The sequence below is a fragment of the Capricornis sumatraensis genome, chromosome 13, assembly GCF_032405125.1.
Source record: "Capricornis sumatraensis isolate serow.1 chromosome 13, serow.2, whole genome shotgun sequence".
In the NCBI taxonomy this organism is placed as follows: domain Eukaryota; kingdom Metazoa; phylum Chordata; class Mammalia; order Artiodactyla; family Bovidae; genus Capricornis; species Capricornis sumatraensis.
The window spans coordinates 52,233,887-52,305,975 of record NC_091081.1 but is presented as its reverse complement, the minus strand read 5'-3'; the positions used below and the strand labels follow the sequence as shown (position 1 = coordinate 52,305,975).

The following is a 72,089-nucleotide window of genomic DNA, read 5'->3' as shown; positions in this document are numbered from 1 at the left end:
GGTGGTTTTATTTTTTACTTAAATTTGAAATAATTAATATTCAATGAAATAAAAAAAATCCAGCTCCTAAATCACACTAGCCTTATTTTGCCGTGCTCATTAGCCATGTGTAGCTACTGTAATTGTTGGTGCAGACAGAGAATATTATCACTGTTGCACAAAGCTCTATTGGACTACTGGAGAATTCTGCCCCAGAATATTCATTCCCTACTCCCGCAAGCCTTCCTTGAACTTTATCAAATAGCATCTCATCTTCACAGCTTAACTTGACCCCATCCTCGTCCACTTATAACCTTAGTCACATTCTCCAATGTTCCCACAGCTCTTGGTACTACCTCTATTGTAACATTTACTACATTGTGTTGGGATTGTGTTTTTGCACATTACTCTCTGTTGGGACTCTGAGCACCCCTCAAAGAACAACATTTTCTGGTTCATCTCAATTCCAGCAACAGCAACTGGCATGTGGCAAGTGTTCAACACTAAATACAGGGATGAATAAATGATTGAAGTGCATGTAAATAAGCAAACATGTATATTAGGAGCTCAGGGTGTCCTTCACAGCCTTCTCTTTGGGGCTCTGACAGGTATATCACACACACATGCAGAAAACAGAAAAAACATAAATGAAATACAGTCTTATCAATCTGAGCAGATATCTGGTACCCCCAAAGTACAGCTATGGTTAAATTTACTTTGTGGAGGCAGAGGATGCTCACTTCTTTATGGATGCTCACGTCTCTTGTTATATGCCCATTTCACTCCCGAACTCTTAGGTGGATCTTATCACTAGAATCTGAAGAAAAGCCAAGTACTCTCCTATATATCAGAGAAAAGGGAACAGGCAGGTAGCAAGAAGAGGCTCCTTCTATGCCCCAATACGCAGTGCCTCACTCATCTAAGCTGCTCATCCTGAAGACAGCATCAGATGCTAGGTTAACAGCCATTGTTATGAGTTTCCTCACAGCAAAACAGATTTTCTCCAAGGAGTCTCGGGTCTCCACCAATTGAGAAGATATTTTTTTCCTGACAGAGCACTCCTAAACCATGAGAGCTAGAAAGATCTCTAGGTCCTCTTCTGTAATTTTATTTTTTTCATATTGCAAAATAAGCACTTTTTCTAGATGAAATGATATTGCAATATCAACTCACTGGCACAAATGTATAATAATAACCTAGAAGTGACTATGTTAGTAACCTCATGTGTTATCTATGTTAAGAAGGAAGGAAAGAAAAAGGGAGGAAGAAAGGAAGGGAAGGAAGGTGGAAGGGAAGAAGAAAGAAAGTCTTTCTTTTCCTGTCCTTCTATGAGAAGCTCCTGATCTCTGTGTCTCTGCTAATAACAGCAAATTGGCAGCTCACCAAACAAAACCTCCAAACCTACCAAGTTTTGGATTCCTTTGCAAGTCTACAAAATTAATTCAATTTTTCATTAATTTATTCACACACTTATTCATGTATCCACTTCTTCATTAATCACTTTTTTAAAAAAATTTCACCACACTCTGTACAAAAATAAACGAGATACAGCACCCTCCCTTGTGGATCTCCCATTGTGGCTGGGCTGGTTGACCTACATGAAAAGCATATATTGAGGTACTTTCTTTTAAGAGAAGTACACATAGAGTACTGTGGTGACATTCTGAGATGGGGGTGGGGTGGGGTGGGTATTTTTCCTGGGGAAAGGACGACATAAAGAATGGGAATTGGAAAGGATTCACTGAGGAAAGAGAAAGTAATTCCTTGAAAAATGAGAATTTAGGCTTGAAGGACATTCAGGACTGAGGGAAAAACATGAAGAAAGACAAGGAGGCTTGAAAGTGTTTAATGTCATTGATGGAGGCTATCACTGAATTTTTTTAATATCTTGTTTGAAGTTTGTAGACAGATCAACATTGTTATTCTGAAGGTCACTTGCTACTCCACATATTACTCTCCTACTTGACCCCTCAGGATCTTCTAGCTCTAATTTTTATATTTCTACCTCCTCACCATGCCCTCCTAAGGTAAAACTGAGTGGACAGCAGACATTTAAACATATACAATTTCTATTTCCTCTCTTCTTTACACACCAAGTTCATCAAATTCAGAAAAATAAAGTAAGCAGAATCTTCAAGGCACCCACTGTGATATTCATTCATTCCTTAGTCCCTAAGGCAAAGGACTACCAGAACGTTGTGACATTCCTTTATAGAAATAACTTTTGAAATTGTCTTTATCATTGCTGAGTGAGAGCTTCTATTTTGTTGGGGGCGGGGGGAAGAAAAACATTTCAAGTCATTTTCCCTTGAAATTCAATTAGGCAAATTAATAAGAAATCTGCAAATCTCTGCAAAGCCATTTCACCAAATACCTTTAAGGAAAATGTGCAGGAGTTTTCCCAAACCCAAAACTAGTAAGTTTTTCCCTTCCAGTTATTAATAGAGAAATATCTTATTACAGTTCTGTAAACAGAGCCAAATTGAAGAAATTGCATTTAAATAATGTTAGGGTTTCCAAAGAAAACCACAAAACAAACTCAGAATTAAGGCGATAATGCATCCCTGTTGTACCTTGGCACAGGAGCAGGCATTTTGCAGTGACCATCTGGGATATGTAATATCATAATAAGGGCGAGGGCACCAACACACAGAGAACCCAAGAGGTGACACTTTTTTCCTGCCAACTGTGATATGTTTCAGTGTGAAGGCTCTTCCCTAGGAAACCAGCATTTCAACTTTTACAGGGCATTTGAAGACACCCCAAATTTTTTTAACTGCAGTACCCCAAATGTCTAAAATAATGCCAATGTAGATGCTCAGTAAATACTTACTGATTGAATAAATATTGAAAGTGCCAACCTTTTTCTAGGGTAATAAAAGTGTCATGATGTTTTGGGATCCTTTTACTTACTTTTTCAGACACTGAAGTGTGTATAATTATTCTCATGTGCACTCTGTCACTGAGTCGTGTCCGAGTCTTTGTGACCACATGGATTGTAGCCTGCCAGGCTCCTCTGTTCATGGAATTTTCCAGGCAAGAATATTGGAGTGGTTTGCCATTTCCTCTTTCAGGGGATCTTCCCAACCCAGGGATCAAACTTGTGTCTCCTGCATCTCCTGCACTGGCAGGCAGATTCTTTACCGCTGAACAACCTGGGAAACCTATGTAATTACTCAATGACAATATTTCAGGTGAGTTGGGAGGAGGGATAATTTATCAAATACTAGCAGATATATACACTCAAAAAGAATTTTAAAATGCACTTCTGTTACTACTACTTTCACTAAGAATGTGGAAAGGCAGATTTTAAAAAATTCATCCAGTGTCTTAGACCTCATACCAAAGGTACAAGCAATGAAAGAAAAAAATAAGTGAATCAAATCTCTTCAAAATTTAAAAACTTTTGTGAAGCAGAGGACATCAACTTAATAAAGTCAAAACACAGCCCACCAAATGGAAGAAAATATTTGCAAACAATATATCTGATGAGATTTATATCTAGAATATATAAAGAAATCTTATACCTCAATAATTAAAAGACAACCCAATTAAAGATGGGTGAAGGATCCAAACAGACACTTCTCTAAAGATCTAAAAATGACCAATGAAGCAGAGGAAAACACACTCAATATCATCAGTCATCAGGGGATGAAAATCCAAACCACAATGAGATATCACTCACACCCACTAGGATGGCTATATACAAAAAGATTGATAAAAACAAATGTTAGTGAGGATATGGAAAAATCAGAACCTTCACACGGTGCTGATAAGAATGTATAATGGTGTAACCACTTGGGAGATAGTTTGGAAGTTCCACAAAATATTACAACAGGATCCACAAAATATTATGACAGGATTCATTCTTAGGCATATACTCAACAGAAATGAAAACATTCACACAAAAACATGTACACCAGTTTTTATCAGCATTATTCATAACAGCAAAGAATGAAAACAATCCAAATGTCCATCAATAAATGGATTAATAAAATGTAGTGTATACCTTCTGGAGAAGGAAATGGCAATCCACTCAAGTACTCTTGCCTGGAAAATCCCATGGATGGAGGAGCATGGTGGGCTACAGTCCATAGGGTTGCAAAGAGTCGGACACGACTGAGCGACTTCACTCACTTAGTGTATACATACAATGTAATACTATTCAGCAAGAAAGAGGAACTGTATACTGATACATGCCCACAACTTCAATGAACCTTGAAAGCATTATGTTAAATGCAAGATGCCAGTCACAAAGGACCACATATTCTGTTGTTCCACTGACAATGAGAAGTGGGCAAATCTATAGACTGAAAGTAGATAGTGGTTGCCTAGGAGTTTGGGGTGAAAAAAGAGTAGAGGGAAAAGTGAGTGACATTTGATGGGTATGGAGTTTTTTGCAGGGTGATGAGAGTGTTCTAAAATTGTAGTGAGGGTGGCACAGTTATACCCAAAACTACTGAACTGTTCAGTTTATTTAGCCCACATCAGTGCAGCTTGCAGGGATCTTAGTTCCCCAACCAGAGATCAAACTCATGCCTCCTGTAGTGGAAGCTCAAGAGTCCTAACCACTGGGTCACCAGAGAATTCCCTGAATTGTTCACTTTTAACAGGTGAATTGTATGGTTTGTGAATCATATCTCAATAAAGCGGTTATTGAGAAAAATATCTTTGCTTTATTATTGTTATTCTAGTGACTTGATTAATATAATTTTGAAATTATGAAAGCACATATTACCATATGTAAAATAGATAGCCAATGAAAATTTGCTGTATGATTCAGGAAACTCAAACCAAGGCTCACTAATAACCTAGAGAGGTGGGATGGGGAGGGGGTGGTAGGGATGTTTAAATGCAAGGGTACATGGGTAAACCTATGACTGATTCATGTTGATGTTTGATAGAAACCAATACAGTATTGTAAAGCAATTATCCTTTAATTAAAAAATAAAAAATAATGTAATTTTTAAAATGTTTTAAAATATGATTTAAAAATTAATATAATTTTTCTGATAAACACAGAATAGGTATGTTGATTCAACCTTGTGTAAACTCAATGAATTGCAGAGTAATCAGCTGTTTTGTATCTAATTCAGAATGAATAAAACCTTTCAAAATGACAAATTCAGGTTTTTGCCAATGAAAATTTAATTTTTTAAATTTATCTTCATTTTCATTTAAATGAAAGTTTAATTTCATTAAACTTAAATGAACTTTGAATGACTTGGAATTCAAGTTGGAATCATCTCTAAATGTTTTACTAGAGGCAAATAGATGGGGAAACAGTGACAGACGTTATTTTGCAGGGGTCCAAAATGACTGCAGATGGTGACTGCAGCCATGAAATTAAAAGACACTTGCTCATTTGAAGAAAAGTTATGACCAACCTAGACAGCATATTAAATAGCAGAGACATTACTTTGCCAACAAAGGTCCATCTAGTGAAAGCTATGGTTGTTCCAGTAGTCATGTATGGATGTGAGAGTTGGACTATGAAGAAAGCTGAGTGCCAAAGAACTGATGCTTTTGAACTGTGTGTTGGAGAAGACTCTTGAGAATCCCATGAACTGCAAGGAGATCCAACCAGTCAATCCTAAAGGAAATCAGTCATGAATATTCATTGGAAGGACTGATGCTGAAGCTGAAGCTCCAATACTTTGGCCACCTGATGTGAAGAACTGACTCACTGGAAAAGACCGTGATGCTGGGAAAGATTGAGGGCAGGAGGAGAAGGGGACAACAGACAATGAGATGGCTGGATGGCATCACCGACTCAATGGACATGAGTTTGAGTAAACTCCGGGAGTTGGTGATGGACAGGGAAGCCTGGTGTGCTGCAGTCCATGGGGCCACAAAGAGTCGGACATAACTGAGCAACTGAACTGAACTGAACTGAACTGATAATTATTTAACTTATTTCCAAACTGAAACAATTTTATATCATACAATTAAGAGCATCATGAAAAGGAAATTTTATTAACACCTTTTTCTGTTCACTATAAAATAGCAAATGCATTATTAAGCACAGCTCCCTTCAAATAATAATATATAAAAGTATGTCTTACATATTATAACTAAATAAAGCACAATTCCATTTTTAAAAATTGTAAGTAGAGGGTGGTCCTAAGATGGCGGAGGAATAGGACGGGGAGACCACTTTCTCCCCCACAAATTCATCAAAAGAACATTTAAACGCTCAGTAAATTCCACAAAACAACTTCTGAATGCTGGCAGAGGACATCAGGCACCCAGAAAAGCAGCCCATTGTCTTCAAAAGGAGGTAGGAAAAAATATAAAAGACAAAAAAGGAGACAAAAGAGGTAGGAATGGAGCTCCGTCCCAGGAACCGAGTCTTAAAAAGAGAGGTTTCCAAAAACCAGGAAACACTCTCACTGCCGAGTCTGTGGCAAGCCTTGGGAGCACAGAGGGCAACATAACAGGGAGGAAAAATAAATAAATAATTAAAACCCACAGATTACGAGCCCAATGGTAACTCCCCCAGCGGAGAAGCAGCGCAGACACCTGCACCCGCCACTAGCAAGCAGGAGCTGGGCAGGGAGGCGCAGGCTTCATTGCTTAGAGTAAGGATCTGGCCTGAATGCCCTGAGGGTAATCTGAGTGAACTAACTTGGGCTAGCAAACTAGACTGTGGGATAGCTACCACGTGAAAAGCCCTAAGACACCGCCAGGCCCGTGCACAGAATAAGGACTGAACAGAACTAGCTGGCTGCAGACCAGCCCCCTCCGGTGACAGGCAGCCAGAGCCGGAAGGGGGCAATTGCAGCCCCAGAGAGACATTATCTACAAAACTGCAAGCAGGCTTCTTTGCTAACTAAGACTTCTTGGGGTTCTGGAAAGTCAACATCCGCCTGAGGTGTGCCAGTTGTACACCCAGTTTTCTTCACAGAGGAAGTGATAAGTTGCAGTGACTGCACTCGCCAAACACCTCATCACCTGAGCTGCTCAGACCTGGGAAGGGCACAAAACGCAGGTCCAATCGAGTCTGCACCTCTGAGGACTACCCAAGCACCTGAACCTGAGCAGCTTAGACCTGGGAGGTGCATGCAGCCCATGGCCAGACTCAGATGGTTCCTGGCGGAGCAACCTAGAGCCTGAGCAGTGTGGGCAGGGAGGGCACACACGCCGTGAGCGGGGCAGGCCCAGTGTGGCTGAGACATTGCGAGCACATGCCAGTGTTATTTGTTTGCAGCGTCCCTCCCTCCCCACAGCACGACTGAACAATTGAGCCTAAAAAAGTGTCCACCATCACCCTCTTTGTGTCAGGGTGGAAATCAGACACTGAAGAGACCAGCAAACAGAAGAAGCTAAAACAGAGGGAACCACTTTGGAAGTGACAGGTGCAATAGATTAAAACCCTGTTATTAGTACCGAATACATAGGAAGGGGCCTATAGATCTTGAGAAATATAAGTTGGACCAAGAAACTATCCAAAAATGAACTGATCCCACAATACCCACAACACCACCAGAGAAAGTCCTAGATATATTTTTACTATTTTTGCAATCATTCTTTTTTTTTTAATTTTAAGTCTTCTATTACTCCTTTAATTTTCACTTTTATAACCTACTATTACTTTGCAAAAAAAAGACCCTATTTTTTAAAGCAAACTTCATATATATATATATATTTGTAATTTTTATGACTTTGTTATTTTCTTTCTTTCTTTTCTTCTTTTCTTTAATATTGTATTTTTGAAATTCCAAACTCTACTCTAGATTTTTAATCTCTGTTTTTTTGGTATTTGTTATAAATTTTGTACCTTTAAGAACCCAATCTTCAGTACTCAGTTTTACTTGGGAGCGAGATTACTGGCTTGACTGCTCTCTCCCCCTTTGGACTCTCCTTTTTCTCCACCAGGTTGCCTCTGTCTCCTCCCTACCCCCTCTCTTCTCTACCCAACTCTGTGAATCTCTGTGTGTTCTAGATGGTGGAGAACACTTAGGGAACTGATTACTGGCTGGATCTGTCTCACTCCTTTTGATTCCCCCCTTTTATCCTCCTGGCCACCTCTGTCTCCTTCCTCCCTCTTCTCTTCTCTGTATAACTCAGTGAACATCTCTGAGTGGTCCAGTTGTGGAGTACACATAAGGAAGTGATTACTGGCTAGCTTGCTCTCTCCTCTTTTGATTCCACCTCATCTCATTTGGGTCACCTCTAACTCCCTCCTCCCTCTTCTCTTCTCCAGGTAACTCCGTGAACCTCTCTGGGTGTCCCTCACTGTGGAGAAACTTTTCATCTTTAACCTAGATGTTTTATCAACCATGCCATATAGAAGGAGAAGTCTTGAGACTACTGTAAAAATAAGACTGAAAACCAGAAGCAGGAGGCTTAAGTCCAAATCCTGAGAACACCAGAGAACTCCTGACTCCAGGGAACATTAATTGACAGGAGCTCATCAAACGCCTCCATACCTACACTGAAACCAAGCACCACCCAAGGGCCAACAAGTTCCAGAGCAAGACATACCACGCAAATTCTCCAGAAACACAGGAACACAGCCCAGAGTTCCAATATACAGGATGCCCACTGACATCTCATAACACATTACTGGACACTTCATTGCACTTCAGAGAGAAGAAATCCAGCTCCACCCACCAGAACACTGACACAAGCTTCCCTAACTAAGAAACCTTGACAAGCCACTGATACAACTGTACCCACAGTGAGGAAACTCCACAATAAAGAGAACTACACAAACTGCCAGAATACAGAAAGGCCACCCCAAACTTAGCAATATAAACAAGACAAAGAGACAGAGGAATACCCAGCAGGTAAAGGAACAGGATAAATGCCCACCAAATCAAACAAAAGAGGACGAGATAGGGAATCTACCTGATAAAGAATTCAAAATAATGATAGTGAAAATGATCCAAAATTTTGAAATCAAAATGGAATCACAGATAAAGAGCCTGGAGACAAGGATTAAGAAGATGCAAGAAAGGTTTAACAAGGACCTAGAAGAAATGTAAAAGAGTTAATATATAATGAATAATACAATAAATGAGATCAAAAACAAATAGTTGAAGGCAACAAATAGTAGAGGCAACAAATAGTAGAATAAGGGAGGCAGAAGATAGGATTAATGAAGTAGAAGATAGAATGTTAGAAATAAATGAATCAGAGAGGAAAAAAGAAAAACGAATTAAAAGAAATGAGGGCAATCTCAGAGACCTCCAGGACAATATGAAACACCCCAACATTCGAATCATAGGAGTCCCAGAAGAAGAAGACAAAAAGAAAGACCACGAGAAAATACTTGAGGAGATAATAGTTGAAAACTTCCCTAAAATGGGGAAGGAAATAATCACCCAAGTCCAAGAAACCCAGAGAGTCCCAAACAGGATAAACTCAAGGTGAAACACCCCAAGACACATATTAATCAAATTAACAAAAATCAAACACAAAGAACAAATATTAAAAGCAGCAAGGGAAAAACAACAAATAACACATAAGCGGATTCCCATAAGGATAACAGCTGATCTTTCAATAGAAACTCTTCAGGCCGGGAGGGAATGGCAGGAGATACTTAAAGAGATGAAAGAAAATAACCTACAGCCCAGATTACTGTACCCAGCAAGGATCTCATTCAAATATGAAGGAGAAATAAAAAGCTTTACAGACAAACAAAAGCTGAGAGAATTCAGCACCACCAAACCAGCTCTCCAACGAATGCTAAAGGATCTTTTCTAGACAGGAAACACAACAAGGGTGTATAAACTTGAACCCAAAACAATAAAGTAAATGGCAACGGGATCATACTTATCAATAATTACCTTAAAAGTAAATGGGCTGAATGCCCCAACCAAAAGACAAAGACTGGCCGAATGGATACAAAAACAAGACCTCTATATGTGTTGTCTACAAGAGACCCACCTCAAAACAGGGGACACATACAGACTGAAAGTGAAGGGCTGGAAAAAGATATTCTATGCAAATAGAGTCCAAAAGAAAGCAGGAGTAGCAATATTCATATCAGATAAAATAGACTTTAAAACAAAGGCTGTGAAGAGAGACAAAGAAGGACACTACATAAGGATCAAAGCATCAATCCAAGAAGATACAACAATTATAAATATATATGCACCCAACATAGGAGCACCACAATATGTATGACAAATGCTAACAAGTATGAAAGGGGAAATTAACAATAACACAATAATAGTGGGAGACCTTCATACCCCACTCAACCTATAAATAGATAAACTAAACAGAAAATTAACAAGAAAACACAAACTTTAAACGATACAATAGACCAGTTAGACCTAATTGATATCTACAGGACATTTCACACAAAAACAATGAATTTCACTGTTTTCTCGAGCATACACGGAAACTTCTCCAGGATAGATCACATCCTGGGCCATAAATCTAGCCTTGGTAAATTCAAAAAATTGAAATGATTCCAAGCATCTTTTCTGACCACAATGCAGTAAGATTAGATCTCAATTACAGGAGAAAAACTATTAAAAATGCCAACATATGGAGGCTGAACAACATGCTGCTGAATAACCCAACAAATCACAGAAGAAATCAAAATATGCATAGAAATGAATAAAAATGAAAACACAACAACCCAAAACCTGTGGGACACTGTAAAAGCAGTGCTAAGAGGAAAGTTCACAGCAATACAGGCATACCTCAAGAAACAAGAAAAAAGTCAAATAAATAACCTAACTCTACACCTAAAGCAACTAAAAAAGGAAGAAATGAAGAACCCCATGATTAGCAGAAGGAAAGAAATCTTAAAAATTAGGGCAGAAATAAGTGCAAAGGAAACAAAAGAGACCATAGCAAAAATCAATAAAGCCAAAAGCTAGTTTTTTGAAAGGATAAATAAAATTGACAAACCATTAGCCAGACTCATCAATATACAAAGGGAGAAAAATCAAATCAATAAAATTAGAAATGAAAATGGAGAGATCACAACAGACAACACAGAAATACAAAAGATCATAAGAGACTACTATCAGCAATTATATGCCAATAAAATGGACAACGTGGAAGAAATGGACAAATTCTTAGAAAAGTACAACTTTCCAAAACTGAACCAGGAAGAAATAGAAAATCTTAATAGATCATCACAAGCATGGAAATTGAAACTGTAATCAGAAATCTTCCAGCAAACAAAAGCCCAGATCCAGACGGTTTCAGTGCTGGATTCTAGCAACAATTTAAAGAGCTAACACCTATCCTACTCAAACTCTTCCAGAAAATTGCAGAGGAAGGTAAACTTCCAAACTCAGTCTATGAGGCCACCATCACCCTAATACCAAAACCTGACAAAGATGCCACAGAAAAAGAAAACTACAGACCAATATCACTGATGAACATAGATGCAAAAATCCTTAACAAAATTCTAGCAATCAGAATCCAACAACACATTAAAAAAATCATACACCATGACCAACTGGGCTTTATTCCAGGGATGCAAGGATTCTTCAATATCCACAAATCAATGTAATACACCACATTAACAAATTGAAAAATAAAAGCCGTGTGATTATTTCAATAGATGCCGAGAAAGCCTTTGACAAAATTCAATATCCATTTATGATAAAAACTCCAGAAAGCAGGAATAGAAGGAACATACTTCAACATAATAAAAGCTATATATGACAAACCCACAGCAAACATTATCCTCAATGGTGAAAAATTGAAAGCATTTCCCCTAAAGTCAGGAACAAGACAAGGGTGCCCACTTTCACCACTACTATTCAACATAGTTTTGGAAGTTTTGGCCACAGCAATCAGAGCAGAAAAAGAAATAAAAGGAATCTAAATTGGAAAAGAAGAAGTAAAACTCTCACTGTTTGCAGATGACATGATCCTCTACATAGAAAACCCTAAAGACTCCACCAGAAAATTACTAGAGCTAATAAATGAATATAGTAAAGTTTCAGGATATAAAATCAACACATAGAAATCCCTTGCATTCCTATACACTAATAATGAGAAAATAGAAAGAGAAATTAAGGAAACAATTCCATTCACCATTGCAGTGAAAAGAATAAAATACCAGGGACATTACTTTGCCAACTAAGGTCCATCTAGTCAAGGCTATGGTTTTTCCAGTGGTCATGTATGGATGTGAGAGTTGGACTGTGAAGAAGGCTGAGCGCCGAAGAATTGATGCGTTTGAACTGTGGTGTTGGAGAAGACTCTTGAGAGTCCCTTGGACTGCAAGGAGATCCAACCAGTCCATTCTGAAGGAGATCAACCCTGGGATTTCTTTGGAGGGAATGATGCTAAAGCTGAAACTCCAGTACTTTGGCCACCTCATGCGAAGAGTTGACTCATTGGAAAAGACTCTGATGCTGGGAGGGATTCGGGGCAGGAGGAGAAGGGGATGACCAAGGATGGGATGGCTGGATGGCATCACGGACTCGATGGACATGAGTCTGAGTGAACTCTGGGAGATGGTGATGGACAGGGAGGCCTGGTGTGCTGCCATTCATGGGGTCGCAAAGAGTCGGACACGACTGAGCGACTGAACTGAACTGAACTGAACTGAACTGAAAGAAATGAAAGACCTATATATAGCAAACTATAAAACGCTGGTGAAAGAAATCAAAGAGGACACTAACAGATGGAGAAATATACCATGTTCATGAAGCAGAAGCATCAATATAGTGAAAATGAGTATACTACCCAAAGCAATCTATAGATTCAATGCAATCCCTATCAAGCTACCAATGGTATTTTTCACAGAGCTAGAACAAATAATTTCAAGATTTGTATGGAAATATAAAAAACCTCGAATAGCCAAAGCAGTCTTGAGAAAGAAGAATGGAACTGGACTTCAGAATGCCTGACTTCAGGCTCTACTACAAAGCCACAGTCATCAAGACAGTATGGTACTGGCACAAAGAGAGAAATATAGATCAATGGGACAAAATAGAAAGCCCAGAGATAAACCCATGCACCTATGAACACCTTATCTTTGACAAAGGAGGCAAGAGTATACAATGAAGAAAAGACAATCTCTTTAACAAGTGGTGCTGGGAAAACTGGTCAAACACTTGTAAAAGAATGAAACTAGATCACTTTCTAACAGCATACACAAAAATAAACTCAAAATGGATTAAAGATCTAAATGTAAGACCAGAAACTATAAAACTCCTAGAGGAGAACATAGGCAAAACTCTCTCAGACATAAATCACAGCAGGATCCTCAATGACCCACCTCCCAGAATACTGAAAATAAAAACAAAAATAAACAAATGGGACCTAATTAAAATTAAAAGCTTCTGCACAACAAAGGAAACTCTAAGCAAGTGAAAAGACAGCCTTCAGAATGGGAGAAAATAATAGCAAATGAAGCAACTGACAAACAACTAATCTCAAAAATATACAAGCAACTCCTGCAGCTCAATTCCAGAAAAATAAATGACCCAATCAAAAAATGGGCCAAAGAACTAAATAGACATTTCTCCAAAGAAGACATACAGATGGCTAACAAACACTTGAAAAGATGCTCAACATCATTGTCAGAGAAATGCAAATCAAGACCACAATGAGGTACCATTTCATGCCAGTCAGAATGGCTGCGATCCAAAAGTCTACAAGCAATAAATGCTGGAGATAGTGTGGAGAAAAGGGAACCCTCCTACACTGTTGGTGGGAATGCAAACTAGGACAGCCAGTATGGAAAACAGTGTGGAGATTCCTTAAAAAACTGGAAATAGAACTGCCTTATGATCCAGTAATCCCACTGCTGGACATACACACCATGGAAACCAGAATTGAAAGAGACACGTGTATCCCAATGTTCATCACAGCACTGTTTACAATAGCCAGGACATGGAAGCAACCTAGATGTCCATCAGCAGATGAGTGGTTAAGAAAGCTGTGGTACATATACACAATGCAGTGTTACTCAACCATTAAGAAGAATACATTTTAATCAGTTCTAATGAGGTGGATGAAACTGGAGCCTATTTTACAGAGTGAAGTAAGTCAGAAAGAAAAATACCAATACAGTATGCTGCTGCTGCCGCTGCTGCTGCTAAGTCGCTTCAGTCGTGTCCGACTCTGTGCCACCCCATAGACGGCAGCCCACCAGGCTCCCCCGTCCCTGGGATTCTCCAGGCAAGAACACTGGAGTGGGTTGCCATTTCCTTCTCCAATGCATGAAAGTGAAAAGTGAAAGTGGAGTCGCTCAATCGTGTCCGACTCCTCACGACCCCATGGACTGCAGCCTACCAGGTCTTCTGTCCATGGGATTTTCTAGGCAAGAGTACTGGAGTGGGGTGCCATCACCTTCTCTGAATACAGTATACTAATGCATATATATGGAATTCAGAAAGATGGTAATGATAACCCTGTATACAAGACAGCAAAAGAGACACAGATGTATAGAACAGTCTTTTGGATTCTGTGGGAGAGAGAGAAGGTGGGATGGTTTGGGAGAATGGCATTGAAACATGTATAATATCATATATGAAATGAATCACCAGTCCCAGGGTCGATGCATGATACTGGATGCTTGGGGCTGGTCCACTGGGACGACCCAGAGGGATGGTACAGGGAGGGAGGAGGGAGGGGGGGTTCAGGATGGGGAACACGTGTATACCTGTGGCAGATTCATGTTGATGTATGACAAAACCAATACAATATTGTAGAGTAATTAACCTCCAATTAAAATAAATAAATTTATATAAAAAAGTTGTAAGTAATCCAATAATTTTTTAAAATTCTGATAGTGTAATGTTCTTTATAAAGATGTATACCTAAATGTTTTTATAAAAAGATATCTTTTGGAAATATATATATATATCCAAATACATGTACATATCTCTGAAAATTCATTTTTATAAAACTATTTTTCTGTTATTAAGCTGAACAGTATTTATACACCAAGGTTGTCTATGAATTTGAAACTGAAAGGGCTAGTAAAACTTCTCATTACAGACACTCCTAAAACACATAAAAAACTGAGATCTAAAGTGGTTACATTTTGTCTAAAACCATGATTGGGAAATCCATGGTTTGAAATCAGGTTCCCTCATTCTGAAGGAAGTGATGATCTCCTTCCAACTTCCAAAAAATGAAAATGCATGATTTGAAAATCTATCAGCATGTAGATGGATATTAAGGTTTATCAACCTCTGTTGGATGTTTCTATACTTGAAATATATATATATACACACACACACACACATACATATATATATGCATATATATTTGTTCATTTCCCCCGACAATGTTTTTAAGCTTTGAGCTCCCGGAAGGCTGTAATCATGTATGTCTACTTTACTCTTCATATAGTCAACTTCACCTGCAACTTCTCTGAGCACCTATTTTAAGGAATGATGATCAATGAGATTAAAACACAAAGTGGTAATGATTTAATAAAATGATTTAATTTCCAGTGGAAGAAACTCTCCATGTAGATGAGTCAGTAAACTCACCATAAGGACACCTGGCAGAGTTACACTTTGAAATAGAGGATTTTTTACAAACCTGTCTAATAGAAGATAGCATCAGCATAGCATCTACCAACTCTACCATGACTCCTGAAAAAAACTTATGAAATTATTTTTAATGGCTTTACACCAGACTTGGTTAGTGATCACTCTTCTTGCACCTTCTCCTTCACATCCAAATCTTCTCAGAACTGCCCTACTCCAAAATTTACTCTCTTCTCTTAATCAAACCTCCAGTTATCTCCAAAACTTCTGTGTTATCTATTTCATACTAAGGTGTGAGTTGCTAATAGGTTTATATCTAGGGAGTGATGTCTCAAGAAGAATTCACATTTTAAAAATGGGTTGCATTCTGTTCAAAATTCCACTAATGTAAACTGCCATATCAGCAGTACTATGCCCCAACCTCCTCTGGGCGCCACCAAAGTCTGCTGACCCCCCTACATTCCAGAAACCAGGGGTCAGCAACTGGGTGCCCTGCTAGAGAAAAGCTGTTGACCTCTGGGAGGGAGCTTGTGTGGAAGCAAGTGTTAATTTTCAAAATGTGACTGGTTCTGATAGCAACAACCTCACCTCATCACAATGTCCCTTGGAATGTTTTCTGGGCAAGGAGTCTAAAAGTGATCTGTCATCACTGGTCAGTGGTACAAGTAGCTTACTCTTACATCCTTGCCCTTCCCCCTCGGACCCAAAACAAAACATCCCAGTCTGCCTTCCTCTTCTTCTCACATTTGAATTTTCATGTGTTCACCATTTGTCAGGGCTTCATCTTCAATGACATGGTCAAGGCACCAAGAAATTATATTTAACACATGAAAAATGAATATCAGGCCCATTTCCTCATGCCTTGTAATTGTAAGCTACAAGATTTGTGTTTGGTGTCTCCATGTGTATGCCTATTCTTGGAACAACATTTACAGACACTTTAAATGATTCCTCTTCAAAGCCATAAAGGGGTTTAGTAACACACTTTAATATATAATTTCTTAAGCATTTTTTAATAAAATACAGATATATAATTATAATTATCAATGCATGTATGTCATTTAATGATAAAAGGCTAGTTTTTGAAGTGACATGATGATTAATATTTACAGTAAAATCTAAAGAAAATAGCACTTGTACAATATTGCTGATCAAAAAGAAAAGATTAAAAATTCTCCTCGTATTATGGTGTCATCTCAAATCACAAGGAGCAGAAAAGAAAATTCTCATCTTATTAATATATATAGGAATAGATCATTACTTTCCATGTTTTCTCAAGTTGGAAAACTCTCTTGTTCTCCTGAAATTATGCCAGACTCTGAGGCTGGGATATGTTCATAATAAGGACTTTTCCCAAATCTTTATCAAGCTATTAATACCATACACAAACATGTTACATAGATCTACTTATTGGAAATATGTCATGTACCTTCACACTAATTTTAAATTTAAAGATCAATACTCACTTGACGAACTGTTAGAGCATCCATGAAGAAATTTATCAGTATGTATAAACAGAGTCACATTGTGTGAAAACACTGTTCAAATAGTAATCCCCCTAAATATATAACATCCCTGCTGTTTTAAAGTAAAGAAGCAAATCAGGAACTACATTCTTTCCCCATCAAACTAAGGATAGGATAATGCCATTCTGTTTAGCACTGAAAGGAAACTCCACTGCTTTCGTTTGACAAATATATGAAAAATAATGAGTCAATGTCCAGACACATAATTTTATTCTCAACAAATATATGATAATGCTCTTCACCTTGCATTCTTAATTTCTCCTATTAATCTCATTTTGTGCTATCAAAGTTACTACTTGTTTTGAAACCATGTACACATTATTTGGGGGAATTTAAAAAAAATAATGTTTTTCTTTTTTTTTCAGTTTCAAGGCTAAAAATGATGTTGAGGTTAAAAGTTTTACAGCTCCTTTATCATAATTGGTATCTTCCTCCTTAGTCTTCCAAGAAGGACTTTATAGTAATGGGTTTTGGCCTTTGCACTGCAACCCCCAAAAGACAGATTGCTGGAGATAACCCCCTGAAATTCCTTACAGCGCTATTTAACACCATGAAGGCCTATAGAATCTATCTGTTTTGAGAAAGACTCAGACAAAGGGACAAGGTTCAGGGAGGGGAGAGGTTTCAATTTGCAGGAATTTTCGAGACATAAATAAGTAGTGTAAGTGCCTTTTCTCTTTACTTCTAGATCATGGGTCAGGAATCTCAAAGCAAGATGGAAAAAGAAACCTGAATGAAAAAAACGACACTATAAAAACCTAAGTGAAAGCAGAAAATATTATTCCTCTTGATTTAAAAAGTTAGACATTTTTCATTGGAATCAAAATATTTGAGGTGGATTTATTTTCTTTTTGCCATTCCAGTCATATCATATATTCCTTTCCTGGTGAAAACTGGAATTTAAAATATTTATTGGTCTACTTGATACTAAATAAAATGAACCAAGAAAGTCCAAAACACTGGAAATTTATTCTCTGCATATGAATAAATACCTCTTATATGTCCAATGGAAAGTGAAAAAATTATAAGCCTCTCTATCTTCTTTAGGGAAATAATTATTATGGATTAAGAATTTTTACAGGACCAAAGTCACCTAATAGATGTGATAAATAAGAGCAAGCAGGAACACAAAAGCTAATCCTTCATGATTACAAATACCTCAGAACTATTACTAAGACTTCAACTGGCTTTTGCATCTTAGGTTCTCACACTGTGCCCAAGAATAACAAATTGCAAGACTCTGTGTGCTGGTTACTGCTGGTTATCAACATTCAAGTAGGAAACTGTGTAGAGCATTTTCCTGATAAATTAAGTTATACATCTTAGTCTGGTTAGTATCATTGCCAAGTTTTAAGTTTGCTGTTTGCTTTTTTTTTTTAAGTAAAAGAACTTTGGTTAAACATACTACATGATGCCAATACTCTGCAACTGGGGAGAAAAATAGAGGGAGGATGTGGTTTTGTAGGCTGCAAACTCCACATGCCACATACAGTATACATATATACCATAGCTAATCACAATCTCACCATGAGGAAGTCAAAAACCTCAGCGAGCCTTCATTTTCTATTATACATACATTTCACAAGCTACTTGATAAGTTTCTTTCCATATTGCTTTCCAAAGAGAAAAAAGAAAAATAAAAGAAAACAAAGAAAGAAAATACATTAGCTGGATTCAAACGTAGTTTAACTTAAAGGCTTCATCAGACCATATGTGCAGATACTTGAGATGATGAGAGAGTTAAGCTTCCTAGGGTCCTAGAGTCAAAGAAACTCTGCTGACCCCCACTGCTAAGCAGGTGCACGCCTTCCACGGGGGGCAACATCTGCCGATCTGTCATGGTTCCACTCGGTGAGGACCCCAAGAAACTTCCTTGGGAAGAAACAATTTTCTCAGGACTGGCAGCCAGTTTAGGGGATGTGGAGAAGTTATACCCATACAAGGCACAGGGGCTGTGTAATCTGAACGTGTTGTAGGAACCCTGGTGGGTCTGGTTAGCAGCAAAGGCATTGCTGGGGGGTGAAGGCATGATGTACTGGAGCTGGGGAGACATCCCTGAAATCTGCATGGACAAGCTGGTCTGTGGGCAGCTGAAGGTGTCCCCATCCGTGCCGCCCATGGACATGTTCACCGAGGCACTGCTACTGACGCCCACGTAGGAGGGAGTCCTGGGAGGGGCGAAGGTCTCCCCTGTCTGGTTGGTGAGCCTGTTGTAGGTCTCAGCCAAGGATGTGCTGTATCGGTTGAGGGTGAGGCCAGAGCGGGCGCAGGCGGAATAGTCAGCTGGGGCCAGACCACACAGCTGGCTGGTGTTGGGTCCCAGGTGGAAGGCAGGAGATGAGCAAGGGGAGCCGGACAAAAGATGAGGGTGGGTGGCTGCAACACCATTCCCAGAACCTTGGAGTAAGGTAGAGGAACCTGTATTTCCTACAAAAGAAGTTGAAATGTAAAGAGCCTCTTTTCCTTTCAATTTTGTACACATGAGCTAGATGTGATTTGTTACACGGGGCAGGTACAAAGAAAAAAAGGAGATGGTCTCTGCTCTCAGGAATTGTAATGTAATTGAATTTAGACTGAATGACTTTAAACACAGATACTCTCAACATTTTCAAGAAAAATTATCTCCCCAAGGGATGGTCTTTTTTGTTTGTTTGCTTTTTGTTGTTTTTGTTTGTTTTTTTGAAAAAGGTATTAGGACTCTACCACATCAAATTTTCACATTTTCTCCCTCAATTAGTTTTCTCATTATTTTGTAATAAACATTACAAAGATTGACTTTCCCAGCAACTTAAGAAAATATAAATTTCATGTTACTCTGTAATTTTTTCCAGAAGTATAACCATCACCTCACTTCTACCCACTTTTTACTCTTTTTTTTCAGCAGAGTTTGCTCTGGATCAATGTATTTTCTTGCAAGAAAAAAGAAGGGATTCAAAGGAAAGATACAAACTGGCCAGACCCATCCTGTCTCAAATGAACTGGCAACCTCCCACTGAAAGCTTCTGTGGGTCAATGACTACCACGCATGCAGGGCTATTAAAATAAGGCAACAGTCTCGTACTTCAAAAATCTCATTTCCAAACAGAAAGAGGTTTGGTGAATCATATGCTAACCCAAAAGCAGAGGTCCAACAGATAAACAGTCCTGTGAAATAGAGAGGGTGTTTAACCCTGCCTCCAATCAATAACAGTGGTGGCGGCTGATCATGCCCCACCCCCCAGATTTGCTGGCAGATTGATGTCTGCAACTTGATGGAACTTAGGGAGAGAAGAGAATTCCAATGGGCTGGACACATTGTAAAACCTTCATTGCTCTAGCGACAGTGTTTTATATAGCTTCTCAAAATAATCTAAAAGCCCAATCCACCCAATGATAATTATCTTAAAACCTAGCATGCTAAATTCTCATGGGGATGCTGGGCAGGGTCAGGCATTAAGTGCAGGACTGAGTGCAGGATTGGGCTGTGAGTCCTATAGAGAAGCTATCCCATAGAGAAGGAAGCATCATCCTGTTCCATGCAGCCTCTTTGAGGAAACACCAGCCCTGGGGTTGTTGGAAATGTCAACAGTGATCTCAGGGAAGGCTACCTCAGTGTACCTGAACTTCTCATCATAAATCAGCAGGAGAAACGTGCTTAGAGGCAATTTAGTTGAAGGAAGTGAAGAAAGAAGGGGGCAAAAAAGGATGATCTAGGACCAGTATCTGTAATTTCTTGCGAAGTACACCTGGTACCAGGGCCAACTAGTCTACCTCTAATTTTAAGAAAAAAAAAAAATTAAAGGTGAAATAAAGGTCATGAAATACATAAACAGCCTAAAACATCCAAAACTTAACTTAGGGCCACACTGGCCATTTTCCTGGCCCATATCTATACCAGACACAAAAGGGAGGGATCTTGTAATAGAAGGATTTTGGTAATGAGGTAGCCATTAGACAATAGTAATGACTTGGGCATTTTTCAGTGCCTGAGCATCTAGGTAGGAACTGACCAGATCTATGATCCAGGAGACTTCATGATTTACCTTGCTTGGGAATTCCAGGGATATCTTCAAAGGTGAGGGTCCGTAGTGAAGGTCTCCAGAATGCATATGACTCCACAAGAGCTTCCAAACCCATTCTGAATGGAAGGGTCAGGACAGGGAACGACACAAGAAGCCAAGTTAGGAGCAGTTGGAGTTTTCACCACTAATAAGCTGCTCAGGAAACACCACTGGTGTTGACAGTGCCTCCCTTCATTGGCAGGTTAAAAGCTTAGCACAAACACACATCAAAAAAAAATGGTTTGGAGATGAGCTACTATTCTGTCACCAAAAGCACAAGAGGATAAACCACCCAGCAAGTCCTGTTAATATTCTCTGAAAAATGAGCCGATCTCAGGGGATACAAAAGCTGCCCCCTGTGCTAGGAAGATGATGTGAAGACCATCCATCCTGGCCGCCCTGAGTCCAAGGCTCTGTGTGATCTGGAAGCACCCTCTCTCCCTGATTCATTACTATCCCTCTGATGAGGAAGACTCTGTCACAAAAGTGTGCTCCTGCAAAGAGGCATTTCTACCCATCATTCAGTGCTTTGACCACCAGCCGAGAAGAGCAGTCATCCAAGGAAAATTGACTTCTCTCTCCGAGGCACGATCACCACACCCAGGACAGCCAGGACGGGCTCAGGGCAGCAGCCCTGACTTCTCCACCCAGCCTCCAGTAGGACCACAGCAAGGTGATCTCATAAGGTGCTAAGGTACATAGGCCTAGTATTAGCATCAGACATTACGGTAAAGCCTATACATATGCTTAATGAATGGACACAAAGAGATAGGATAACTTCATAATGGACTATACACACGATATCTATAAATTTTAAAACATGGCTGACTACTCTAAATACATACAAAAATGTATGCATCTCCTACCGTAAGTGATTCAGAGTCTTCCCTATTGTATATCAGATAATGAAGTCCTCCAGGTCCTATAAATGAGTCCCTTCACTCAACTAGCACCTTCTCAAGGCCTTTCTACTTTTCCCTCAACCATCTCAGCCCTTATCAATCTGTTAATTCAGGTAACATTATGCTTTCCATGAAACTCACAGCTTTGCTGAAGAAAATGCCTGATTCCTGAGTGTCACACTATACAAGGCCACCTCTTGAGATTGTCAGATACAGTTTTAGTGAATACAGATAATCTGTGTTTAATGCAAATTTAAAGACAGGGAGTATGATTAACAGCTTAGACTCCATGTGATAGCTGCTGTAGAGTCCCTCCATCTCCAAGTCATAACCTATGAACTAGGACTAGAGAAACACTCCCTTCAGAGTCACACCTCCTATACAAAATGGTGAAAACTCCCGGGAGACCCAGAGTAAGTGACCTGTGCATACAGATAAAACCATCTTCCCTTACTTGCCCTGGGCTGCACTGAGCATGAAGAACAGAGTCTGGCTTTGGATGGAATCACTGTGCCCCAGAGAGAGGACTAGTTAGTGCTCAGGACACTGAATTGGGTTCAGGAGAACTGGACTGTGACTACAACCCTCTAACATTGAGTAAATGTTTGGAGCTCTGTGGACTGCCATTTCCCGCAAAGTGAGGACTGGAATACAAAGTTCTGAGTCCTCTCCTAGCCCTAAAGTTTACCACTAAGCGATTTACAAACCAGACATTGTATCTGTGGCTGACTATAAACCAGGTCTAAGAACACTCTATTCAACAATATTTTATGTGAAGTATTGAAGGGAGAAGTTTGGCAGCCATATCAGTCTCAAAGCCCCACATAATCTGCAGGTTGCATGTAATACTAGACTCATGAATGCTGTGCATGCATGCATGCTAAGTCACTTCAGTTGTGTCCAACTCTTTTTGACTCTATGGACTGTAGCCCACCAGGTTCCTCTGTCCATAGAATTCCCCAGGCAAGAATAGTGCCATGGGTTGCCACGCCGTCCTCCAGGGGATCTTCCCGACCCAGGGACTGAACCCACATCTCTTACATCTCTTGCATTGTCAGGCAGGTTCTTTACCACCAGCGCCACCTGGGAAGCCCCTCATGAATGCTGGGTGTTGTTTATTCCATTACTTTATTTTAGCTTGTACTAATACTCAATTTTTCTATGACTTTCTAGAAACAAGCTTTTTTAAGTTAAAGAATTTAGGACACAGTTTTGTCCTAAACTGTTTTGTTAAACACAGATGAATTTTTGTAATTACAGTTTTAAATATTCAGGATACCTAAGTAGTCCTGGAGGGGCCTCAGGGGGGATTTACTAAGAGGCAATTAATGAATATTTACAGGACTTAGAAATTTATTAACCGTGGAGATGAGCATAAATGCATTATTTGCTTTAGCGGTATAAACTTGACTATGTTTCAAATACAAACCCATACTCCAAATTCTTAGGGAGAAGTTACTAATCCTCACAAATAGGTAACCCTAAGCCTTAATGAGATGTTCTGAAGGTTACAGATCTACAAGTGGTCTGATCTGGACCTATTGATATTTTTCTTGAGGCTGCTGTTTCACACTACAAGTTCCAGAAAGGATTTCAGATATTTTGCAGAAAACAGTTATAAAATATTTATTAGCTGAATCTGGACTTTAAAAAAAAAAGTCTTCATTTTCCCCAGTAATGGAGACTTTTCCCGTCTAGTTAAAGAAAAGATAAAAGGCACCTCCTGCAGGAGTGTAGCCAAGGCGATAATTTATACAAGATGCCTTTGAACAATTTCCACATTTTATCACCGCCCTAATTTATGCTATCAAATAGCCTAGTTTATTTAGTAAAATGGTTATGTTTTTTCCTAAAGTATTTAAAGAGAAGAAATTTTTGTACCTTCCTGAGTAAAAGATTTTATAGGGTCAACCCTAAGGCCTAACTGAAGAATGAAACTATTCTCAGCACATAAATTCTCCTTCACGTAACAAATGTCCTGCAGGAGCGCTTTTAAGGGCTGAAGCTACTGATTTCTATAAAATAGGCTGTAGGACCATAAATAGCCAGGAAGGTATAATTTTTAATTAAAGCAAATTGTTTTATAAAGTTTAAAAAATCACAAGTCCAAGTTTATTTCTTGTCCTGCATAATTTTTTTCATGTATAGAGAAAAAATAAAAACAGAATGTATGTTAAAAAGTAGTAACAGTACATCAAAATCAGGGGTATTAAAGAAATATTTTGTACTTTTTCTCATGGGATTTTTCCTCTATTAATATATATCACCCCTTCCCCAAGTCCTCAGCACCAATGCACCCTCCTGATCTTATAGATAACTTGGGCTCTTTTTTTTTTTCTTAAGGAAAATAACACGCAAGTTAGAAATCTTTAAAGCTTACCACATTCTTTCTTTTCCATAAAAGTGTCTTTTGCATTTATCAGTGGAAAATGTTACAGTATTTAATATTGATTCACAGATAGTTAATATTGAGTCATAGATATTTAGCATTCAAAAATAAGCACTGAAGAGTTTGTCTGTCACAAACAGGAGAATTCATTTTAATGAGAAAAAAAGTGAAACTATTCATTTCACCAACAGGGAAGTTATATATAAGCTCAGTAGGTTTTTTCCTATATTAAGGAATATTTAAACAGTTGGGGTAAAATAAAAATTTGAAAGTTTAACAACCTTTTAAAAAGTGTTAAGATATAATTCATTATTTTTTTCATATCTGTTAAAAACTTTAAAAGGTGTAGAATCAGGAAATAAACAGTAGCCAGCACCATGACTGCAATGGCTTATACTCCTTCAACAGTGAAAGGAAAGAAAAATTTCTATTGAACCTAGAATTTTTACCTCATGATACCAAACAAGAGGCTTAGTGGTTTATTTTGACTGATGCCTCTGATTTTTTTTTTTAACTTATCAAAAAAAAAAAAACACACCTTTTAATTGTGCCAACTTACCTAAAATTCTTTTTGAAGCCTTGCAATATTGGTTGGCCAAAAAGTTCGTTTGGGTTTCTCCATTACATCTTATGGAAAACTATTCTGAACGAACTTTTTGGCCAACCTAATATGTATCTAATATGACTCTTGCAAAGAGTCGGGCACGACTGAGCAGCTTCACTTTCACTTTCAATACGTATCTATCATCTCACTTCCATTTACAGGCTTATCCACTATACTATGAATACTACCCAAAATACATCTTTAAAAATGTTTAAGGTTACCACTTCAAAAATGAACTGACAGTAATATACAAAATGATAAATATAACTAACACTGCTCTATGTTATATAAGAAAGTTAATTCTACGTGTTCTCATCACAAGGAAAAAAACTGTTTTTCTATTTCTTTAATTTATGCCTATATGAGATGATGTATGCTCACTAAACTTATTGTGATAATCGTTTCATGATTATGAGCATTAAATCATCATGTGGTACATCTTAAACTTTAGCAGTGCTGTATGTCAATGACATCTCAATAAATGTAGAAGGAAAAAAAAAAAGACAGTGTTCAAGCCATGTGACCCCACAATGTCAACAGCAGTGAGGTCTTTGCTAGAGTCACCCTACAGGAGAGCCTGGAATTAGTCCTGGCAGTATAGTCGCATGGTTTCCCAGGTGGCTCAGTCAGGAAAGAATCTGCCTGCAACGCGGGAGGCCTAGGTTCGATCCCTGGGATGGGAAGATCCCCTGGAGGAGGGCATGGCAGCCTACTCCAGTATTCCTGCCTAGAGAATCTAAATGGACAGAGGAGCCTGGCAGGCTACAGTCCATGGGGTCGCAAAAAGTTGGACATGACTGAATGACTAAGCAGAGCACAGTATAGTCTCAAGTCTCACTGCTGCCTTCCTGGAGTTTCAGTGAGTTTCAGTAAATTCATTCTCTGCTTAAAAAAAACAAAAACAAAAACTGAAAGCAATGCAAGGTTCTTAAATAGATAAATGTTCTGCTATCAGAAGAGTCACAAGAAGATTTCATCAAAGTATTTGTCAAAGTCGAAAAAGGAATCATCCCAGGGGCTCCCAGTCACCTCACCAATAAGCACCTCAGTTACTGATTTATTCAGCTTTCAGAAACTCCTCTGAAAAGCAATGTTAACTAGGAGCTAATGCAATGATGTAACAAAAGCCAAGCAAAGTTTTTCTCCACATGGAAAGAGACATCTAAAACAACAGAAAAATCTCAGTACAGCAGACGTCTGGTAGGAACACCTGGAAATCTTCCTACAGAGTAAAGGATTTCAGACAGAAGCTGCATTATTAGTCAGTCTTACTGATCTGCCTGCGCTAAGTTAGAGGCTATTCTACTCTCATACATTTAAGTCCTGATATTCAGTCAGTTCAGTCACTCAGTTGTGCCCAACTCTTTGTGACCCCATGGAACTGCAGCACGCCAGGCTTCCCCTGTCCATCATCAACTCCCGGAGCCTACTCAAACTCATGTCCATCAGGTCGGTGATGCCCAGTTCTCACAGTACATGGTGTTTAAAAGAACCACTGCATTACCAAAGGGGGAGGGATAAACTAGTGATTAGCAGATATACTCTACTATATATAAAATAGATAAACCACAGTGTCCTACTGTATAGCACAGGGAACTACATTCAATATCATATAATATTTGGGATGATTTGGGAGAATGGCATTGAAACATGCATACTATCATGTAAGAAACGAATCGCTAGTCTAGGTTCAATACAGGATACAGGATGCTTGGGGCTGGTGCACTGGGATGACCTAGAGAGATGATATGGGGAGGGTGGTGGGAGGGGGGTTCAGGGTTGGGAACTCATGTACACCTGTGGCAGATTCATGTCAATGTATGGCAAAACCAATACAGTATTGTGAAGTAAAAAAAAAAAAAAATATATATATATATATATATATATCTTATAATAAACCACAATGGAAAATAATCTGAAAAAGAAAATAAATAAATAAAAGAGCCCATTGCACATGAAACTGAAATCAAGTCTTCTGCAGGCACATAAGTTTATTCTGAGAAAAGGTCTCTGTCTATGCTTACCTTGCTCAGCCAATCATCTGAAAGAACTAAAAGTCTGGACTCCTATGTGATTGTTTTCTCTCTACAATTTTAAGTGAAATTGTTCCTAAAATAAGATAATCGAGGGTTTCAACCTCATATAGCCACAGCCTATCAATACCAAGTTTTTAAGAAGTATTAGAATAATGTCTGGAATAAAGTGATAAAAATGTCTCAAATACTTTTTAAAAACAAAATGATTTTCAAAACATTTAAGTCAAAGTCTTACCCAGAGAGGGCATCTGGAGAATGTTAATCTATTATTACTATCAACAGTTATAAAATATTTTAGAAAATGTCACACCAACTCTATTGGAATAGAATCATATCAATAAATTCAAAAACTCTTGGCACACAGACTAAGGAGATCTGCTTTTTGATAAAGAGTAATAGAGTGGAATTCATTACTGTAGCTCTCCCACTTAGTACAAACACCATAAAACACGACACAGAAAAAATAAACAAGTGTGTGGCTGTCAGTAGAGCCAAGACAAATTTGGAAACTAAAGAACATCAGCTGTCTTGGCAGTGGGGAGTAGTTTCAAATTCTAGTTGAAAATCTGAGTGAACAAGAGTCTCTGTCATATTTTGAAGAGAGATCAATACATAGTTGTGACATTGCTAAGCAAATTCTAAACCAAGAGCAGATGCAGACAGTATTTTGACTTGGGATATTAAAGATCCTGGGTCTGGAGACACAGGTTTCTACAAAGCCCCTTCAGAGGCAGCACACACTGTATACCCTGAGAACTTCCGTTTTTACCCCAGCATTTCACATCAACATTCAGCTTAGAAACGAGTCAGCCACAATGATGCACCCAAAATAAGTTACATTTATGCCTCAATGATATTAACAAATTTAAACTTCATCAGAAATGATTTCAGAATCACGTAAGTAAATTTAACTGTTTACTTTGTAGTGGAAAACTCACCATAAGAATCAAGTGTATTTATCACAGCCAGAGTGTTTTTAACTAAGACTCACCTGTTACGCCCAGAGTCTCGGAAGCCTTTGGCAAAGGGATTCCTATCTATTTTCAGGCGAGTAATCTGCAGAGTTGGAAAAAAAAAAAATCACATCAAATCTTAAGATAAAGCCAAGGAAGGTTATAAAAAATGGTAGTGATGGAAAAACTAAAAGAAACTCCAGAATCAACTGTTAGAGGATTCTACTGTGTTCTCCCCTGTTTCTATGGTATTTTATTATCTTAGTAGCAAAGCTACAAGAATATTTCAGAAGTCATCTAGACATTCATTTGCTATGAAAAGAACATTCACCTACTTCTATCCAAGCACTGTAATAAAGTTTGCTTTGCTATTAATATTCCTAGAGAAGGGGATTCTGAATCATCTGTTGATAATTGCCCTTCGTTTGACAATCTCTTTAAAATTCTTCCCTAAAAATTCCGTGAAATGTGTCTGCTTCTCTTGCAGTAGTGGTGATGGAGAACAGCTAATACCCAACTTATATTTAACAGCAACTTATACACTGAACTGTTGTTAATGTTCTTCAGAAATAGGCAATATATACTCCTTGAACGTTCCTGCCTTTCGTTTTTCTTTGTCTCTCCTCAAATCATCTTTACAGCTCTCATCTCCTCTTTCATCTGTGGAGTTGTGACCTGGTCAGAGCACTACAGTGAATGTCTAACCAAAGGTAACCATGACTTGAAGGTTTTAATAGGATTCAATCTTATACACATAGGAGAAATAAATAATAGCTTCATTTTAACTACAGCTGTAATTTGTTGACTTACAACTAGATTTTTATTCAGGAAGATCCCAAGATATGAGGGAAAATTTTTTATAAGTGGTCTAATCATCTCCATTAAAAACAATTTTTTTTTAGTTATACCATCTTGAAATTGACACTAATAAACAACATCCCATCTGTTTCTGACCATATCTCCATCTTGCCCAGAGAAGTTTATAGCCTATTTTCTAAGAAGCACATCATGCTTTGTTTTTCTGTGTTCCTTGGTTTAGTAGAATCTACTAAGTTCTAATTGTGCCATTTTGGTCAAGGACAAATGAACACTGCTGAATGACACTTGGGCAAAGAAAGGCATCTTTGGAGAATCACCTGAAATCCCCCTATATCATGTTGTGTGCACTTTCAGCCATCTGCCAATCAGCTTTGCAACACCGAAGGCAGGTGTATTCCATATGCTACTGTCTTAAGTTTGTGGATGCTGCTGCTAGTCGCTTCAGTCATGTCCAGCTCTGTGCAACCCCATGGACAGCAGCTCACCAGGCTCCCCGTCCACAGGATTCTCTAGGGAAGAATACTGGAGTGGGTTGCCATTTCCTTCTCCAAGTTTGTGGATGAAACTACATTATAACAAGATAATGTAAGGGTCTGCTAAGTAATTCACTATGTCTACCACTCTGCCATTGAAAGAATTCTTTATAATTCATTATAGCTCAATTATCTGTTCATTTAAATAATGCTTAAAGAACACCTAATAACTTAAACATTCATTTAAAACAGTATTTTAACACAGAGGGAAAGGGGAGGGTGGAATAAATTGGGAGAGGAATATTGACATATATAAACTACCATGAGTAAAATAGATAGCTAATGGGAAGCTGCTGTATAGCACAGGAAGTTCACCTTGGGGTTCTGTGATGACCTAGAGGGGTGGGATGTTGGAGTGGGGTGGGAAGGAGGTTCAAGACAGAGGGGATATGCACATATACATATGAATGATTCATATTGTTGTACAGCAGAAACTAACATAACACTGTAAAGCAATTACACTCCAATAAAAAAATTAAAAATAAAAAAAAATAAAGTGCAGAGGAAGAAGTTTAAAAAATATTTCTGAGCTATAAATAAATGGAAAAACATAGTAAAAAATAGCATTTTAAAAAAGAGTTTATGGCAAAACCAATACAGTATTGTAAAGTAAAATAAAAATAAATAATTAATTTTTAAAAAAGAGTTTACAGCTATTACAAAGAATGTTACTTGAATCAGTTCTAATGAGGTGGATGAAACTGGAGCCTATCATACAGAGCGAAATAAATCAGAAAGAAAAACACCAATACAGTATATTAACGCATATTATGGAATTTAGAAAGATGGTAACAATGACCCTATATGCGAGACAGCAAAAGAGACACGGATGTAAAGAACAAACTTTTGGACTCTGTGGCAGAAGGCGAGGGTGGGATGATTTGAGAGAATGGCATTGAAACATGTATATTATCATATGTTAAACAGATCGCCAGTCCAGGTTCAATGCATGAGACAGGGTGCTCAGGGCTGGTGCACTGGGATGACCCTGAGGGATGGGATGGAGAGTGAGGTGGGAGCGAGTTCAGGATGGGGAACACAAGTACACCCATGGCTGATTCAGGTATGGCAAAAACCACTACAATATTGTAAAGTAATTAGCCTCCAATTAAAATAAATAAATAAATAAAATTTTAAATTAAAAAAATAAAAAAGTTCAGATTTATATCATAGTGCTTGTTTAAACAGAGGTACATTGCAATCACCAGCATCATTATACTGACATCACATCTATTATGTGCATATCACGTATGCTGTAATATGAGTTTTGCACATATTATTTCATTTAATTCTCATGGCAACTTAGATGTAGTTATTATCCCAATTTTATGTTTTATTTTATACTAGCTTAAGTTCTTTATGATTATAAGGTTACTCGGCCATAGAACTGGACTGGGACCCCAAGTTTCAGAGCTTATGCTGGTAACCACCAGGCATGGAAGCCTGCCAATTTCCCATAAGTTCTTCAAAATACAGCTGGGAAGTTAAAAAATAAAAAAAAAAAGAACTACTGCATTTTTCATGATCAATTTCCTTTCTTGAACTTTTCCATCCTCTTAACTGATTTATCAGCATTTGTGAATTGGTGTTAGACACCAATATGTATCAAAAACCCACTGTGTCTTGTTTATTGTATAAAAGAGGCTTGGAGAAAATACATGTTTAAAATAACATTTAATACACAGTTAATTGGATGCATAATTCATTTAGAGAGAGAGACAGAGAAGAAAGACCAACAGGGTTGTTTAAAAGGTATCAAAAGTACAAAATGCCTCTTTTCTCCTTATACACTGTATTTTTCCTGAAAAAAAAAAATCATTTTCTATGATTGATATATTTTAAGAATATATTCCTGGGACTTCCTGGTGGTCCAGTTGTTAATACTTTGCCTTCTAACGAGGGGGCTTCCGGTTCCATCCCTGGTTGAAGAGATAAGATCCCACATGCCTCACAGCCGAAAACACAAAACAGAAGACACAAGAAATATTGTAACTAAATCAATAAAGACTAAAAGGGAGCGTGCACGTGTCGCTTCAGTTGTGTCCGATTCTGTGTGACCCTATGAACTGTAGACTGCCATGGACTCCTCATCCACGGGGTTCTCCTGGCAAGACTACTGGATTGGACTGGCATGCCCTCCTCCAGGTAATCTTCATGCCCCAGGGACTGAACCCACATCTCTTACATTTCCTGTATTGGCAGGTGGGTTCTTTATCACTAGGGCTACCTGAGAAGCCCTGAAAAGGGGCTATATCTTAAAAAAAAAAAACTTAATTATCTTCAGCCCTTTTAAAGGTTAATTTCATGTTCCTTCTTAAAAGCCTACATAAAAACTGTGACAATGTGAGTGTGAGAGGACAGGACAGCTTGGGTGGTGTCACCCATGGATGAGAGCAGATGAGCCTCTCAGCCCTAAGGGAGAACTCACAGGGCAGGGTTCAATCTCCTAAGAAGATTTAAAACAAAAGAAAACACAACAGAGAGCTTAAAGCCTTAGATTGTTGACTGAGATGTATATAAATGTCAAGAGAAGTGAAAATCTAAAATAATGCTGCTGACCTTTGAAAATGAAAAAAAAAAAATCTACCACAGACCACATTGCTCTGCTACATTGCTATTTCTTAAGAAAACTGGCCAGAAAATTGCATGGGTCAAATAATTGCCTCCATTCAATTTTCCACCTGCTTGATACAGCCTTAAATAATGACATATATTAATGCTCACTTATAGAGAAAAGAAATATTTCACTTCTCAAATTATTTCTAATTTAATGAAAGGATTACTCCACAATTGCTCATCTCTCAGACAGTAAGGGTATGTATAACCCTCTATCACAATTAAAGAAATAGCACTCTTGTACATATAAGAAGGATAAATGATTCTGAAATACTTCCCATAACACATGGATGTCAGCTCTAAAATAAAGTGAGCTGACAAATCTCATGTCCTGCGATATAACTCACTTTCATGTTCTACAGGTCTATTTCCTAGTCAGTACACATGCTTTCTAATTTTAATTATGACATCAGGATTCAATGTCTCAAAATGGAAAGTAAACCTACACTGCCAGTCATGAGAGACATTCTGGTCTGAAGAAATCTTCACTAGAGTAGCTTTACATAGGCATCTCGGATAAATAATTATTACTACATATGCATGCATGCTAAGTCACTTCAGTCACATCCGACTCTTTGCAATCCTACGGACCATAGCCCACCAGGCTTTTCTGTCCATGGGATTCTCCAGGCAAGAATACTGGAGTGGGTTGCAATACCCTCCTCCACGGGATCTTCCCGACCTAGAAATCAAACCCCTTTTGTTATGTCTCCTGCGGTGACAGGTGGGGGTATATATATATATTCTGGATGTCATACATGGCAAGCACTTATGACCGTTCTTAACTTTCAGATAGAGTAAAAAGAGAGCTAGCTTTTAATCTGCACATGAAATTAAAAATCTAGAAAGATTCCAATTCTGAAAACAATACCTGCTGGTTCTGATAGGCGGTGACAGTGGTGAAAACAGTTTCTGGAAAGGAAAATGCCTTCACTCCCTCTCCAGATGGAACAGGCTTGATAGGAGAAAGATCATCCCCACAGTCTTTACGGATGATGTGGACTCGTGGTTGGTATTTGTGCATAGAATGAAGTATAATCTATATCAAGAAAAGAGAAGACAAATTTGTCAGCAACTTCTACCCAACCTCAACCCCTTGACTAAATATTGAGTGTGTGAAACAAATCCCAGTTAGAAATAAAGATACCCAAGGCTGTGAAAGTCCCAATTTAATAAAGTGTATCAAAACTGGAGTGAGACAATTAGGAAGCTGTTTGGAAAGTGTGCGTACAAAAAAAAAAAAAAAGGCAAATAATTATTTTGGTTGAAGCCCTGTGTGCAACCATATGAATATAGCATCACATTTTCTGTTTCTGAAAACACAAGAATAAATTCATCAGCATTTTTATTTATAATGAACCTAATGGAACACAGAGTCCAAAACAATAAAACTAAAAATGAGACTGAAATGATTATTTTAATTCCACCACACCCATCCCCTAAAAATAAGTATTTGCACACCAAGATGTTCTTCAGAGAACATTTTTCCTCTGTTGGTAACTAGAACATGTATACTCAAGGGCAAAGGGATTTTAAGGATACGCCAGGGTTTGCCTTATGTGTGGTTCACAAAGTCTCTGGTTTGCCTGGAGAGCCCAGCATTCGTGCTTCCATCACAACAAGGCTTCCAAAACCCAGATGCCCGGGGATGAAAAAGCTCTCAGACTAACTCGAGGAATCTGATGATATGGTTCAACTGCCTTCTGCCCAATGATTCCACTTCTGAGAATTTATCCTAAGGAAATATTCCAAATCCCAAAAAGTGTTTCATGTACAAAGATGTGCAATGCACCATTTATAACAGTGGAAAAACTATAAACCACTGACATGAATAGATTGGTTAGGTAAATGAAAATCCACACAATGGTTACAGCATAATTCAGCCATTACTAACGCTTTAAGAACATTTTTAGCCACATAATGAAACACTTCTTTTTAAATCCTAAATTAGAATAAAGGATCTGAGTTGTTTTTAAACTTACCATAACTACATAAAAATAGACAGTAAAAGGACCCATACAAAGATATGAACAGTGGTCATCTCTAGATGATGGAATTGTGGATGAATGTTTTCTTCTTCATTTGTTTTACACTTTCAAGGTAGAGGAGGTAGGTAAAGAAACAGCTTCATCCAATGAGACTTTCTATGTGCTGCTGGAAATCCAAATTCAATTATTCACTAATGAGTTTAATTAACAAATCTATATCTTTCCTGAGCTATACAACTTGAATTCAAGCTTTAAAGTGTTAGAAGTTTGGAGAAATGCTTAAACAAAAGTCTGAGAAAAAAAAAAACAAACACAGTGGTTGGTTGACCTGCCTCATGCTTTTCAGGAAGCGCACAGTTTAATAAACCAAATTCAGAATCATTGGTCAACCTAAACATCTCTCTACTTACACAGTGTGTTTGCTGCCCCAAAAGAATGTGTTTACCTTCCATTATTAACCAACAGTTGTGAGGTTTTTCTAACCCTAAAATTTTCTTTCTATCAGTGGAGGAAATGCCTGGAGAGTAAATCTAATGATGATACTCACCACACACGGCTGACGGAGGGATAGCATGAGTCTGAATAAAGGACAAGAGGGGACATTGTCATCTGGGGGGACACAACACAAGTCGGCAACCTCTGGAAAAGTTTTTTTCCAGATATATAAAAAGACAGAATTTCAAGTTATTCATGACTCATAAAGTCAATTTAAAGGGTTACAGCTGGAAATCTTTAGATAAGTAAAATTAGCAAATAAAGTAGAAAAAGAATGTGCTGTATTTAGTAAGGATAAGTTCTGTTTTGCAAAACACTGCCTGTTGGTGGGGTGTGTGTGTGTGTATACACTAAGTTAAACATAAAATGTATGTCTGGCTGTAATCAGATTAAAAGTCTGAAAACGCAAGATTTAATTCTAATGATTCATAAATTCCAGAGCTGGAAAAAAATTGGAAAAAGTCACTTTACATTAAACAAAAATAAAAGGCATGGTCAGTTTGAAAGGATGAGAGTTAACTGACTTGAAGTGAAGGACATAAAAAGTTATTTAGGTTTCTGTTTACTAGTCAATGAAAAGTAAATTCTTGTTTTATGAAATCTTTTTTCTCTCAAGCAGATTTCTCCATACAGCTCTATATATTTTAATAGTATTTATTTGTTTATATCCTTACACAATCTCCAAAATTATTTAAGGTGGGATATACTGGGAGTAGGGTATAGAAATAGCTGAGGCATGCCTATGTTTACACATTAAAGGGTAACTGCCAACAGTAACCTGAAAATTATTAAAAAAAATAATGTATTCTCAATATTACCTATAGGAATTTAGTATATCCCTACAAACTTTTAGGGAATGCTAAACAAGCCTTAGTTCCTGTATATAAAATAGCATTATTTGTTTTTTAATGAACTATCAAAGTTATAATGACAAACGGTCATGAATAATTTGCTTTTTATTAGAACAAGTAGAACTAGGAGAACCACTGCCCTTATGAACAAAAAGACCACAATGATAATATCCATTACTGAAACTCAAATAATTATAATCTGATCTGCATGTTCTATATTCTCTGTTCTGTTTAGACAGAGGATATTTTTTCTTTTGGATACTGTCTATTAGCACAGATAGTAACATAAATCTCTGTCCATAAACACAGGCTTCTTTCTCATGTGTAGGTTAATACACATTTTTCCCATGTTAAAGACATTAGGTTTGACATTGGTGGGATAACTAATATTTTAAAATTTAGCCATTACTAGTCTTCCAATTTCCTTTTCATATATATTCTTCACAATTCTGACTCTCCTTCAATTTCTTTACTTCTTATGAAGCAGAATAAATTACCTTTTTTAAAAAGACACTAGGTTTGAGTCAAAAGAAGCATATTACTTAGTTCTGATGCTGCCTATCATATGAAGGCAGAGGGGTGAGAGTCCCTGCGAGGTCCCTTCATCAAGAAAGCGACTAAGTTAGTCCCATCACAATAGTACTGTTGTCTTCTCAGACTCTGAATCACATCAACAGTAGAATATGACTACCTTATTTGGGATGATAAAACTGAGCAAAAAAAAAAAAATAAATAAATAACAGACACTTTCGGCCTTCCCAATCTCTCTTGGCTGGAATAAAATGGCTGCCACACTGTGCTGCTCTGACAGCGCAATAATCCGTGTGCTGCTGCTGCTACAGCTGCTAAGTCGCTTCAGTCGTGTCCGACTCTGTGCGACCCCATAGACGGCAGCCCACCAGGCTCCTCCATCCCTGGGATTCTCCAGGCAAGAACACTGGAGCGGGTTGCCATTTCTTTCTCCGAATCTGTGTGCTAGTCTTCTCTTTTGTCTGAGTTAGAAGATCACTAAAGCCAGAGACTATGGCTTTTCATCTCTTACTACATTTTACAAAGTCTTCAAAACTTTTGTTTTTAAATAAATAACAGGCAAGAGTACTCTCCCTCCTACCTCCTCCTCTAGTATCAAGCAATACGTGATTTCTACTAATAGCAAAGGCAATTTTCTTGCTTCCAAAATGTATAGGTACATATTTTTCTCTTTCCATTCCCCCCACACACTACTTTTTTTAAAGTATTACCTCCTGCCACAACTTTAAAAGAAAAAAAAATGGGGGGAAGATGACACACTTCTATAGATATTGCTTGTTTTCTGCATTTTTATTTTTCTTAATAGTGAAATATAATTATTCAGGTATAAACTACTGCGGTTCAATTGGCAATCTGTTATTTTGTGTTTTAAACAAATGCTGTGTGATTTAAAACAGTAGATGTCTGAGTAAAGCATATTATCCTCTGTAATATGGGTGGGCCTCATCCAATTAGTTAAAAAACTTAAGAAAAAAAAAATTGAGGTCCACTGAGGAAAAGGAAATTCTGTTTCCAGACTGCCTGCCTCCAGACTCAAGTTGTAATATCAGGTCTTCCCTGGGTCTTTGCCAATCCACCCTGCAAATTTTGGACCTACCAGCCCTACATCTGTGTTAGTCAGTTCCCTAAAATAAATCTCTCTCGTGTGTGTGTATGTGTGTGTGTATAATATAATCTGTTGGTTCTGTTTTTCTAGAGAAAGCTGTTTTAAATAGAATCTAGTGAAATTATGAAGCTAAAATCACATAGACAGATAAATTACTACCTCTAATACTATATATTAGGTATTAGGTATAAAGCCAGTAATTTGATCAGAATTAGAATTATAAAATCACCATATTTATTTAAATTATTTAAAGTCATTTGTATCTTATCTAGGACAGCATATAGTTTTTAGATCCATTATCTCTTTAAAAGATATGTACTCAAAAAAAAATATATATATATATATACTGAAACTATAGAACTCCAAAAAATAGAGTATATTTAAGCTTTTGAAAATCATCAACATTAAGTGCCATTTATTTTTCAATTTTTTATTCTAAAAAAAAGTAAAGACTCTTCAATGGACACACTGGCAAAATTTCACACTTAGCTCCCTCCTTGAGAGAGAAGAAACTAATGTTCTTTCACTGAAGTCAAGTGAAAAAGAACTGTTACAACCTGACTATGTACATAAAGAAAAAAAGAGAAAGTAATGTACTAAAATTCAGGACAAGAAGTTGTATCATTCAGAAGTGAAATGTACTAGGCTTCAAATTACAAAAGGCAACAAATAAAAAGCACTGGCAGTTTGAGAGAGATGAGTCTTACAAATCCAGATACTGCATCTGTACCACAATGAAATGTGTACTTGAATGTCTTCATTAAGGTCAACTGCTTAAGATATTGTCTAGCAACTTACAAATCACATCCTGTCATCACTGTATTACCATCTTACGACAGTTTGCATTTTTTGTTTTAAAAGACTGGCCCATAAATAAGCTATCTTCATGTCACCTCTTTGAGAAATGAATGAATTGGTATTCCTTTTATGTACGATACATTCTTCAAAAGGCACATCAATCCTGCTTCAGTCAAAACTCTCTCAAATAACAGAAATCTAACAGAAATGCTAGCACTGGGTGGAAATCAGCACATATCCAGTGTTTCTTATTTATTAAAACATCGATAATAACGTAGATATCACACCTACAAACAACACTGTGTGAAAATCATTAGTGTTAAAAATGACTATATTATTGAAACTACTGACTTTAGCATATATTTCATATTTCAGTTTTCAGATGAAAAGGAATTATTATTACAACATATTTTGACACATTAGATGTCATTACAAAACAATTGGGAGCTTGCAGATGGAACACACAGATAACATAAGCCTGGGCCACCATTGACAAGTGATGAGCCTCCCCTGGGAAAGGAAGAGGACACAGGCACGACACCATAAATCATTATCCCTGTTCACCCAACTTCAAGAATTCATATTCAAAGTATAATAATTATCACTTTATGAAATTTCAAACAAATGTGTTGGCTAAAATTATCTTCCAACACAAACAGTATCCAGTTTTATCTATTAAAAGCTTCATAGAATACTCTGGCCACAGGCATAGCCTCTGATGAAAATGTAACCTTGACATTGCACAACTGTGCACACTCTAGTCAACCAGGAGAGGAATGTCATGATCTTAGAAAAGTTCATTTCCTTAAGGCAGACACAGTATAGATAATGGGCGTTCCATCCAATGGAGGCAAATTAGGGAGGTCCTGTACTCACGTGGCCTTGGTCGTCCAGCTCGTTGTTGGTGAGCTTCAGCTTGTCAAAACTGATCACTTGTCTCATCCAAGTCTCCCCTGAGGCAGGTGAGTCTGGATGAATGTACACGCGGGGTGGCACAGGGGAGTCAGCATTGCCCGCCACCATCCATTTAGAGCTGTGATAAACATACCTAGAAGGCAAAGACAAGGCTCCGTTTTTTGGGTTGTTGCTTTCTTGGAATTTCCAACTCTGTAGACTCAGAGAAAATAGGCACCCTTTTAAGTCTAAAATTCAAAGATTTGCTCTTTAGATTCAATGTGTATAAAATAAGAATTCAAACACTTTTAAAAAACTCTCTGAAGCAGTGGTAGCCTGCTGACCACTCAAGGTGATATGTTAAGGATTTAGTGAAAAATATGCACGCTATTTCCACCATAAATGCAAGAATTTCAATTTGGATAAATCACACTTATTCATGTTAGACATTCTGTCTATATTCTGATGGTTTCCATTTTTCTTCTGGATATGTAATTGACCTGAAGAAACTATTAAGTTGTCAAGCTCTGCTTTAAGGAAATCTCAAAAATACTTGAGAGTTATATCTTCAACGGTCTAACTTTCTTTATCACTCCTCATTTTAGGTTTATGTTCAAACTGATGAGAGACATGGTAGAAAGTCAAGGGGAAATTGTCAGAATGTACAGTAAATTTATTTTTTTAGGGAAAAAAGTCCCATCTATTATTTAGAATTATTTTTTTCTAACTCCATTACACTAGAAACTGAAAATTCAGTTTAATTTAGTTAAAATTCAGTTTAATTTAAAGTTTGTATAATCATAAAACATAGACTTTTATCTCCTCTAATTCTTTTTTTATTATTGTCAGAAAATCTTTAAATTTTTATACCAGTAATTAAAATATACATCAAACTTTTAAAATTACAATTTATCTAAATAATATTACCTTTCTAATTAAGAGGCAAAACATCCTATTCTACTTGTTTATGTCTGTCAACTACACTGACTCTATAAAAATAACACACTTAAATAACAATGTTTCAAGTAGTATATAAGATAATAATGTTTAATCTTATATTCAGACTATCACTTATTGTTAGTTTAAAATAGATGAACTAAAAAACTAGAAACTAGTGTATCAATGATTAATTTAGAAAAGGATAGAAAATGAAATTATATATTTGGATGCTTGTCTTCCTTTTGTTTTAAAATATGGCATACAATTTAAAGCAACAATTTATGAATAGTCTCAAAGAATTCTACCAGTATAGTAGGAAATTTTCTTTTTAAAATAGCATGAAGTATTTTCATAATATCCCTGGTGAGGCCCACTGTTTCAGCTATGTTCACACATTTCATTCTCTTTTGAATTCAATATGCCTTCTATTCTCTAATTCCTTTTCTTGGGAAAAAATACATTATCACAAAATTAAGAATAACAATAAAAACAATTTCCCTTAATTGATACAGTGTAATTTCAATAAATAAGCTCTGTGCATGGGCTTTTGTGAATATGAATTTTACATTCTAATAAATCACAGTCACTTTTCATTTGACCAAATACTATTCTTTGATAGCAGAGAATGAGCCAAAATATTTATTTCTAGTATTGCTGAAAAAGTTGGAAAATAAATCTTAGAAATGCAAGAAAAAGCAGCACAATGGATACAGAGCTATTGCCAAAATAAATAGAACAATATGCTCTGTCAAAATTTTGAAAAGTATGCATATTGGACAGTTCAAAATTTCATACCCACTAAGAGAATAAATGCTACATGTTACATATTCTTTGTGAAACATTCTAAATACAAATGCTAAAAACAAATTTTTCTTGAGAAGCAATTCAACTGAAAGCAAATTTATGTTTTAAGAATTTGATCTTTTAAAATCTGGCATCTTAGTATTAATACTTGAAAATTTTCTTGTTTTATATGTGACTAATAAGGATCAATTAAATAAAATAAGCCATCCAAAATATATGGAAGAGATTTGGAGGAAGAAATAGAAGCCAAACTTAGAAGAGAAAGGAAAGATTTCTAAACTCACTAGAATTACACTGTTTTCCTCTGTACAAACCCAAATTAGAATATGGATTTTAAACCAAATATACTTAAAGATAAACTTCAAGGCACTTCTAGCTTCTATCATGTAGTAGACAATTTTAACAAAACTCCCTAATGAATTATTTAATTAAAATAAGCAATACAACTTATATACAAAATGCAAATCATAAAACTGTCCTTTTTACTACCCATATTTTTAGCATTCCATATGTGCCTCTACTAATTAAATCTGTATACTTTTGACATCATAAACCTGTTTCCAAAAAGTGACTCCCTAAATCTTAAATAGTAATAAAAACCAAATCTGATTTCATTTAAAAACTTACTAAATGTTCTAGGTGTTTATTTAAAAGACAGAAACAAAAAAGACCACAATTGAAAGCAGGGTCTTCCAACTTGCCATTCAGAATTTCCTTTAAATGTTAGCATTTTCAACTCCCCAGGAAAATAAAAATTATTGTCATTGAAGACTGTTGATTTGTTTACTCACAGAAGGAAAAGTAAAGTTTGGTTTGGTACTGAAGAAAGTATCTTTTCCAGCTTTACTTGATATCTAGATAAATATATTCTCTCAAAAACCAAATATTACAATAATTTTTAAAAATTCTGTTAACTACCAGCCACAAAAAAACAACAATAAGATAACAAATTCACTACCAGCTTAAAGATGATCTTGTAATATCAAGATGTCTTGATATCATAATGAGTTATTATTTTGTTTTCCTAAATTATAAAAAATCTTCAATAATTTTCTCATATTAAAGAGAAAAAAGCCTGTAAACAGTTATGATTTTGTACATAACAAAATAAGGGGAATTTATTTAAAGGTCACAAAATAATCAGGAAGAAATTGAAACAGTTTAACTATTATGTACATCTACAAATTTTACTTCATATTTCCTCTCAAAATCCTAATCAAAATGTGATCAACATAAAAGACATACTTAGTTTACCAACGCTAAACTGGCCGCTTATTAAAATTCCTCAACACTTAAAGACATTTCTGTATCTATTAAAAACAAAACAAAAAATAAATGTTCACATTTACTGCAAGAGAAGGCACCATCTAGACTACTGCAAGTGACTGGGGTTGGACTGTGTATCCGATCATTCTACAAGCTTCTGGAAACAAATATCATAGTCAGTACAGATGAAATCCGCATAGCTTATGAAATCCTGGGGCTTTCTTATCCTCTGTACCCATCTGATCACTGTACCTGTATCTTTTGTTGTCCACTGGCACAATATCCATAGCAATATAATACTGCTGGTGAGGATCTAATCCTGAGATCTTCACTCTCATTGCTGGAAACATGCGCCTATGTATAAGAAAGGGGAGGAAAGACGGTTTGGGTTTTGTTTGGGGTTATGATTATGCTTGAAGAATGAATAAGCAAAGAAAGCTCTTGACTCTGTACTTTTCATGTGGACAAATTTATAGCATTCACTTTGGCAAATGTAATCCAAAGAATCTGAACACGGGATGTATCAAAATGGAATCATTTAAATGTAATTTGTTATACCTGTTCTTGCATTCTGTGTTTACTGAAATGTCAGTATACCTAAAAGCCAAATACACACACACACACATACACATATATATATTCTGAAAAAATAATGGTACAAAAAGCACTTTATTTTTTAAACAAAAATCAGTAAGCAGGCTGACTTTAATAAAACAAATAATAAATGGTTCCAAATAGTAGAAATAGAAAATTTGAATTTCTAAAAGTGATAAAATATATTATAATGTGAAATTTTAAAAGGGTTATAAAAAAGCACAAGGAGCCAATGTGCCATGCCATAACCAAACAATATGTTCTTTATTGAGACAGGACTTCCTGTCTGCCGCATGGTAAAGGTGAAGTGCAAAAGTTGCTCTAAATTTGAAAGGTATAGTAAAACTTCTTTATTGAAAGCAGAAACTAAACACAATGTATATTTACCAAATCATTCCTTCCCCCACCATGCCCTGAAAATACTTTATTTAACCACACTTACTCACAACTTTGCTAATTAAAACAAGTGAAACCCACATTTCTTTTAGCTTCCCAGAGATGCTTATCAAAGGAGATACTAAAGTAAATGCATCTATCTTTTTAAAAAGCACAGCAACAAGGAATACAACAGCAAATTATTGTGTATATATATATGTGTGTGTGTATATATATATATATATGTATATATATAACTCCTTCTTTAAGAAAAAAACAAAAAACTTTCATCTACTGATTTATGTCTAGGACCCTTCCAGGTAGTCTAATTTTTGCTAATTTAACCTTATAACACAAATTTTAGTACTGTTATTTACCGAAGATGTTTCCATAACAATAATGCCATTAAAGACCACTTCAGAGAAAAGAAAGTCCATTATTCCTAACTAGGCATGAGAACAGTTTAATACACTGGCTGTTTAAGTGTTTTTCTCAGTGCACCTGTAAGATAAAGAGTAAAGGTGTTTAACTACATCCTTTATAAGACAACTGTTGCTTTGTGTTGTTGAAGACTGAATTTGGATCATTAATAAAAGCTCTGTGAAAATGTAGAAGGTAGCATATGGATTCAATAAAATATGTTTTTGTAATTTCTAATAAGTTTGGATACTTTTATACTATGCAGGTTTTTGCCATGTGTACTCCCTGAAAGAGTTGTGTGTGTTAAAAGTTTCTTTTGGGGAATAGTAGTCATAGATTTCACTGCACTAAATGAACTGAAAACTTAAAAACGGAAATATTTCTGTGCGCCTTCACATTAACATGATCTGTGCAACAAATCCATTTATTTTACTAACTGATGGATGTGGAAATTTCACACTTTTAAAAAATAGATAAAACTTACAAATTTTGTTTTGGTATTCCTCAGCAAATTTAGGTTAATTTGTTGGATTTCACTTAGGGGAAAAAAAAAAAAACTATAGTAGCTGTGAATCTATAGAAAGAATGGTTTTTAAAAATCAGAGCAATTATTTTTGCAGGGATTAAACATGGTTTACAGATGATTCCAGTAATTTTCATCCTAATCTAATATCAAGATAGTATAACACAGCACATTCTCATACTCCCAGCGAATCTTTGGATAAAAGAAGCAATTGGAAGTTTCGAATCTATAAAAGCAAACGACAGTTTTGCTAAAGAGTAAACTACGTTTTTTAAAAAAGGGGTAGTGGTAGTGGTGGATAATCTGTTCCACAGTTTCAGAAATATAACCAAAGTCTAACTAAATACCTGAACAGATGCTAAGTCGGATCACGAATCTTTAACACTTCTGCCCACGGAATATCAGTAGTCACCGTCACCGCCTCGGCGGCCACAGTGATTTCTCCGCAGCATCCAGAGAGAGAGGACTGCTGGGCTGTGCCCCGCGCCGACTGCACTCCAGGTTAGGTAGGCAAAGTCGGTCTCAAAAGTGAATCACTACCGAGCGCCTCGTCTTATCTGTACAAACTGCTAACCAGAGACACCATCGTGCTGCAGATTCTTTTCCCTCACCCACCAAGGCGTGGAATGAGGCCAGGGCCCGGGCCGTTCGCGCCAGCTTGCCCTTTACCTGCCCGCCTTGGTGATGATCATCTCCGTGCCGATCTCGTGAAAGCGCTTCCAGAGCTCAGCTCCTTGCAGATCCACCCGCGGGGCCTGCGGCGAGGGCAGCGGGGTCCCGGGCCGGGCCAGGGCGGGCGCCGGGGACCCCTTCGGGGAGCCTCCTGGGGATGCCAGCGGGGAAGCGCCCTGCAGGAAGCCATCCTCACAGCCGCCTGGGCAGCAAAGGGCAGAGAGGGGGTACCGGTGAGGGCTCGAGATGGGAAGCCTAGTGGGGAGATAAATCCCCCGAGGGCGGCTGGGGAGAGATAAGCGCCGCGGGAGAAACGGAAGTTTTCCTGCCATTCGGTCCTTGTAACAGGCCCACGGGTGGGTAAATACCTGCTCCGCCCGCCGAAGGGACGGACACTCGACGCTCAAGTAGGGCCTTCTTGGTCCCCAAGTCTCAAGTCCTGAAGAGGCGTGCGGCCCAAGTCCACCCCACCCTCCCTGCTTCCGCCGGGTCAAGGCCCCAAAATAAGTTTTGTGCCGCAGCCGGAGTCTGGGATCCGTGCCGGATACACCGGAGCCATGGAGAGCACAGAGAAAAAGCGCCTGACGCTCGGGTTCCTGGTCTCAGATGCTTGGGCCTCGCTTAGCAATCCGCGTCTTTGCTTAGGGCCCGGCCGGAAGCATCCTCTAGAAATCTCTCCAGACACCGCTCTAGCCAAACTCCCAGGCCGTCCGGAGCGTCTTAGCAAAGCAGCACAGGGAATAAGAAGGGCGCGAAAAACAAGCCCAACATCGCCGTCGGCCTTGGCAGCGGGAACCAAGGGTGGGGGGAGGCAAGGGAACCGCTCTGCTAGCCCTTGGGAAACCACGTTTGGAAACACACCGCCCTCTTCCTGGTTTGCCCAAATGGTTTAGGCATTTGTTTCGGTTTCGGGGGGGGGGGTACGCCGTCGCTCACCCCACTCTCTAGCTTTGAAAAGTTAGGAAATAAAAAAGAGCACCCATGGGGCTAGAAGCCCAAGGGAAGCAGATGCGGAAAGCACAGATCTGCACCGCTGAGTGCCGCAAATTGCAGCTGCTACGGGTGAGCTTCGCCTAGTGGGCGGCGGCCGCCTGAGAAGCCAGACTGGAAGCGGCATTTTAACCGTCTGGACTGTGACCCGAGTTGCGCGGAGAAGCGGCCAGGGCAGCGGGAGCTTTGAGCCCCCACCGCTAGTGCGGCTGTGGCTGAGTTGCCCTGGGTGCATAGGAACACCGCACGCTCGCATGCCCACAACTCGCAGAAGTTCAGGTTCTCCGCGGCGGTACGGGCCCGCGGGACTGGGAGGGGACGTGCAGGGAAGAAGTTTAGGCGGGAGGGGCCGACTCACCCGCGGTTCCGCGGGAGCCGCAGCTCCGCTCCAGGTCTGCGCAACTCCGGGTGGGCCCGGAAGCCGCCCCAGCCGGCGGCGGGAGCGCAGAGCCATCATCTCCCTCGGAGGAGCCCTTTTCGCCGGCGCCGCCGCCGCGGCTGCAGCCACCGTCATCTAAGGCCCCGGCCGCCTCCTCCGCGCCCAACTTTCGCCTCTTCTTCTGAAGCTGTTGCTGCTTCTCGGCGCCGATCAGTGCCTCCACCGAAAAGGCGTGAGCCTTAAGGCTTAGCATGCTGCACGGCGAGCCCCTCCGTTTCTCGGCCATCCCCGCCGCCCGGCGCCCGCCCCTCGCTCATATACACGCGCGCGGGCACACGCACACACTCGTTCTCCTTTCCCCACCAAAATCTGAACGACTCTCGGGGCCTCCCGCAGGCCCAGATAAGCGCCCTTCCCCGCTGCGGGCAGAGACAAATTTGGCGTTTCCTCTCTCGCGACTGTGTTGGGATCCGAGGAACCAGCGACGCGCCCGCCAAGTTTCCTTCCCTCGGTCTCTCGCGCGCGCTCTCTCACTGATGGACTCCTTCGCTCCCACCCCCTCCACCTCCTCCTGCTGCTCCAAGATCTGCCTCGACTGATGCGCCAGCGAGAACTAACATGGGTAAAAAACACTCTGCGGACACAAATTAGGGATTGTAATTGAAATTTGTTGCCTTGATCTGTCAGCACTTCCAGGCAGGAGAGCGGTGGGAAGAACTTGCTCATTAGTGTCAATAAAGGGGCGGGGGCGGAGTCCGGGGTCCTGTCAATCACTGAGACGCCCAGCCAGTCAGAAGGCGCCGACTCCGCTCAGCCCGCGCCCAGTTCCTTACAAGGTTGCAAAAAACCTAGAGTGGAAAGCGCCGCCATCTGGCTTGGAAGCGCCAACCCCGGCGCTGAACTGGGTCAGTCTCCCTGCCTCCCACAGCCCAGTCCAGCCCAGGAGTCTCCAGCTTTCCCCACCGGGACCTGGAAAGGCTGAGGTTCCTGGCTTTGAACCGAAGTGATCAACACATTAGAATACCAAAAATCTTTCAGTAAACCTAAAGTTACAGTCCCTTTCCCGTATCGCTTAATATTGCCACAACTCAGAACATTTTGAATGGAGAGAATTCACAGCCGCCAGGCCCATCTTTTCTGCTCTACACATTCCTGCCTTTAGTAACACCCATTCTGCACCGGGAGTGGTATAGACGTATTTATTTCTTTTACTCTGTGAATTTTTCTTGGGGAGGGCGGGAGAATTTAAGGTATGTTTAAATCCTTTATATTTAGGACAGCAAAATTTTATCCTATTATAGTTCAGTTCTTTCTATGAACTAGTCAGAAAAAGAACGCTCTTTCCGGAGCCTCCCATTTCTTTCATACCGTGATAGTTAATTTAAACCTAGGATTTTAACTTTTTAACGATAGGACGTAGCTTTAAGACGCCTAAACAGTTTGCAAAGTGAAATATGTTTTAAGATGCAGTAAGATTTCCATTGCAGTTTTAAAAATGTCTCTGTGATTTAACGTAGCTTCATATTTTCCCTGTTTTTGACAATTTGCTACTTTTCTCAGACTTTTATTAGAAACAACATGTTTCTTTAAAACAAATTTTAAAATGCTTTTAAATTGAATAACACTAAGTGTATCTGCACAGTTTGTTTTGTACTTTCTACTCGATTTTTGCCCTGGATTAACAAAATTAATGGAGGTCGTGTAAATAGAGCAAGTCTCTTGTAGAATAAAATTCATGATGCATATTACTCTTAAAATTTTTATGTAAAATACAGGACAAAGGGTTGTGTTGTTTTATTTCTCTCTCTTTCCCTCGCTCTGTTTAACCTCCACGCTGTCCGCTGCCCCATTATCTCTTAGTTCTCTCCTAGTTTCCAGTACAGCTATTCAGGCAGTAGCTTCTGAGATTTTTTTTTTTTTTTTTTTTTTTACCGTAGCTCCAGGGGGAACTCGCGGTTCCTCCAAGGCAACCAGGAGAGCAGAAAGCAAAGCAAGCGGTGTTCAGAGGCGTCCCCGCACTCGCCGCCCTCCGGCGGGCCCAGCAGTCTCCGGGTCAAAAACGACTCCTTAGCAACCTGCGGAGGAGGCCTCTTTTAAAAGATTGAGAACCCTACTCAACCTGGAGGAGGTGTTTTGCATTTGCAAAAGAAGGCTGTGCGCACAATCTGGAGCGGGTCGCTCTTCAGAGGACCTCCAAACTCTGCGGCGCCCTGGGCGGGTAGTATAGCTTTAAAAGTAAGCGCAAATCCGGTTTCTGAAGCCTGCCCTAAGACGGGCGCGAGCCTGGGAGAGCGAGGAGGCCGCCCGGAGGGCTCGGGCAAGCGGTGGGGAGGGGGATGCGTTGGTGGGAGGGCCGCAGACGTGGCAGGAGGCTGCGCACCGAGCTCCGCGCGGCTGGGGCATCTGGAGCCAGCACCCGCAGCCTGCGGGGACAGAGCGCTCTGCACCAGGCCCCGGCCCTTGGCGACCCCTAGGAGAAGCGACTTGTTGCTTCTCCAAGCCGCCCTTGTGGCCTTGGGGATGTGGAAGTGCTGAGGCCCAGAGTTGGAGTCCCCGGGGCCCTCAGGCCTGCTCCGGCCCCACTGCAGGGGAAGGAGCCTGGGACCGTCACGGTTTTGCAGACGCCGAAGCCTGCTTTGTAGACGGGTTCTTGTCCGTTTACATGCCTCGCAGCTCAAACTGATTCAGAGAGAACTGCATCGGCCTACAGGGCACGCTGAGGTTCACACAGAGCCAAGGCCTCCTATCCCCCTACACCATTTTCTCCTTTATCCCCGGCGGCGATGGACGCAGCCTTCCGCACCGCGCTGGCACCTAGGACTTGTGTCCACTTAGACAAGCCGGAAAGCCGGGCCTCACACATACCCACTATGTCAGATGGAACATGACCCGCAGAAATAATCCAGGTGTGCCCTGGGCGCCCTGGACAGAACCTAGGCTCTGGTCTCCCTAGTCCAAGTTCCGGCTGGGCTTTGGGAACCACAGCCATGAGCCACACCACCGCTCTCCACTTTGGGCTCGCGCTGAATCCGGCTCAGACTCCTGGACCCAAGGACCCAGCGGGACTAGCTGCCCCCAATAGTCGGGAAGCAGAAGGTCGCAGACCTCAGTGCACCCCCGACTTTCGCTCCGGCGAGGGTGCGCCGAACTTCTCACGGGGTCGGGAGGGAAGGAAGGCTGGCTTGGCATGCCATCGGAGTCTCAGCCTTCGAAGTGCTGGCGAAGCTAGCACCTTATTGTTGCGTTTTCTCAAAAGCACAGCATGCGCGTGCCAGAGCCAAGCCAGGGCCTTGCACTTTGCGAGTCAAGAGAGCAAAAGAAACAAGGACAGGGAGCTAACTGGCGGGAGAAAAACAACCCGGTGCGCTCGTGCACTTGTCTGTATATGCATTTTTGGATGGGTGAGTGTGTGCACCTGCGCGCGTGCAAACATGGGTGGGGGGCGTGTGACGGGAACGTGTGCCTCTCGTCACTTGAAGAGAGAAAATGTCTGTTCCCAGTATGAGCTATGTTAAGGAAACGATTAAAACGGAATTCAACTGTCAAGCCTCTGACAAGAATAGCAGTGCTCTATTTCAAGTAAAAGCCATCTAGGCAAGAACGTTGTCAGTGGGTTTGTCTCCAGAACTTGGGGCGGGGGTCACGGAGAGGAAAGAACAGAACAACCCTGTGAACTGTACCTAGTGGAATCCGTGCCCAGCCAGATAGCAAAACTAACGCAGGAAGGACGGTGGGCGTTGAAAAGCAAGTTGGTTCCTCTTCTTTATTTTTCTCGGTGCATTTTAAAATTGGACAGTTCTGAGAGATTTTTTTTAAAAATGCCTAGGTTCCCACTGTGCTTTCTCAGCCTAGAGCCTTATTTACACTATAGTGTAATATATAGAGATTCCACCTGCCAATGCAGGAAACATGGGTTCCATCCCTGGGTGGGGAAGATACCCTGGAGAAAGAAATGGCAATCCACTCCAGTATTCTTGCCTGGGAAATCCCATGGACAGAGGAGCCTGGTGGGCTACAGTCCATCGGGTTGCAAAGAGCCAGACACGACAGCAACTGAGCACACACACATACATGTTTGGAGACAGCTTGCTATTTATGCTTACTTAACATAACTACTTGTATTATATTTATAAACAGCATATTTTTAAATTCTAAATTTAAAAATTCTAGCGAGGATTTCCTTCTCTAAACAGACTTTTTTAAAAAAATCTTTTACACTTGACGATGGTCATGAGTTTCTAACCCTTGTGATAATTTTCCCCACACAAGACCTGACACAGGAGGTGAGCCCTGGCACACCAGAGAGTTTGTTCTTGGCTTTTGAATGGGAGTTGCATCAGGTGGTCCCCGAACTTCCGAACAGGTAGAATCCTGACTTTCTTCTCACGCTTTAAAAAAGAAAAAAAGAAAAAAAAGTTTATTATTAGCTAGAGGATTAACATAGTGAGAAATACAGAAATAGACTCGAGAGCGGGGGTGACAAGGGCATCAAGGGAGTACTTATTTGGCTGCCTTAATTTGTAAGTGAATCTGGGAAGAAGCCCCATCCTAATTGGGGGCGTGGATTTCAGAGGCCCCCCCCCCCCCCCCCCCCGCCTCCGCCGCCTCAGTCATTCAGCAGCACCTTACTCGCCGGCGGGGCTCCCTTTCTCCGCCACTTCCTTCCTTTCGTCTCTGCTCTGCTCTTCTTTTCGCTTCTCCCTCTGATCTGCGTTAACAAAAATAAGAAAATGTAACCTGTATAAGTTTACAAAGACTAAGAGAGTACATTCGATCTCCGCTTTCGCGGGCCTCCTCCCTGCCGAGTCTCCAACTGCAAACCCAGGCCCCGTAGAGAAAGCGATTCAGAACCGCAGTTCCTTGAGGCTTCTGTCGCGGATTTGCACACACAGAGAGCACATCCTACACGCTGGCAATTGACTACCATTCTCTTTTTCTAACAGCCAGTCTCTCAAGTATTCTCGGCAGTTGAGAGCGAGTCTCGCCACCAAAGAAGTGCCGCAGCCCACGGAAGCGCTCTTCAGGGCTCCCAGGCGCCCAAACTCGATTTAGAGCCTGAAGAGACACCTTCTAGGGTTGGTTTTTCAGTCAATGCTCATTTCTCAGTGAGGTTTAGGGGAAGTGCGCAGTTTGGGGAAAGCAAAAGGAGTGTAAGCTTGTCATCATTATTCCTCCCTCCCATGTCCAAGTTCTCCAGTTTAAGGAAGGAAAGGAAGGGAGAAAGGGGTCCTCTAACCCACCAAGTTGAGGGATGGTGAGGAGGGAAAGAACCTGTAATGAATCCGGAAGGAAACTCACTCTGCTGGGGGGAATGAGCTTCCCCACTCATGTCCAATTTCCAGCAGTTATCGGCTGTCTTTCCAGCCGATGCTGGAATTATTTTTCACCCTGTGCATGAAAAACCACCCCTTCACTTCCTCATTCTTTGATCCACACTCTGATGACCCTACTACAGTAAGGGGTTAGTAACAGAAAAATCCAAGAAGCAAAATTTGTCTCTATCACTAATCAGGTATTAGCTGATTTGGAGGCGGTAATGAAATTAACACCTAGATGTAAATGAATACCCAAAGGTGGGTAGTCGGACATTGCTGATACCAATATTGCAACAGGTCAATTTGGACATAAACCAAATTGGGACAAAGAATGGGGAAATTAAACAATATTCCCTAAATAGTTGATGGGCATTTTAATAGCTTATACTTCATAAAATCATGTTTAAATTGATATTTTAAATATGTAGCTTCATATTCTTAGAACTAAATATTTAATGCTCTTTTCCCCCATGAATGAGGATTATCTTGAGTCTGCTGGTTTAATAAAATGAATTGAAAAGAAAACTGAGTCCCTGTTTAGTTTCCATGTAAGAATCAGTAGGTAAGCTTTTAGCTTTTTATACGAATTATTATACCATCTAATTAGCTATAAATTGGACCCTGTTCTCCTATTTCATATCTGTAGATACCTACAGTTATTAAACAGTAAATATTTTCTGTGCATTTATATAATCTGCTGAAAGTATGAACAATAAAGAATGTGGCCAGAATTTATTCATATTTTTGTACTGACAGATGAAACATTTCAGTTTCAGCTGAATGAAGGGGATTTTGACAGATTAAGTCTAGCACTGGAAATTCACAAAAAGAAGTGAGCTACTGAAATATAGTATTAGCATTAATAATGAACTCTGAATTTAAACACACAATCAAAAAAACCTGAAAACAAGCTTTGGCTTTTCTACATTACTTTTGGTTTTGATTTCATTTTTAATCGTGTAAAGTCTTCTATCCTTTAACAAGTATAAGATGAACAGCTAAGATCGAGGAAAAATGAAAGAGCTTGTGATTTCCCTCTTTTGATATAAAAATATTACAGTGTGTCTCAAAATAATCTTACTGGAAAACACTTCCAACCTGGGTTTTCAGAAAGAACCGAATGAGAATCTTCAAGCAAAAGGCTAAAGAACAGTAAAAACAAGAGGAACTCTACCAAAGCATTTAGACATTTTGGAAATGCTGCATGTGAAAAATTCTCAGCATACACAATACTGCATTTCCAAATTCAGTCTCAAGAAGAAAGAAGAGGGAAAAAAAGCAACTCAGGCCATGCACAATAGGTGATGTAAATTTTGCATAACTAACATTTCTAGAAAGACTTGTGCTTTTTTATGTTAACCTTTAGTCTTTGGTTCGGGTTCCTTCTCAAATTACATAAAATGTACTTTAAGAAGCACTCACTACCTGCTACAGATGTCCAGGAAAAACTGAATTATGGAAGTCGGAAACATATGGCAGTTGCCTATTGCAAAAGGAAGGTACATATGAAAGTTATAAATTTCTTTCTTTAAGTCAGCATTGTAAACGCATTTTATAGGGTTCACAGTATGTATTACATCTGTAGATTTTTTTTTTTTGAAATATATGTTTTAAGGAGATATTTGTGGTTTGGGATTCTAAGAGAAAGAACTCATCTTGATGTGTTAGAAATAAAGAAAAAACAAATAAAAATAAATGTGTGGAGAGGCAAATTTTTCTTTTATTTCCCCCACTCGTTACACTGAAAAGGACATCACATCATGTATTGGCAAAGGAATACTCACAACACAGGAGTTGCCTGTCAGCAGAGCACGCTGCGCTTACTGAGTTCCCAATCTGAAGAAGCAGAGATGTCAACTTGAGCAAAACCAGTTTGGGGTTGATATAAAAACCACCAGGTTAAGAACTGGATCATGCAAATGTCAAAACCACACCAATTAAATTTGTTTTTGAGAAAAATTTCCAACTACTTGCCGATCTTTTCCCCCATAAAAAATTAAAATTTCATTTAATCCCTTTGAAGCCACGTTTTGATTGCAATCGCAATTTAATATTATATATTCAGAAGAGAAACCAAGGACTATCAACTATAGAAGTATCTTAAACTTTCAAAGTTATTTGAAAATAATCCCTCCAAGTTTCTACCTGAAGCCCCCTTTGGTAACTTGAAATTTAATTTTAATTTGTGGATTTTAAGAGTCACAGCTCTCCTGTTCCAGTTTATTTGGAGAAATGTTAGAAGCAAGTTATGTGAACGGTCTTGGTTAAAAAGTTTAAACAAATATATACTTGTTTAATACCCTATGACAGGGGCAGGTGTCTACATTTAAGGTCGCTGTGGCTTCATGTCAAGAAAACGGTCTTCAGATTTCCCTTGTAGAAGCTTGGGAAATGCAGGAGGCTGATCTCCGCTTTGCTGTGCAGGAATGAAATCTACTTGCTGGAGTTCGGGCTGTGTGAAATAATACAAAAATAATAGCAGATGCTCCCCACCCTGGCAGAATTTTTATTTGGTTGCGTTTTGAGTTCCTCTAATTGATCAGTTGTTGAGTGGTCGCTTGGGTGGGTTTTCTCTTCCAGTTCCTGCCTTACTGAAACCCAGTCCTGGCCAAGGTTTAGACCACTCGGTCTTGGTGCCGCCGCAAGAAATTGAGCTTTAATTATTGTGGGCTTCCAGACAGGTGTTGGGGGTGGGGGAGGAATGCCGGAGGAGCCGAAAAGATTATCAGATTCTTTTCTACCTATTTACAAGAAATTTGGGAACAGAAAAGTGCCAGGAAATTTCTGACCTCTTTCTCCAAGTTTTAGGTGGTTCCCAGAATTCCTACCCCGTCCTACCCAGATCATTGTCCTTAACATTTACAATTGGAACTCTTCAAGGGGACCCCCCCCCAATAGCATATATTATTTAATAACAAAAACAGCAGTAGCAGTAAAAAAAAAAAAAGAAAGAAAGAAAGAAAGAAATCAGTCCAGTTTCCAGGGCACCCTAGAATCTCCAAGGCGGATCCGAGTAGTAAAACATTTACTAATTCACATTCTAGACGAGGTTCCACGCCTAAAATTAAAATCCAATCTGGGTTTCTGAAGCTCGTTTTGCTTTGGTCAATATCTGCGTTTTCTTTCATTTTGTTTCTGTTCCCTTCTGGGTTTGGTGCTTTTTTTTTTTTTTTCTCCATTGCCGAAGACAATTTGATTTACAGTTTGACTGAGAGTTGCATTTCTGTTTAGAAGGTGAAACGTCCAAGTCAGTTAGCCAAATTATTCCCCGACGGCTCCAATATTGCGCCAGAGTCCCAGAGTCAGTTATTTTTATGTCTGACTGTATTTCAAATGTGCAGGGTGATAAATAAAACCCGCCTCAAGCTGCAAACTATCTCAGTGTGATGAGGAACAATTGACAAAAATTAACCCAGCCAAAGCGTTGGGGTTCTCGAGAGCGGCTGGAGCATAAATCAGCATCGCGGCGGCTTCGGGGAGCAGCGCGCTTGAAGCCGCGCGCCCGCGGCAGCCACGATGTTCTAGCAGCCGCTGGGCTCGCCTGGTTGGAGTCAGTGAGGCTCGGCTCCTGGGATCTGAGCGGGAATCTGATTCTACTTCGAGTTCAGAGTCATCCGCGGAAGCGCGGCATGTAGGGTAGAAAGACATGGCCACGCCTAAACGACTCCCTAATTTATCACTGAGAGTTGTCCAGTGGGTTGTCTGAATGAAGTCAGGAAGATTAGGGAGGCAAACTCAGGGGTGGGGGACTGACCAGGGAGTAACAATTTCTCGACTCTCTCTGAATCCCAGAGGAGTGTCTCTGATTGTTCAAGTCACTTGAAAGCGAGATTCGTTTCAGCCATTAAGTAAATCTATTTTACGGAAAATCAAAGGAGCCTGGAAAACTCTCTGCCTCGGCGCTGGAAGTGCTTGGAGCCCGTGGCCCGCCAGTTATTTTCACTCCCCAGTGCACAAGAGTCCTCGGCCTCTTCTTTGGGGCGAAGTGGCCGGCCACGACACCCAGGAGATGTGGGTCAGGCAGAGAAGAAGGTGTCCCGGTCGGTCGCCGTCGGCCCTCGCCACCTGTTGCAGAGACCAAGTCTACGATTCCGCGACCCCAGGCGGAACTCGCGTTCAGCGGCCACAGGGAGTCAAGGCTGCGGAGCCGAGGGTTTCTTTCTGTTGCTAAGAGCAAAGAACAGCCCTCTTGGTGCTAAGTGCACAGTAAGTGCGAAGAATAAATACATCATCTCCCGGGCCGGCTCTCAGAAAGGCCTCTGAGCCCCCTGCCGTTCGGAGCCAGCCGAGGGTTATTGATTAGTGTGGGCGCCCGCGACGCGCTTGCGCCTCCGCTCATAGGCTGAAAGGGCTTGCTGCCCCGAACGCCGCGGGCCCCTTGCCTAGCGCGGCGCTGGCTCCTCCGAGGGAAACTAAGGATCCTCAAAACCCTCAGAAACACTCACAACCGCCCGCCGCCGATTTCCCGGGCTTCCGCCCAACCGGCGGGAGCTGCTAGAGCGGCGCCGCAGAGCCCAGACCTGGCGTGAGCGGCGTGTGCGTATGCGTGCGTGCGTGTGCGTGCGGAGACGGCGCGGGCCGTTAGGCCGGGTTGGTGCGGGAGACTGCGAGTGTTTGAGCGGGGAATGGAGGCTGTGTTCGTCCCTTGTAGCTGCCAGTGAAGCCTTTCCTTTTAAAAATGGCTTAAAGAGCAAAGTGAGCGTAAACCTAAGCCCTACCCCCACCCTCCACCCCCTAACACACACACGCCCCACGGAGAGCTCTGGTTCCGGGGCAGCGCGTGGGAGTTGGGCGCCCACCGCGTCCGCTGCTGAGGTCGGGCGGCTGCGTCCTGGGGAGCCTGGGCCTCTTTGTGGCTCCTGGGCTCCGCGGCTCAGGCCTCCTCTTCGCCCTCGGCTCGGCGGTTCCGGGCCCCTGACCTCGCCAGCCGCGCCGCCCACCGCTTCCTTCCCCGAGGGCGTAAACGCTAATTCACTCGGGCCTCGGCCAGCTCCCTGGCCCGCGGCCCGCCCGGTTCCGAAGTTTCGGGGCGGGGGCAGGCGGACTGAGCTCCTCTCCTGAAGTGATACCACACGCATTTGTTTCGGGACCCCGGCCTCGTCCCGGCCTTAACCTCCTCAGCTTTACAACGGGGATAATAGTCTTTGCCGGCTCGCCCACCATGTGGTGGCGGGATAATATATATTCCGGCTGGCAGAGACTTGTCAACTATCCCGCCGGGTGGCAGTTCACAGCCCTCCCAGATTGGAGGGTGGTGGAGTGAGGGGGCTTCAGGTCCCGGCCTGCGACATCCCAGTAAGAGGGGCTAGTGGTCGTTTAGGTTCCGCGAAGCCCACCACGCTTCAGGCCAGGACACGTGATGCTCTTGGGGACCGTCAGGCCGCACTGTCCCTGAGCCCTGCCTAGAGCAGAGCAGCTTTCCTGGAACCCTGTACTAGGCTCTTGGTCGACCTCACCATCTCGCCATGGGCAGCTGCCACAGCGGGAGACCCAGAAACTCCTGGCTGGAGGAGAAACTGAGCGTCACCCAAAACCCAGGTTGAAAGAGGACCCCTCTAGGTTGTCCTGAACTGTTGACACGGTGGAGGCGACCCTGTGTCTCATCGGAAAATCAAGCCCAGAGAAGAGATTGGCCGCTGATGATCAAACCTCCTGGGAAAGTCTCAATTGAAGACATTCCCAAACTTTTTACAAAGCTATAAAACTATCTAGAAGAAAAAGCAGCTACTTGGATAGAGAGAGACAGTTGAGAATTACAAGGTAATTCTCATTAGAAGGAGGAACTTAAAAGAAACATTAATATGTATTTTCTTTGCATCTGAGTTTAGGTTAACCCCATAGTTTTAATGCTTTAAACCAAAGAACACTCCGACAAAAGACTTAAATATGTCCAACCAGGCCCTGGGCCTGCTAGCATAGTTCCCAGGCCAGTTATCAGTACCCCAGATACAGATGGTCGGGAGTGAGCTTCTCGTTGTTATTTATGTTTAAAACTGCAGGGCACTCCACTGATGAACTTTCTTGACTTCTCTCATTAGTGAGGTTTTCTTGGGTTTTGTTGTTGTTCTGTTGTTTAAAAAGGCACATTTCACTAGTTTAAAAGTAGGTTAGATTGTTTCAAACTGTCCCGTCTTGAATCACATAAAACACCAATAAATGAATACAAAATAACCTGTACATGGGGTAGTAAGCTAAGATGACTATGGGCTCTCAGATGCATAGTTATTTCTAACAAGACTTTATTTGAAAAAATGAAAAACATTTTGGGGCAGTTACAGTTACATTAGAACATGTTGTGGAAATAAGCTTGCAGTTAGAGAAAAAATTATTAGAAACAGCTGTGATGTTAATGTTTCAAAACCCAGAGTACTCAATATGCTCAGTATCTACTTTTCATCATTTTTTCTTGTGCATCCACATAACGCACTACTCTGTGTGTAATACAAGACACTTGTTTAATAAAGCAAATGATTGTCTGTGTCAGGGAGATTTGGTTCTATTTCCCCCTCCCAGTCCATGTGCAGAGCAGATCAAAGACCTGATTACCTCTGTCTTTCCAAAGGCTCCAGATGGTGTCTTTTTTTTTTTTTTTCCAGATATTTTAGCAATAGAATTCAAAGGACTAAAGAATCTGTGTGATGCTACAGATGAAAGCTGTACCCAGGTAAATAATTTTTTTAAAATGAATGTCATGCATACCTTAACCTTATTCCACTAAAGTTTTGAGGTTTCTCATGAGAATAAATTGAGGTTTCTCATGTGAATAAATATATAAATGGTGAGTAAAGGTTAGAACCAAGTGAAACAGAAATCAAAATCCAGGCTCAAGATGAAAATACTGATACGCATGTGGCTTACTGCACAGTTACTAAACAGGAACTTTGGGTTTGTCTCTGAGCTTCCTGGGAGCAAGAGTAAAGAGCAAAACAAGATGCTTATAATGCACAAGGAGAAATCTAATCATTTTTTTAATATATATACTAAGCAACTGTTCCCATCACTTTAGTGATGATGTTAGTAGCAGTAGCTGTTTAGTTTGGGAGATCAACTGCCTTTCCCCTTCCTGGCCCCCAAGTTCCAACACACTCAGGTACTCTTCATGGGTTGTAAAAACTTTGTTAGAATTAGGCTGAATCTGCTTCTCTACACTGAGGCAGTTCAGTGTCTGGAAAGAACTTTGAAATCAGAGGAATCTGAGTACATTACTGGCTTTTGCACTTAGGGTTCTGCTGTAAGCCTTGGCAAGGCCTCTCTGAGACCTAGTTTTCTTTATAAAGTGGAGACAAACTAGCCCATAGGCCAGAAGGAGAGGGTATTCTAGCTGTTCAGTTGCTCAGTCCTGTCTGACTCTGAGATCCCATGGACTAGATAGAGCACGCCAGGTTTCTCTGTCTTTCACCATCTCCCAGGGCTTGCTCAAACTCTTGCCATCAAGTCAGTGATGCCATCCAACCATCTTGTCCTCTACTGTCCCCTTCTCCTCCTGCCTTCAATCTTTCCCAGCATCAAGGTCTTTTCTAATGAGTCAGCTCTTTGCATCAAGTGGTCAAAGTATTGGAGCTTCAGCATCAGTCCTTCCAATGAATATTCAGGATTGATTTCCTTTAGGATTGACTAGTTTGATCTCTTGCTGTCCAAGGGACTCTCATGAGTCTTCTCCAACACCACAGTTCAAAAGCATCAATTCTTCGGTGCACAATCTTTTTATGATCCAGCTCTCACATCTGTACATGACTACTGGAAAAACCATAGCTTTGACTAGACAGACCTTTGTCAGCAAAGTGAAGTCTCTGCTTTTAAATACACTGTCTAGGTTTATCATAGCTTATCTCCCAAGGAGCAAGCGTCTTTTAATTTCATGGCTGCAGTCACCATCTGCAGTGATTTTGGAGCCCAAAAAAATAAAGTCTGTCTCTGTTTCTATTTTTTCCCCATCTATTTCCCATGAAGTGATAGAACTGGATGCCATCATCTTTTGAATGTTGAGTTTTAAGCCAGCTTCATCACTCTCCTCTTTCATCGGGAGGTTTTTTAGTTCCTCTTCACTTTCTGCCATAAGGTGCCATCTGCATATCTGAGGTTATTTGATATTTCTTCTAGCAATTTTGATTCCAGCTTGTGCTTCACCCAGCCTGGCATTTCTTATGGTGTACTCTGCATATAAGTTACATAAGCAGGGTGACGGTATACAGCCCTGATGTATGCCTTTCCCAGTTTTGAGCCTGACACTAAGAAACTTCGTGTGAGGCTGTAACTGCTGTCTGTATTGCTCTTAACAATAACACAACCATTAGTTTCCTTTCTCCTTTTGCACAACCACAAAACATTCAATGGCACTTTTCCATTTGCACCTCAGAGCAAATAAGAATGCCAAGCTTTAAGACTGGAAGACCTGCCAGTACAGGTATATGAGCAAGGTCTCTGAGCTCCTTTACTCTCCCTGCTTCCCTGTAATAGTTATTTTTCTGGAAAGAGAAGGAGGTATTGGTAAGACAGACCTTGTATTAATCCAGCAAGTATAAGAAGTGTCAGTCCTTGAGGCTGCAGGTCCACAGGTGGATGCTATGCAGTACCCCCACTCCTAGGTACCAGTGGAAGTGGCAACTGGCTGGGTCACCTTGGTAATGAGGTGAGTCATGGCATGGATGAATTCCAAGAGAAGGTAGTTAGATCTCTTGAGTATTTTTTTGAAGGGGACAGGTGCTACAGTTTTGCCATCACTAAAGGAAGTCAGTAATCTTAGAAGTATTGAGGATCTTAGAAGTATTGAGGATCTTAGATGTATTGAGGATTTTAGGCAGGAACTAAATACAAGATAACCCTCCCCTTTCCCCCTACCTCACTCACTCTGCCTCTTACAGTATAGAACTTCTAAACTGAGTACTTGTGAAGAATCCAGTAGTGGTTCTAGGTTTTACAGAGACAGGTTCTCTGTTGCGGGTCCACCACCGAAGACTATCCAGGCAGTTGCCCCCAAGAGGTCCTCTCTTTTTATCCCTCTTCCTTCTTCGTTCTCTTTCATCTGCTCAATACCCACTAAACTCTCACATTTCTCCTTCTAAAGCTTGAAGGTTGGTACTGGGTCAAATATCAATCTAGTGTATCCAAGTCTTTGTATTTTCCAACATTAGTTGTATCTTAGAAAAGAAAAGCAATGTATATGTGCATGAGTGACTTGTTCTACATGATTGTAAGCATCCGAAGGCCATAAACATCTTGATGTTTATGCATTGATTGACTGCATTTAGAATGGCAGGCAGTTTGTTTCAGGTTGGCACGGCCCCATGATTAAGATGCCAAGAAGTGCACTTGTCCTTGTTGTTTGTGAAGTACAGGCCAAGTGGTTTAGAATAAATATCCAGCTCCTTTCCTTGGAAAATGCACAGAACATGGCAGAAGGGAAGCAAGCCTTATGATGTTTTCTTGTGATGGGATTTTTCCCACCTAATAATGCAGTTATTAGGTATAGAGTATGGCATGCATCCCGCAACGGGGTCTGCCTGGCCGTGGGAAGGAGTTTAGACAGGCCAGACTATTCATGTGGCATGGTTTTTGTAGCCATGTTTGCCAACTGCCTGAAACTCTCTCAGGGGAAGGGAAAGAAGGAGTGAGAAGACAACTGTACTCTAAGTAGGTGAATCTGAGTTCTTCTGCTGGTTTTAGTGGATTCCAGAATTAAGGCTGCAGGCAGAACCAGTGAACTATTTTCTAGAAGAATACTGGTAGGAGAAGTTTACAGTAAATTCTCACAGTAAGACATTTTCTTGCTTCCTCTATCATTTGGGTCATGGGACCTGCAACCCAGCCCCTGCCTCAGTCCTCTCTGCTCACCTATCACTGGAGCTCCCTCTGAGCAGCCCTTCGTGCTGTGGTCCACCCAGAGCTTCAGCTTGGCCAACTGGTGCAGCACTCCTGCGCTTCCTCCCTGGAAAACTGGTTTTTCTGAAGCTTCTGCTGCTATTGCTTGCTGCCATTAAGTTGCTACACTTACCTGTTGCCTTGGCTACTGATACTATCTCCATGGTTACCCCAACTTCCCATTGCTGGGCCTGCATACATGTTTAGGTCTTACATGTTGGAGGCCCTGTCAAAGTGCTTCCTTCTTGCCTGCATGGGGTTGGGCTGCAGTAGTCCAGATTACTTGTCTTTTCCTCCTGCTGTGAATTCTCCTGCATTTTTCTTGCCTGGCTTCACCCACACACAGAGTAAGAATGAGCTAGGAGATCCAACCAGTCCATTCTGAAGGAGATCAGCCCTGGGATTTGTTTGGAAGGAATGATGCTAAAGCTGAAACTCCAGTCCTTTGGCCACCTCATGCAAAGAGTTGACTCATTGGGAAAGACTCTGATGCTGGGAGGGATTGGGGGCAGGAGGAGAAGGGGACCACAGAGGATGAGATGGCTGGATGGCATCACTGACTCGATGGACGTGAATCTGAGTGAACTCCAGGAGTTGGTGATGGACAGGGAGGCCTGTTGTGCTGCAATTCATGGGGTCGCAAAGAGTCGGACACGACTGAGTGACTGAACTGAACTGAACTGAATGCACTTTAGCCATTCCTTTTAAAGGTCCTTTCTTTGACTGGCAGGCCCAAAGGTGTGGTATGTTACTTCCTGTGCACCTCTCCTTGTTGCTGCAGGAATTCCTCATGTACCCACATATGAAGGTTGGTTGCTGTTTGCCTTCAGGCCAGTTAGATTTGGATGCATATTTATCCTGATCAATTTATGGTGCATTTATCATATAAGTCTCAAGCTTATTTGTTTTCATAAATTTCAGTATTGTATAAGTTGCATATTAGTCATGGAAAGTAATGCTAACTGACGTATCAAGCAATTGTTGAGAACTCCCCAAGTGGCGCTAGTGGTAAAGAATCTGCCTGCCAATACGGGAGATGTAAGAGACGTGAGTTCAATCCCTGGGTTGGGACAGTCCTCTGGAGGAGGGCATGGCACCTCACTTGGCATGATGCCATGGCACCAGTATTCTTTCCTGGAGAATCCCACGGACAGAGTCTGGTGGGCTACCGTCCATGGGGTTGCAAAGAGTTGGACATGACTGAAGCAACTTGTACAACACAGCAGTAGATTTTTCTCTGTCCTAAGTTTTGAAGGGAAACCCCACTCTTTTCGGTACAAGCAATCCCAGACTAGTATCCCCAGACTCAAAGGACAGAGAAAATAAGAGTGCACTGTTTAATCAGGTATGAAAACTAAGTACTATAGGCCAATGTTTGGTTTTTGTTCTCACGAAGCTGGTTCAAGGACAAAGGTCTCTTTGAGGTCAGGGAGAATTACATTCCATGGAATTGAAACAAGGTGTCTGGAGGAAGATGAGGATATGAAGAGCCAAAGGATCTCCACTTATTGTGAAAACAGCTGTATCAGTGTTAAAAGCCCTAAATCCATCTATTACAGATCTCCATAGTGTTTTTATTGCCAGAGTAGTTTTCAGTGACTTGGAACTTGGGAAGGTTTAGCCAACAAGTTATAGAGATATTCCAAATCCAGGAATTAATCATGTCTTTTCTGGCCTTTTACTTTTAGTCCTAATACATGCTATCAGCACTCTCCCTTCCTTCTCTGTCTTGGTTAACATTTTATTTGTCCCTTTAATGATTTAACAGATGTCAAACTTTGTTAAGGGTTTGACAAGGGTTGATGTTGCTCAAACGTCCTTGCCCAGGTCTGGTTCATTTATGAGGGGATAACAGACCACTGATGTCATTTTCATGTGCTTTGATGGAAGTTTTAGTGTCCCAACTCCCCTGCGGATGGCGTTTTACACTTCTAAAGTGGTCGCAGCCTTCTTGTTAAGTTCTTTTCCTAACATATTCTTGCATTTTACTTTTTCACTGAACAGTATATTGTAATACCATTTAGAATAGTTGATTCAACACCAGTACACTCAAATTTTCCAGATGAGAAATAGAGTTAAGAAGAAAACGAGAAATCTCTTTTTACGAGAGATGATGGTCATTGCACGTTGATCCATAGTTCTAGTCTTCAAAGAGACTAGAAAAACCTTTGTGCTGTCTGTTCTTAGAATAGTTGCATTTATTGTTTAAAATAGCCTGACTGATTATTCTCATTCCTGAACTTTTGTGTGAGAGAAGGTCTTAGAAGTCCTGCCAGAACCGTAGAAGCTGTTTGATTGGTTAATGCTCACTGGCCAGATTCAAAGCGCCCAAGGAAGGCTCTGGCCAAAGAAGGAAACTAAATGGGGATCCCTTGAGTGCCAGGAGACACATATGTCATGAACAATACTGACCATGGAGAAGAACTGGCCTTCACCTTCAAGAGTTTACAGCTGAATGAACCATAAAAAATAAGTTAATTTTATTAATATGGCTAGGAAAGCATAGTCAGAGGCAAACTAATGATAGTACCTAAATACTATAAAGACAGTGAAAATACTTCACTGATATTCTTCTATGCAGAAATATTAAAAAATGCCCAAATAGGAATCAGGGCCAGGTGAAGAAGTAAGAGTTGAGAGGTTGTTTCTGGTGTAGATCCTTTAACTTGCTGCCTATATGACTTTGCGGGAAGTTTTTTAACTTCGATGAGCCTCTGTTTCCTCAGCCGAAAAAAAAAAAAAAGTAATGTGGACCCTGTCAAACGCATTAACTGATTATGTGAATCAGATGAGACAGTATATTTGAAAGCACTTTAAAGTAAAATACTGCACACAGGTAGCTTACCACCCCACAATCCATGCACAAACTGTTGTGGCTCTTCTTTGAAGCAGAAGGAAAGAATCCATAGGAAGCAACTCTTTGGGGTGGAGGTGGGGTGGAGGTAATTGTTTTGGTGTGCTTTGACACCAAAAGTACATGTAAAATCAGTGATGTTAGTAGAGGCAATTTTTTCTCCTAAAGTTTACTTTCAGCAGCTGAAGTAATTTGCTACGTGAATGGAAACATAATTCAAGTGTAATAGGATGTGGCACTTAGTGATGGCTGCAGATCAATTCTTTGACAATTTGCCAAATTACTAATTGCAGGAAACTGTCAGGTATATATCTTTTACCAGGTGGAGAAGATTCGTTAAGAGCCTTTTCACCAGCAGAAGCAGAGGCATGGCCAGGACAGATACCTACAGAAATATAAAAGGCTATAAAGTGTGTTTAAAGGATAACTCCTCCATCCACATCTTAAATGCTAAGTCCCGGAGAATTGCTTCAGTATCTGAAATGTAAATCATGATAATTGAGCTGCCCTATCCAAACATTTGTGAAAGCTACTGCTGTGCACAATCGCCAGAACTAATCTTTTAAAAAATTCAACAATAACTCAGTGAATTGGTCATTCAGTAACTTCATCAGACCTGTAAATGGTGACCATTGATTCAAGTGAGTGTGGGTTGAATCTAAAGTGCTTTCCCCATCTCTCTCTCTCTCTGTTGAAGAAGCATGAGCACTGCTGTAGTGGCATTTAGGCAGTGGAGATTTTCAGAACTGGATAAGAGAAAGATTCATAGTTTCGTTTATTCAGTTTGAAGCAGGGTTGAGAATAGTGTTAAGGGGACGGTAGGAGTGGAGGCCAGTGCTGGGGAGAAGCAGCCCTTAGAACCCAGGTACTGGGGTCCATCCCATGAAAACTGGTGTTCAGACACAGTGAAGCCAATCAAATTTCAGGAGCACTCACAGTAGGGTTAGAGCTATGTTCAGACAATGACTCTGAAGCCCCTCAAGTGGTGAGATGTGGGTTGGTGACATCAGTGTTAGCACCTGAGAGCAGCAAAGGAACCAATGCTGAGCCAGAAGTCAGGAACCCCAAGTTCTGACCCCAGACATAGACCAGTGTTTTGAATTCTCTGTGAAGTTTTTTTTTTTTTTTTTTAATGTGAACCCATTTTCAGTTAATGCATGGTCTTGGTGTACATGACATACACTTGGGTCGTGCCATATGTGACTTAACAAGTGAATTAGATGGCATCCAAACTGGTTTGCACTCTCCCTGGTGGCTCAGATGCTAAAGCGTCTGCCTGCAATGTGGGAGACCTGGGTTTGATCCCCGGGTCAGGAAGATCCCCTGGAGAAGGAAATGGCAATCCATTCCAGCACTCTTGCCTAGAAAATCCCATAGACGGAGGAACCTGATAGGCTACAGTCCATGGGATTGCAAAGAGTCGGAGACGACTGAACTACTTCACTTTCACTTTCAGTGAAGCAAGTACACTACTTGTCATGGGCTTGCCTGTCACAGAAATATCAAAAGTGCTGTAAGTTTTTGAAGTGTTTATTTTTCAGTTTTTTATCTTTGTGAACAGATAATGGTTTATGGACTTACAGTGTGGTGCATGGTCTCAAAGTTGTCTTCTACTTTGATGCTTTATATATGCAGATGTGGGAGGGGAACTCATTCTTTCAAATATAGTGATACTTCCTTTATGGGTCATTATTGGAGAATGAGAACGTGAAACTTTATGTAGGTGACTGCTTCAGAAGATAGAAAAAAATTTAAAGGAATATCGTCCTACCTTGTAGATGCAGGCACACTGAAAGTAAGAAGTAGTAGAGCTGACAAGGAAAACAAGCTTAGAAGCATAGTCCTCTTAAGCAGGTAATTGTGGTCTCCTGGATGATGTCACATTATCTTTATAGCTCTGTGATACTTGTTAATCATAAAAAGATTAAATCACATTTTGAACTCTCTGTTTAAAAGTTAGGGAAATAAGCTGTGTTTTGTTAAATATTTTAATATAAATACCAGTATTTTTAAATTATATCACTAAAAATTGGGTTCAGCAAATAAGTAAGACACAATTTAAAACTGTGGGATCTAACTTCCTTGTCTCGTATCCATCTGATAATGCAGCTGGATCTGATGTGGCACACTGAGTCCACAGGGAGAGGGCTGAGGCTCCATCTGTCCTGCTGCTATGCTTTACAAGGCCTACACTCCCAAAGTAGCCATGCATGTCAAGGTTGGAGGCTCAGCAATTATGTCCACATTCCAGGGCTTTCCCTTTCAGCCTTCCCAGAAGTTGCCATGCCACCTCTGCTTATATGTTACCATCCAGAATTTAACAAATGACCACAGTTCGCTACCAGGAAGCTGAGAAATGTAGTTTCTATTCCAAGAGCCAAGAGTCCAACTAAAAATTGTGACTTCTAATACTACAGAAGAAGGAGAAATAGAGATTGCAACAAAAACAGCATCCTTTTAATCAGTACTTTAAACTTCTGCTTCTAGATGGCTGTAACATGAAAACCAAAATATTAAAATTAGGTTAGATCAATTCTACCTCTATTTAGTTAACACCTACTAATATTCCAAGCACTGAGCTGGATGCCAGGCATCCACAGATGAAGTAATATAATCCTTTATCTCAAGTTGTTTAAAATCCAGTGGGGCATTGTAAGTGCCATCAACAAAATATACTAGGAGTGTTAAAGAGGGAGCTATTAATTTTGGTTTGGGAACAGGTTTGTTAAGAGAGTCAGGAAATGTTCACAGAAAAGATAACATTGAAGCAGAGTCCTGATGGGAGATGCTGCCAGAGGAAGAAGTGTTGATGAAGTCACACCACACGGGGACATAGCTCAGGAGAACCACGGCAGAATGACAGTGAATGGCATATTGGTGAAATAGCCCAGGGAAATGGAGGCATGTAGCTGGAGAGGGAAGTTGAAGTCACATTTAGAAGGATTTTAAATGTTTTATTTAAGAGTTTGGTTTTTGAGGGCAATTGGGAGCTACTGAACTGTGCTGTTTTTTATTTGTGTGTTTTCAAACAGGACAAAGATACAACAAAATTTCAAAATCTCTCAGTTCAGTTCAGTCACTCAGTCATGTCCGACTCTTTGCGACCCCATGAATTGCAGCACACCAGGCCTCCCTGTCCATCACCAACTCCCGGAGTTCACTGAAACTCATGTCCATTGAATCGGTGATGCCATCCAGCCATCTCATCCTCTGTCATCCCCTTCTCCTCCTGCCGCCAATCCCTCCCAGCATTAGGATCTTTTCCAATGAGTCAACTCTTCATATGAGGTGGCCAAAGGACTGGAGTTTCAGCTTTAGCATCATTCCTTCCAAAGAAATCCCAGGGCTGATCTCCTTCAGAATGGACTGGTTGGATCTCCTTGCAGTCCAAGGGACCCTCAAGAGTCTTTTCAAACACCAGAGTTCAAAAGCATCAATTCTTCGGTGCTCAGCTTTCTTCACAGTCCGACTCTCACATCCATACGTGACCACTGGAAAAACCATAGCCTTGACTAGACAGACCTTTGTTGGCAAAGTAATATCTCTGCTTTTCAATATACTGTCTAGGTTGGTCATAACTTTTCTTCCAAGGAGTAAGCATCTTTTAATTTCATGGCTGCAGTCACCATCTGCAGTGATATGACTGGTGATAGAAGCAAGGTTTGATGCTGTAAAGGGCAATATTGTATAGGAGAATGTCAGGTCCATGAATCAAGGCAAATTGGAAGTCGTCAAACAGGAGATGACAAGAGTGAATGTTGACATTCTAGGAATCAGCAAACTAAAATGGACTGGAATGGGTGAATTTAACTCAGATGACCATTATATCTACTATTGTGGGCAGCAGTCCCTTAGAAGAAATGGAGTAGCCATCACTGTCAACAAAAGAGTCCGAAATGCAATACTTGGATGCAGTCTCAAAAATGACAGAATGATCACTGTTTGTTTTCCAAGGCAGACCATTCAATATCACGGTAATCCAAGTCTATGCCCCAACCAGTAACACTGAAGAAGCTGAAGTTGAACGGTTCTATGAACACGTACAAGACCTTGTAGAACTAACACCCCCAAAAGATGTCCTTTTCATTATAGGGGACTGGAATGCAAAAGTAGGAAGTCAAGAAACACCTGGAGTAACAGGCAAATTTGGCCTTGGAGTACAGAATGAAGCAGGGTAAAGGCTAATATAGTTTTGCTAAGAGAACTCACTGGTCATAACAAACACTCTCTTCCAACAACACAAGAGAAGGCTCTATACATGAACATCACCAGATGGTCAACACCAAAATCAGTTTGATTATATTCTTTGCAGAAGAAGATGGAGAAGCTCTATACAGTCAGCAAAAACAAGACCGGGAGCTGACTGTGGCTCAGATCATGACATCCTTATTGCCAAATTCAGACTTAAATTGAAGAAAGTGGGAAAAACCATTAGACCATTCAGGAATGACCTAAATCAAATCCCTTATGATTATACAGTGGAAGTGAGAAATAGATTTAAGGGACTAGATCTGATAGATAGAGTGCCTGATGAACTGTGGACTGAGGTTCATGACATTGTACAGGAGACAGGGATCAAGACCATCCCCATGGAAGAGAAATGCTAAAAAGCAAAATGGCTGTCTGGGGAGGCCTTACAAATAGCTGTGAAAAGAAGAGAAGTGAAAAGCAAAGGAGAAGAGGAAAGATATAAGCATCTGAATGCAGAGTTCCAAAGAATAGCAAGGAGAGATAAGAAAGCCTTCCTCAGCAATCAATGCAAAGAAATAGAGGAAAAGAACAGAATGGGAAAGACTAGAGGTCTCGTCAAGAAAATTAGAGAACCAAGGGAACATTTCATGCAAAGATGGGCTCGATAAAGGACAGAAATGGTATGGACCTAATGGAAGCAGAAGATATTAAGAAGAGGTGGCAAGGATACTCAGAAGAACTATACAAAAAAGAGCTTCACAACCCAGATAATCACGATGGTGTGATCACTCATCTAGAGCCAGACATCTTGGATGTGAAGTCAAGTGGGCCTTAGAAAGCATCACTACAAAGTTAGTGGAGGTGATGGAATCCCAGTGGATCTGTTTCAAATCCTGAGAGATGATGCTGTGAAAGTGCTACACTCAATAGGCCAGCAAATTTGAAAACCTAGCAGTGGCCACAGGACTGGGAAAGGTCAGTTTTCATTCCAATTCCAAAGAAAGGCAATGCCAAAGAATGCTCAAACTACTGCACAATTGCACTCATCTCACACGCTAGTAAAGTAATGCTCAAAATTCTGTCTACTATAGTATGGTCAGAGCAGGACCCCAAACATTGGCCATAGGGAGGGAGATGCTTGTGAGACATTTTTAAAGAAGTAAGAAGACTTGGTTGGAGAAGGTTAGTGTATATGTGGATTGAAGGAAAGGGAGTTACAGTTTCAGTGTGACTGACACTGAAATGTGTATTTTTTTTAACTGCTGTCAGACTCAAAAGGAAAATTAAATTTAGGGACAAAGGTGATTTTCATAAATCAGATCATGTTGAGATAAGACCTATAGAACATTAAGGTTTAATGTCCTATGGGCATTTGCAAATTTTAATTATCTGTTCCTGAGGGCAAGGGCTGTTGTTTATCTCTTTTTCTTCAGTATCTCCAACAAATGCTGCTTGACTATGACTTCTGCACAGTATCACATATATATTGAGTTAATGACTAAATAATTCAACTAATACAAAAATCTAGGGAGGAGATAGGAATTTGGAAATCAGTAGTGTATGTGCGATATTTGTTCAACTGCTCAGTCATGTCCAGCTCTTTGTGAACACATGGACTGCAGCACGCCAGGCTTCTTTGTCATTTACCACCTCCTGGAGCTTGCTCAAACTCACGTCCATTGAGTCAGTGATGCCATCCAACCATCTCGTCCTCTCTTGTCCCCTTCTCCTGCGTTCAGTCTTTCCTAGCATCAAGGTCTTTTCTAATGCGTCAGCTCTTCCCATCAGGTGGCCAAAGTGTTGGAGCTTCAGCTTCAGCATCAGTCCTTCCAATCAATATTCAGATTGATTTCGTTTAGGATTGACTGGTTTGATCTCATTGCTGTCCAAGGGACTCTCAAGAGTCTTCTCCAACACCACAGTTCAAAAGCATCACTTTTTTGAAAGTCAGCTTCTTTATGGCCCAGCTCTCATATCCATACATGACTACTGGAAAAACCATAGCTTTGACTAGACAGAACTTTGTCAGCAAAGTAATGTCTCTGCTTTTTAATATGCTGTCTAAGTTTGTCATAACTTTTCTCCCAAGGAGTGAGTGTCTTTTAATTTCATGGCTGCCATCACCATCTGTAGTGATTTTGGAGCCCAAGGAAATAAAGTCTGTCACTATTTCCATTGTTTCCCCATCTATTTGCCATGAAATGATGAGACCAGAAGCTTGGGTCCTGGGAATTGATTAAATGAATAATTAGAAGAAAAAAGAAACATAAAAAGAAAATTTAGGAAACTTGGGTGATCAGATAAAGCATGTTCTAGAAAACAACATAATATAGTTTTAAGACTGAGATAGAGATGAATTCTGGTTCTTTGAAAGGATAAATAAAATTGACAAACTATTAGCCAGACTCATCAACAAACAGAAAAATCAGATCAATACAATTAGAAATGAAAATGGAGAGATCACAACAGAATGGAGAGACAACACAGAAATACAAATGATCATAAGAGACTACTATCAGCAATTATATGCCAATAAAATGGACAACGTGGAAGAAATGGACAAATTCTTAGAAAAGTACAACTTTCCAAAACTGAACTAGGGATAAATAGAAAATCTTAACAGACCCATCACAAGCACGGAAATTGAAACTGTAATCAGAAATCTTCCAGCAAATAAAAGCCCAGGTCCAGATGGCTTCACAGCTGAATTCTGCCAAAAATTTTGAGAAGAGCTAACACCTATCCTACTCAAACTCTTCCAGAAAATTGCAGAGGAAGGTAAACTTCCAAACCCATTCTATGAGGCTACCATCACCCTAATACCAAAACCTGACAAAGATGCCACAAAAAAAGAAAACTACAGGCCAATATCACTGCTAAACATAGATGCAAAAATCCTCAACAAAATTCTGGCAATCAGAATCCAACAACACATTAAAAAGATCATACACCATGACCAAGTGGGCTTTATCCCAGGGATGCAAGGATTCTTCAATATCCACAAATCAATCAATGTAATTCACCACATTAACAAATTGAAAAATAAAAGCCATATGATTATCTCAGTAGATGCAGAGAAGGCCTTTGACAAAATTCAACATCCATTTATGATAAAAACTCTCCAGAAAGCAGGAATAGAAGGAACATATCTCAACATAATAAAAGCTATATATGACAAACCCACAGCAAACATTATCCTCAATGGTGAAAAATTGAAAGCATTTCCCCTAAAGTCAGGAACAAGACAAGGGTGCCCACTTTCACCGCTACTATTCAACATAGTTCTGGAAGTTTTGGCCACAGCAATCAGAGCAGAAAAAGAAAGAAAAGGAATCCAAATTGGAAAAGATGAATTCTGTTAAATGCCACCACAGAGGAAAGTTTCGAGTATTCAGCTCACTGGTAATTTTGAGATTAAGAGTGACAGAGACTGTTTAGAGAGAAATTTCTGTAGAGTGATGAGTCTCAAATTTCAGTGTGCATCAGAATCAGGAGGGCTTGTCTGGTAGATCTGAGATGTTTGCATTTGTAACAAGTTGCCAGGTAATTCTGTACTGTTGCTGGGCCAGGATAATGCTTGAAGAACTACTGCTATAGTACTTCAGAGAGGAAACAGTCAGATTATTTGGGGATGAAAGAGCCTTTGCTAAAGGAAGAACTGCAGGAAAGAGGGGGGAAAAACCCATTCTACTCATTAATATAAGACTTCATAACTTCCTGGTGGAAAAGCAATAGATTACATCTTCCTTAACTGTTTGAAGCTGAAGAACTTTTGTTAAGACATGCAATGTCTTCAAACTTCTGTTTCCTATTCTGTATAAATATGAGTAATAATAAAACCTATTTCTATGCATTGTTCTTAGTAATAAATGAAGTATTAGTAATGTTATAGTATTCACCTCTATGTTAAGTGCTCAAATAAATAATCTTGAATCTGAGCATATACACTGTTTATCAAAGGTCAGAAAAGCCTGTACATAAATGTATCTGTTAACAATAAAAGCTGCCTCTATAAACCTTCAGCAACCCTCCAAAATATGCTTTTATAATTGGCACTGGAGTGCCATCTATAAATTATAAATTGAGCACATATAAAAGGCTTGATGACTATTTGCAGGGACAGTGGAATTTAATACCACATATCACAAAACCTTTTCCTTCTTTGTCTTTAAATATGTGCTGTTCCAAAATTTCCATCTCCTAAAATATTTTCCTCTGGTCACTTTTTAAAATAAACATTTAAATTAATCACTCAACATTTCTTTCATTAATGTGATGAGTGAATATAAATCACTAAAACATGTTTGAGGAAAGAATACAAAAATCCATTCAAATAAAATATGTGAATGCTTACTAAAGAATTTAATAAGAAGCCAAAACAAACTTTGTCAGTATTCTTTATTAAACAAATGAAGTATT

At 40.1% G+C, this 72,089-nt stretch overlaps 1 protein-coding gene across 1 annotated transcript; it reads right to left on the bottom strand.

Moving 5' to 3' along the window:
• Positions 1-18,638: 18,638 nt before the first annotated feature.
• On the bottom strand, positions 18,639-45,738 carry TBX18 (T-box transcription factor 18). Its single transcript, XM_068985385.1, has 8 exons — positions 45,432-45,738; positions 44,081-44,285; positions 41,752-41,853; positions 38,473-38,644; positions 32,700-32,867; positions 27,899-27,963; positions 20,959-21,053; positions 18,639-19,363 (listed from the first exon to the last, which is right to left on the bottom strand). The coding sequence occupies exons 1-8, from the start codon at positions 45,736-45,738 to the stop codon at positions 18,639-18,641; spliced, it is 1,839 nt and encodes a 612-aa protein (XP_068841486.1).
• Positions 45,739-72,089: the final 26,351 nt, after the last annotated feature.

Coding starts and splice junctions, on each gene's coding strand:
- TBX18 (XM_068985385.1), bottom strand. CDS start 45,738: ATGGCCGAGAAACGGAGGGGCTCGCCGTGCAGCATGCTAAGCCTTAAG. Junction 41,854..44,080: donor ATCATCACCAAGGCGGGCAG/GTAAAGGGCAAG, acceptor TCTTATACATAG/GCGCATGTTTCCAGCAATGA. Junction 38,645..41,751: donor GTGGACAACAAAAGATACAG/GTACAGTGATCA, acceptor TTTGCCTTCTAG/GTATGTTTATCACAGCTCTA.